The 66443-nt window shown below is 45.6% G+C and overlaps 2 protein-coding genes across 2 annotated transcripts in view; one reads left to right on the top strand and one right to left on the bottom strand.

Annotated features, from left to right (window-relative positions):
• The window catches only part of Bmp6 (bone morphogenetic protein 6), a 180290-nt gene extending 166846 nt beyond the window's left edge, over window positions 1–13444 (top strand). The window contains exons 5-7 of the mRNA XM_008831637.3: window positions 9851–9927; window positions 11538–11648; window positions 11737–13444. Coding sequence (XP_008829859.1) covers window positions 9851–9927; window positions 11538–11648; window positions 11737–11886 — 338 coding nt within the window. The 3' untranslated portion in view covers window positions 11887–13444. The remainder of the gene's footprint in view (window positions 1–9850; window positions 9928–11537; window positions 11649–11736) is intronic.
• A 712-nt stretch (window positions 13445–14156) lies between these two features.
• Window positions 14157–46303, bottom strand: Txndc5 (thioredoxin domain containing 5). The gene is made up of 10 exons (XM_008831636.3): window positions 45976–46303; window positions 41420–41569; window positions 33019–33124; window positions 25232–25328; window positions 23638–23753; window positions 21343–21429; window positions 20220–20360; window positions 17240–17322; window positions 15594–15723; window positions 14157–14604 (listed from the first exon to the last, which is right to left on the bottom strand). Exons 1-10 carry the CDS (start codon window positions 46224–46226, stop codon window positions 14482–14484), a joined length of 1284 nt encoding a protein of 427 aa, XP_008829858.1. The 5' UTR covers window positions 46227–46303; the 3' UTR covers window positions 14157–14481.
• Between the last annotated feature and the right edge of the window lie 20140 nt (window positions 46304–66443).

The raw sequence follows: 66443 nt of genomic DNA, 5'->3' as shown, positions 1-66443 counted from the left end.
TATATAGTTCTATGTTAATTTTATACAGTATTTTTCATGCTCTGTGATTTGGCCACAGCCCATGGACTGAGGTTAGATGTGGGATTTTCCATTTGTGTCTTGCCAGTGATCAAATAGTTTCAAGTTCTGGAGTATTCAGATTTGGGGTTTTGAGATTAGAGATGTTCAATTTGCACAAAGAAACATTGTATATTCGTGTAATGTGGACTTGTATTTATCAGTACTCTTGGCTGAGAGTGATGGAAAGTCAACTCGCAGAGCCTCTAAAGTGGATTTTATTGAATCACTTAGCTGGGAAGTTGAGGGGCTCTGGCATCCAACTTGGCTAGATTGGTGGGATCAGATGGCACGAGTATTTCTCTCTTTTCTGCCTGTTTTCCTTCTTGGTGGATTCCTCAGAAAGACTGTATGGCTGCCAGGAAGGTTACCCAAAGTCTTAGGTTTTCACTACCCTTGGTAACCTCATCCTCAAATATAGACTCTCCCATGGTAGGTTCTGCAGGAAGCCAGGCCTTGATGCTCATTGACCAGGCTTGCACCAATATGCCCAACCCTGATTGCTTTGCTGCTTAGGAAGTGTTCTGATCAGCAAGGTCTATATTGGGCACTCACCCGTGGAGCTAGGTACCAGGTGCTTTCCATTCTGTCCAAGACAGGCAAGTCCAAAGGGAAAGAGGGAGGAAACAGCCCCAGTGCCTCAGTGTTAATTTTCAACCCTTCAGAAGTCTTCTTACAAGACAGTGCAGTGGGCTTCCATTTTACCCCCTCTGTATGGTGGGTTGCATGAACATCTTGCAAATTTGATGGGATTCAATGGAATGCTTTTCTTTGGCGCATAATCACCTTCAAAGATTAGTTACATTGTAGGAAGTAGACACTGGGGCATGTTCCAGTATCCTGAGTAGGTAAAATATACCTAGACGATGTATTTATTTTTTCAGGAAGCTTGTTATAACTGTTAGTTTGGGTGCCTGTGAAGAATTAATGCAACTCCTCAAAGTACCTAACTTTTCTTTGGGAAGAAGTTTCTCCTAAATTTTAGGCTGTGACTTATAAGCCTTCTCTTTTTTTTTTTTTTTAACCGAGAATTTGAATGTGATACTGGGATACTGGGTATCCAGCACCCAGTGGGATGTGCCATTTTGCTTCTCATCCTGGTGTTTCTTGGAAGCACTGTACTACGTGGGTGTTCTCTGTTTACCAGTAGAAACAGTGGGGATTGGAGCTTTAAAAAAAGAAAGGAAAAGAAAGGAGGGGAGAGGAGGAGGGAAGGGATCAGTGTACACAGAAAACAGGGAGCAGGGGAGGGAGGGGAGAAGAGTTTGAGCGTGGAAGACGGGAGAGGAGAGGAGGGGAGGGAAGGGAAGGGAAGGGAAGGGAAGGGAAGGGAAGGGTGAGAAGGAAAAGAAAAAAGACAAAAGAAAATGCCTGCCTTTCTTTATTGGCCTGGGAGTCAGCCTCTTGAGTTAATAGTCTGCATTTCCTCTGGGCCCAAAGCTGAAGTCAGCAAGTGGTAAGCTTCATTCAGGAACTGTGGCCAGTTCAGTTACTAGGACCTCAGACATGGAGGCATCACTTGAAATGTTGATTGCTTTTTAAAATTACAATTTCACTTGATTGATTCAACACTCACCCTACCCTTCTAATATACAGACCAGTTATTTTTAATTAAGAAAACATGTTGTCTCTGATTTGGGTTTTAGAAAAGGCATCCAATTACTATTTTCCAAGTCTCTTTTAACCTTTTATTTCAATTTGATGAGGTAAATTAATTATGGATGTTGAAGTGGCCTAATTTGTAATGAGGTCCCAGTGTCTCTGTTGTCTCTTGGTCTTCCCACCCCTACCTCCCAACCTAGTCCTTCTGCTTTGCTTTGTGCCTTCCAGTAGTCCAGGGAAAGGAGCCCATGCCAAATCCCTCTGGTCTCACATATTTAAAAATCCCAAGAAATCATCAAGACGAAGGAGCCTCCTCTGTCTTCTAAGAACCACTCCAGTGGATTGAGAAAGAACTCACATTCAGTCCATTAAAGTACAACTTAGCTCTTTCTTCTGTTAATGGTCATGGACATGTAGAGAGATGGATTCTTCTCCAGGAAAAGAATACCAGGGGTACAGACACAGCTCAATTAGTAGGGCACCTGCCTAGCATGCACAAAGCCCTAGGTTTGATCCCCAGTACTATGTAAACCAGGCATGGTAGTGCATATCTCTAACCCTAGCACTTGGGAGGTGGAGGTAGAAAGGTCAGATGTTCAAGGTCATCCTTGGATAAACAGGGAGTTGGCAGCCAACCTTGGATACATTATGAGACTCTGTGTTAAACACAATAAAAAGCCCCAAGCAGTTCACTAACCAGTTAAATAACAGCAAAAACAAACAAATCACAGAAAATAAAGAAAAAAAAAAGGATTTCCAGAAAGATGGCTTGTGCTTGGAGAATGGACATCTGGCTTTAGGCTTCCCTTCCAGGCCCCAGATAGGGGCAGAGGTTACCAAGCTTTTGTGAACCAGGTCAGCGTTGCTAAATCAGAAAAGTTGCCATCTCCAGTGTAACTCCAACCACTTTCCCCTTATAAGCCTTGGAGTCTTTCAGAAGTTGAAGGAAGAGACAGCTGTGCCTTGGCTGCCCTCTTCCACAACAGTCCTAGGGAGCTGACACTCCTCCCTGAAGGAGCTGTGTCTGGAAGAAGCCCACCAGACATCCTCTTACACCCAAGTATAGAGGTTAGCCTCATTCATCAAATCACCTGTCATCAGAGTGAAACCAGACAAGGAACTATTTTAGAAACTGAGCTATGGAAACCTGAGACAGCCAGGCTTGCCTATCACAGGGAAGTGGCCAAGAGCCCACCCACTGCCTCTTGCTCCATGCAGCCCACCCCAACCTGCTCCAACATTTGTATTTGACTTTCAAGCTGGACTCTGCAGGCATGTGCACCAGACAGTGGGTTTGAAGGGAAGTCTCCCCGCATGGTGTTCATGCACTCTGGCTTCTCTGCAGCTGTCTACTCCACAGGAATAGTGGACATTGGCTGAATCGCCCTTCTCCCATGGGCTTGGACAGCCTCAGGACATGTCTTTATTGTTTTTACACCTGTTTGACTAGTGCTGGGCCAAGATGCTCTGTGCAGCCCCAGGGGCCTCTCATGTATCTGGCGATTGTGTTTCAGTCTTAGTTCTTGCTGGTGTGCTATGCGCTGACCCTCTGCCCTGGGTCCTTATGCCCTAGTCTTCATGAAGCCTCTGCTAGCTGCCATTCTCCCCTCTTTTATAGCATTTCTCATGTCCTCCATTATTTTATCTCATGGTGGACTGTGACATCACTTCCTTCACTAATCCATTGTGAAGTCCTTGAAGAAATGGCCCTGAAGGACAGTTCCCTTTGGCAGTTCTAAGTTCTGCTCCACCCACTTTCCTAGGATCCTCCCAGGACACTTCTGAGAAGGAGAGGGTCATTTCAAGTCAGCTAGTGAGTCTCATATTGTAACTGCTGATAGTGTAACTTCAAACTGGTCTTAGTTTTATCACATGATCATTGGAATTGTTACCTATCACTTTTGGGGGGGTGAGATTTTCTTTGGGTGTTGCTGGACATTGAGCCCAGGGCCTTGTGCAGGTTAGGCAAATACTTTACTGCTGAGCTATAGCCCCAGCCCTTGTTGTCACTTTTAACAGATGGTATGAAGTTGCAGTTGGTCTTCATGTTCCTGACAATGAAATAGCAAGCCCTCAAGACCCTGTGTATCCTGGGACATGAATCTGCCTAGTATCATTGATCTTCTTGTTGATGGTTCATAGCTCCTGTCCCTTAAATCACCCCACTGGGGTCTATTCAAGAGTGGTAACCAGACTTGTTTTGCAAAGAAGGCTGTTGGGAGAGACAGGGAGATGGAAATAAGGGTGAGGAAAGGTGTGTGCCTCTGAAAAGCTGTGTGCAGGGGAAGCTGTAGCATGGACCCCAAAGGATCCCCCTATTGTGGGGAGTGCTGTGCCACTGCCTCCAAGAGCACTTGGGTAGAAGATATTCTGTGTCTCAAGAAAAGGATAAGGCAATGCATCCCTGTTCCAAGGACCCCATATAGACCAAAATCCTCAGTTGCTCGAGTTCCATATGTAAAATGGCATGGTTTGCCTAGAACCTACACACAGTTGCCCCTGTACTTCAAATCATCTCTCGATGGCTCAGAAAACCCAGTAGGATGGTGACGTGGTGACTTTTCTGTTGCTGTGATGAAACACCATGACCAAGGAAACTTATAGAAGGAAGAGTTTATTTGGGCTTATGGTTCCAAAGGGTAAGATTTCATCATGGCAGGAGGCATGGCAGGAGGCAGCCAGAGCAGAAAGTGTCAGCTGAGCTACAGAGCAAAGTAAATAGGAAGCTATAACATAAACAGGAAGCAGAGCACAAACTGGAAGTGGGCAAGACTGTGAACTCTCAAAGCCCACCCCCAGTGGTAAGCTTCCTCCAGCAAGGCCACACCCCCTAAAAGTTCCATGACCTTCCCCAAACAGTGGGGAACCAAGTGTTAAATACATGAGACTATGGGGACATTCTCATTCAAACCACCACAAGTGGGAATTCCAGAGAGCCAGTTTTCTAAGGAACTAGAAGGAAAGTCTCTGTGTTGAGTACAGATACAACCATTGCAGGCCCCACTGCACAGTGTACATGATCTATGGTTGTTGAATCTGTGGATATGGAAGCCGTGGATGTAGAAGTGCAGCTATCATCAAAGACACACCTGAGACTTGAGAGAAGAAAGCTAGAGCCATGGAGATGGAGCTGAAGCTTCATTCCAAGGTGATTATGGACAAGAACCCCCTACCCATCGGCATCTCATAGATGCTTGGGTCTTCAAAGTTCATCACATTTTCCAGGGAACATTTGAAGCTTTTTGCATGATGTCCACCTGACCTGCATGGTGAGATGAAACCCAATTTCAACTTCCATTCTAAACCCATATTTTAAAAGTCTATGAGAAGGAGGAAAGGTTTGAGCCTTTCAGTACCAGTCTTAAGTGAAGGTTTCTCTGTGGCAGCAGTTTCCATGAGAAAAGGCAGGGAAGAGCTGTTCTGCTAAAGGCAACACACTTCTGAAATACTCCAAGTTCCAAAATCCTATGGTGGGGTTTGGAGTTAGTACCTTAGGGAATTACCTTCTGGTTATAGAAGACAGCCTCGGGACTTTGTTTTTTATTATTGTTAGACTTAATTAACTGATCTTTAAGATCTTTAAGATCTTTAATAGTTTTTGTGCCTTTGGGATTTTTTTCTCCCAAACCTAGCTGTGTTTGAGTTTGAGGCTTAATGTCTCTAGACAAGCACCTTTGTCTTTGGTTGGCTGCTGGACACCTGGCCTGCCCTCCTCTCTTAAAAAAATAATATTTATTACATTAATTTATTTATGGGGGACTACATGTATGGAGGTCAGGAAACAACTTAGGGGAGTCAGGTCTCTCCTTCTACCTTGTGTATCTGAACTCAGGTCATCAGGCTTAGCATCAAGTGCCTTTTCCTGTTGAGTCATCTCGCTGGCCCTGCCCTCTTCTCTTGTAGCAGAGAACTGTGTGGGGCAATTAGAGGACCAGGTTTCCCTTGCTGTTTTCAAACTCTTGAAACTGAGACTGGGTCTTCATAGTAGCTGTGTCCCCTGGACTGCCTGGGAATCCTGAGGTCCAAATATAGGTTTTGACAAGGAGCAATGGTATCACCTGCCTCCAAGCCTCTGTTATCTAAGGCAGCATCCCTGGTGTCCTTTGTGTCCTCCAACCTAGTGGACAGCAGAGGATTTGTTCCAGGTGGCTCTAACTTGGGGGTCTTGATGGGGTTCTAGATTGAACTTTTAGTGACACCGTCCGATTTGTGTGCAGGCCTCTTGAGAGTCAGACGCCGCGGACAGCAGCCCATGGTGGTCCTGTCAACAGCCTGGAAGCTGAAGTGGCTCTGAGTTTGCATGTTTTGTTTTGTTTTGTTTCCCCTCTCCCTAGCTCTCTATCTTCCCCTCCCTGCCAGCCCTTTACTGGTGACCCCATTTGGACAAAGCTGTATTCTGTTCTTTTCTCCCATGAAAGTGGGTATATTCTCATTAAATTTTAGCTGCATATATTGTTTTTTTTTAATGGCCTTCCTCAGACCTCTGGTGTAAACAAATATCAAGGGTGGTTGGGGAAAGAGGAAAGTTTTTCAACAGTCTGTCAATGTGTAAAAACAAAATCCCTAAGGGGTCAGCATAATTCCATGTGGAACCCAGGGTACCAACCCCTAAGCTGCAGAAACAAGTGTTCTGAAGGCCACTGACCTTCACAAATATTTATCCAGTCTTTGCCAGCCCTCACTGTGGAGCTATATGGAAACATAAGCTTGGCCCTTAGAGCATTTGTAGGAAAGAAAACAGGATTGAATTCCTGCTTTTCTTCTCTCTGGCCCCAGTTTTTAATAACAAAAATGTCAGTGTCTGGCTCTAAAAGAAATAGCTGCTCTTTCCAGAAAGTTCTCTTTGTTGTACATTGAGGAAGTCAGATCTACAGCATGCTCATAGACAGATGGGATGGTTGGGAAGTTAAAAGTGAAGTCTTTGATCATGACTTGATTCTGTCCAGAAGAAACTAGAAAGCAAGGCGTGAAGAAGTTGTTCCTGTCTGTGTTCTGACAGTAGTTTTCCAGTGATGACCAAGTGCCCTATGGTTTGATTCTGACATGAACCACCTGGTTAAAACAAGGCCCCCAACAAGAATGCTGTGCCTGTTTTAGACCCTAGCTCCAAGAGAAGTCCCCAGGTCACCCACACTTGTGTCTGGTTTTCCTGCAAGTTCAGGAGGTCCCATGCCTATTCCTTCAAGTGTAATAGTGTTCTAGAACAACTTACAAATTCCAAAAGGCTCTGTACCTATGATTACCATTTCCTTATAAAGGGTACAACTCAGGAACAGCCAAATGAGAGAGCTGGAACAAGGGAGAACTGGGAGTTGGGGGCTTGCGGTTTCTTTACCTTCTCTAGGGATACCATTCTCTCACAGCACCACGATGTGCACAGATCTGGAAATGTCACTGAGCCTCATGGTCCAGGGTTTTTATATGGTGACTCCACCCATTTTATGTTGCTATAAAAACTCTCTGAGACTGTATACTTTATAGCTCATGGTTTGAAGCTGAAGCGTCTAAGTGTGGCCAGCTACATGTGATAAGGGCCTCATGGAGTGTCATAGAATAAAATCGGGCTTCATATTTGCATCCAAGGACATAAAATGATACATATGGAAGAGACTAATGTGAGATGGCCTTGTGTGGGGGTTAGTTTTGGTCAACCTGACACTAACTAGAGTCATCTGGGAAAATAGAACCTCAGTTCAGGAATTGCTTCCATCTGACTGACCTGCGAGTCTGTCTGTGGGACATTTTCTTAATTGCTAATCGATGTAGGAGGACCTAGCCCACTGTGGGTGGTGCCATCCCTGGGCAGATGGGCCTGGGCTGTATAGGAAAAGAAAGCAGTGCCCTCCGTGGTCTCTGCTTCAGTTCCTGCATCCAGGTTCCTGTCTTGAGCTCATCCTGGCTTCACTAGATGATGGACTGTAAGCTGTAAGGTGAAATAAAACCTTTCCTTCCCAAGTTATTCTTAGTGTCTTATCACAGCAATAGAAAGGTAATTAGGACACCTCACTTTATAGCAATATATTGTTAAGATAATTGATACGGTTACCTAGAGAGGCACAGTAATCCTGTCCAAGGTGGTGCCCCATGATGTAATTACTTCCTACTAGGCCCACTTCTTAAAGTCTCCACCCTCATAACTATTACTAACTATACGGACCAAGCTTCTAGCCCACAAACCTTTGGGCAACAAAATATATATGAACTATAGCATATGAGATTTCAGTGCTGTATGTGATCAAATCACTGATCATGTGACTTGACTCAGTCCTCAGAGGGGAAGCTCGTCCAGAATACCAACCCTTTTATCACGTACTGGGTGTTTCTGCTGACCAGTCACATTTTGAAGCTGTCTTGGGACCCTCCGTGAGGGATATAAGTGTGGTGGGGGTAGAGTCTTGTTAATGTAACAAAGACACTCCTGTCACTCAGGAAATTTTAAGAGGTTTGCATGTCCTCAGCCAGGAACTAGAGACAAAGGCCAAATAATTTGTTTTGTTTTGTTTTTGTTTGTTTTGTTTTGTTTTGTTTTGTTTTTGAGACAGAGTCTTACTCTATAGCTCTGGCTAGCCCAAAACTCAGTATGAAATTCAGGCTGGCTTTGAACTCACAGCAATTCTCCTGCTTCAGCCTTCCAAGTTCCTAAGTATTGGGAGTACAGGTGTGAGCTACCATGCCTGACCAGATATAGTCTCTATTATTTCACACTGCCCATATCTGCCTTACCTCAGAAGGAAGATTCTTTGTAGACATCCCTGTTTTCACATGGCCAGTGGTTCTAAGATTGCTCTCAGAGATTTGAGGGGAAATTTGGAGGGAGGACAAGCAGAATGAGAGTGAACAATGACATTCTAGATGAGACCCTAAGTGTGTTTTGTTGGAGTTGTTGTTGAGACAGGGTCTCCTATAGCCCTAATTAGCCTGGAACTTGCTATGTAGACCAGGCTGGCCTCGATCTCGGAGAGAGCTGCCTGTCTCTGCCTCCCAGGTGCTGAAATCAAAGGTGTGCATCACCACATCTGGCTTCTATATCCATTCTTAATCATGTTAGAGGAAGAAACTTTCTCCCCAACTGCCTCTTTACCCTGTATTTCTCTGCCCTTTCATTCACAACAACCAGATCCATGAATCTTTTAAAACCATAGCACTTCCTGGTTCAAAACCCTTCAAAGTCTTACTCTGTGCCGCCAATGGAAAGTCCACATCCCTGTGGTTGGCATTTTGAGCCACCCATATCTGTCACTTTGTCTCCCAAGCCTTTCTTGTGTGTCCTCCAATCTTCCAGCAGAGCTGTTCTTCCTGCCCACTTCTGCACTGTCCCTTCTGTAAGCTTCAGTCATGGTGACTCATGACCCTGGTCCATGGCATTCACATTCTGAATTGCATTTAAAGTTCTTGAATACATTTCTCACATCATCCCTTTGAGTTCTTGAAGGCCAAAAGCTGTATCTGATTCATCTCCCTTTCCCTTGGTGCCAGGCAGAAGACGCATGCCAAAGAAAAGCTATACTGATGGGCCTAAGTGAATCGAGATGTCCCCAGACCTTTTGCTGAGGATTATGTTAAGCCAGGCTAAATGGCTCTTGAATTGCACTGGCAGCTTCGGTAGATTCTTTCATGGAACTGCTGGCTTTGGAGTGATTGTTTTAATACAAGTAAAAGGGCTCCATCACAGTGAGGCTGGAACATAAACACAAGAGCATGGTCTCACGGCATCACGTTTTCCCCCATCTGGGCTTCCTGGTTGGGCCCTGACCATAACACTTCCTTCAAGATACTCTCCTGGAGCAGAAGCTATCTCCAAAGCCCTATGCAGTGTCTGGATGGTCCACATTTGAAATACAGCAAATCCTGCCTGACCCAGTCACCTGTTACTAACTGTATGGTGTCTTCCAAGTTTAGTGGGAATCTCAGAAGCAGCATCTATAGACTTTAAACAAAGCAGGGTACAGGTGTTCCTTAGAGGTGTCCATTAAGGATACTCAGAACTGACCCCAGAATGGGCCAAGTGGAGTGTGTGAGCAAATAATTGAGAGCCCAACAGAGCTCTTAAGGGACTATGTGTGCATAACAAGGGCCTGTTTCAGCTGCCCTGAGCCTGTATAGCGCACTGCATGAGGCAGACTCTCAATGTGGACTTTTAAATCAGTGAACAAGTGATTTAATAGGTATATCTTTTGATCTCCTCCAACAGATTATAACAGCAGTGAATTAAAAACAGCTTGCAGGAAGCATGAACTTTATGTGAGCTTCCAGGACCTGGGATGGCAGGTGAGTTCCCAGAATAAGGGGGGCAAAGGTCCTTGGTGGGCAGTTTGTTCTTTCCTCATTGATAGCAGCCATCACCAGCTTCTAGGCAGAGATGATTCCATAGCAATTCTAGGAGCTCTCAAATGTTCAGGCTGCTGGAGACAGGAAGACCCATCCTGCTTGTGCATCAAGCACCCACTAACCTCTTTCTGGGGTTCCCAAGCCCTATGATCCCTCCAATTCAATGCAGTTTCTCTCTCTTATCTTATTCTCTGAAGGCCCAAGATGCATGCATGCATTTGGGCATTTAAAAAAAAAACTTGTTTTGAAACAGAAATTATAAAAATAATCTAATGATTAATTTCTTCAGTGGTTCTAAACTGGCTCACCAAAACTATATGTAAGAACACAGATGTTTTACCCATACCTGAGAGCCACCACTAGTTGGTTCTTAAAAAAGAATAAAATAGGGCTGGATGGCTGAATGGTTAAGAGCATTGGCTGCTCTTGCAGAAGACCTGGGTTTGATTCCCAGCACCCACATGGCCACTAACATCCATCTGTAACTCCAATTCCAGGGAAATCCTCCCCTCTCTTCTGACCTCTGTGGGTACTGCACAACACAGGTGCATTTACATATATGCAGGCAATATACTCATACACATAAAAATAATAATGGAACTGGAGAGATGGCTCAGCAATTAAGAACACTGGTTGTTCTTGCAGAAGACCAAGGTTCAGATCCCAGCACCCACATTGCGGGTAACAACAATCTGTAACTCCGGTTCCAGGGGATCCGACACCTTCTTCTGTCCCTTCTTCTGTCCTCCATGGGCACTGCATGACATGAGTGCACTTACACACATGCAGGCAATATACTCATAGACATAAAATTTTTTTTTAATTAAAAAATAATTTTAAATAATATTTAAAAATAAAGGCAAATCCAACTAGATATGATGAGCAGTAAGTGATGCTAGTTTATCTATAGGTGGCATTATTTTAACAGGAACACCATGGAATCCTGGAGAAGGTCCTTAGGTCCAATAACACATGGCAGATCCTGACTCATGTTTTAACTTACCATTGTTCAGCTTTAATGATGTGGACGCAGTGTGTGTTCACAGAAAGAAACAGTACTCAGATCTTGAACACGGACCTTTCCCTGGCTAGTGATCCACTGTTGGTTGCATCCTTTTGATGTCATTTGACGGCAGCAGTGAACTACCACTCCAAGTCAATCCTGTGATCCATTGGGAAACAGCTGCCACCCCAGTGTACTATGTTGCTAAGCTAGGATGCTCAGTATGTTAGGCATACTAAGGGCATTTTCAGCTCATATTTTATTGGGATGTAACCCCATCGTAAGTCAAGGAGCATTTGTACCTAAAACCGGCCACTGCTCAATTCCAGACCTAACAGGTGGATAGCCCACATACCATGTAAGCCTCTGGAGGGTTCACACTTTTAGCTTTGGCACTTGAATGCAAACTTGGGCAATTCCCAGGCCTTTCTGCATGGCCCACAATGTGTGCCCCATGACCACTACCTTCTCTCGGGAACCATGAGAACACAGACAGTATAGGGGTGTCTGGTTGATCTTCCCTTGCTTCTTTTTGCTTTATCTCAAGGACTGGATCATTGCACCCAAAGGCTATGCTGCCAATTACTGTGATGGAGAGTGCTCCTTCCCACTGAACGCCCACATGAATGCCACCAACCATGCCATCGTGCAGACCTTGGTGAGCTCTTTGACTTGGTTAAGTGGGATCAAGCCAGAAGCAGGAGACATTGCTAATGGTGCCCTTTCCTCCTTCTGTTTTGGAACAGGTTCACCTTATGAATCCCGAGTATGTCCCCAAACCATGCTGTGCACCAACTAAACTAAATGCCATCTCAGTTCTTTATTTTGATGACAACTCCAATGTCATCCTGAAAAAATACAGGAATATGGTTGTGAGAGCTTGTGGATGCCATTAAGACAAAGCCAGCTGTGCCAGGGAGATTCTGCCTTGGATTACATCTGCCTTAAAACACACAGAAGCACAGTGGAAGTGGGACGATGATGCTTTGACACCATCTCCTGCTGGTGCCTTACTGCCCAAGGATGATTTTAAGAGGACATCATTAATAACTTGTTCAACTCGTAACTACCATGAAAAGTTGTTGGTCCAGAGGAAGCTGAGTTTGTGTTTGCAGTATATGTCTGGGAACTGCAAAAACAGAACTCTGAAGACCCCCTCTCCCCCAATAAAATCCCATCCAGATTAGTTTTAGCTTTTAGATCAAGCTGTCTGTGGTATAAGTAGGGAGAATAATCTTGGACTGTAACTCCCTTGCTGGTTCAGTAATACATGTCTGAGGTAGATAACATAATGGAGTGTGTGTTGGGGGGGGGGTAGCTCTATTCCTAGATCTCATTCCCAGCAAGGCCAGTTCACACACGATCAGTAGTCTGGCCATACGCAGGACTCTATGGAGGTGCCTTCTGTCTGTTGGTACCTGTTTGTGTGTCTTGGTGGTATGAAAATGTACTTATTTGAGTCAAAGCAAACCACTTCCACACCCTTCTCTTCCTCCACTTGCTGTATTCTTTATTAGACCCCAAAGAAGACTGGCCACACTTTGAGGTGGGGGCTTGAGGGGCCACAAAGCTTCTTCAAAAGCCTTCACTCTAACCATACAGCAGTGGAAAGTGAGCGTGCACCTCTTAAGCAGGCAGGCTCTGACAAGCACGAGCATCAGGAACGCTGGCTCTAACATCCCAGTGATGACATTAATGCGCCCCTTAGCCTTCCCTCTACAGCACTGTTCCATGGCACTGGGCTAGAGTGCACAGCAGAAGCTCATGGAGGAAGGGCACCTCTAAGAATGCATTTGTTAAGGTGAGTGTGCTGTTTGTGAACCAAAATCACAATTTCTTCTTGTAGAAAGACTCGGAATAAATCTTAGACTATTTTTTAAATGTCTTTTTCACAATCATGTACTGGGAAACCAATTTCATACTAAACTGATTAAATAATACATTTATAATCTGTAACTGTTTGTACTTACAGCTTTTTTTGTAAATAGAAACTATAATTTATTGTCTATTTTATATCCATTTTGCTGTAACATTTAAGAAAAGACCAGACTTTTTCTTAAAAAAAAAAAAAAGTTTATTTAGAAAGTATAAACCAATTGTACCACTTGAATTTTCTTTTAATACAAGACTCATGATGCAAAGCTGATGCCACCTGTGGGCTGGGCCTCTCTAGAGAGCTGTTTTTAAAGGACAGCTGTGAACCACACATGGTTAATAATAAAATTTCCTTAAGGCAGAGGCTGGCAGAGGTGCCTCTGTTCCTTCTGCTCACAGCGTAGACGTGGTCTTGAGTTTTCTGTACATTCTGTGCCAGCTGTGGATATCCCTCCTGCTCGTGGGAGGCGGGTGAAGCACCTCAGCACAGAGGGTTATGAGGACAAGTAACTCGATGGAAAGACAGACATAGACATGAAGAGCACTTAGCCCCAGGGTTGCTGCTTTGCAAAGGTGAGAGCGATGTCAAAAACTGGATGGCGGCAACTGGAAAGAGCTAGTGTCGACATCAACCATGCCTATCTGGGCTGGGCAGCCCTGCCGCCTTCAGTCTTTGGTCTCGAGGTCAAATGAATCACTGCTCATACATTAGAAGGTCGACCTCCTTGAGGTGGGCAACACAGAGCACGCTTCTAAAAGGACTATTTAGGAACGGAGTCAGAAGCTGTTTCTACAGGGTATGGGAGGAGGAGCTGCAGGGTGGTCCTCGGGCCTGGGAAAGCCCACGGGGTCCTACTGTCCCAGGTGGCAAACAGGACCAGAGTGTTTTCTGTGAGCTGACAGAGTGGTGAGGACCTGCCTTGTGGACCTTTCCATACCCTCACTTTCTGCAGAAGACACTTAAATGTTTACATGGGCTTCATGTTCACATGGTGAGCTAATGAAATCTTTCCCCATATGTGAAGCAGACAGATTCTTTAAACAACAATGGATTTGACAAGTGTCAACACACATATCAGCTTTGGGCACATGTCAAAAGTACCGTTCATTATGGCTTACCTCTATAGAGGTAAGACCAGCAGAAGCAGACACCTGCGAAGGTATCTTTAAGCTATGGACCAACCATATTAAGTCAGTTATGACCTTCAGATCAAAGGAACATCAACAGCGCCATAGACCACCTTTCTAGAACTCAGAGGCAGTTCAAAAAACTATGTTTTTGGATAATGCATTTCCAACTCTCTCAGGAGCCAGCAGAGTTCAGCAATTTGGTTTTCCTTGACACTTATTTTTGTTTCAAAGGAAGCCAATTTAATTTTGTCAAGAGAAAGTTACAGGATGAATTGCCACTGAAAATATTTGGTTTGCCCAGTGACCGTGAGCTATGTGATTAGAGAAACTTGATCAAGGTCCATAGTGTGTAGTGGCTGAAAAAGCAGACATGAAGACACACAAGTTTAGTTTAGTCAGCTTTCCCAACAGCCACGACATCCTTACGATGTTGTTCCTATACACTAGCTGCAGGAGGTCAGGGCAGGGGACTGTCACAGGGGTCTCTATAGTTCATCCTTCGCCTGGCGCAGAACAAAACTGTGTAAGGAGTCCAGGTCTCTACCGCCATGGTGCTCACCCACTTTTTCACCTCCGCGGAAAAGCAACAATGTGGGATAGCCTCGTACCTTTAAAAGAGTAAAAAAAGACAAGCTGAACAGAATGATTTACATCACAAGCAAGTTGTTGCTTAAAAGTAGAGATTGGGGAGATGGCTCAGGAAAGTGCCACACAGCATGAGGACCTGAGTTCAGATCCCCGGCACTCATGTAAAAGCCAGGCCCTGTGGTGTGCATCTGCAGCTCTGGTGCTAGGGAGGCTAGAGACAGTGGATCCCCAGAACTAGGCCAGCCGGCCTAGCCAAATCAATGAGCTCCAAGTTCCTGTCTCAAAAATAAAGTAGAAAGTGACTAAGGAGGAAATTGGACATCAACTTTGGGCTCTCTCTCTCTCTCTCTCTCATTCCAACCACCACCACCACCACCACCACCACCTCAGAAAAGCTCCTATAGATGGGGCTGGAAAATTCTGTGGCTAATGTCAGTGGTACAGCACATGTGTGGTATGCAAGAGACACTGGGTTCCATCCCCAGCAATACAAACAAACACCATACACACAAAAAGCAAAATATAAATGATAAATATAGTCCATAAACCTATATGACCAGCTCAGGACAAAAGCACCAGTTTAAAAGTCTGGTTTCCTGGCCATGGCCTTTCCAAAGAAAGGTTAGATTTACAGGCTCCTTTCAGCCCCACCCTTTAGGGCTTGGCTTATATCTGAATGCTGAGTCCTCCAGTGATTAGGACAAGGGGCTGGGCAGTCACCAAGAAGGGCCATGGAGGCAGCATGTGCTCTCAGCACTTGGCATCTCAGTACTGTACAGCCTAGATTCAGCATGGCCCTAGAGCCCACTTCCTGCAGCCGAGGATAGTGAGGGCCTTTCAGAGTATCCTTTGTTTCTCAAATGACACAAATCAAGACACAAGCCACTCTCTAGGGAGGCCAGAGCAGAGTGAGCGATCTCATTCCATAATGCCAAATGACAGTCCCCTGGGGAGCTGCTCCAAATCCTTAGCATCCCCAGGCAAGGCATATTTTCGTCAGGGTACCCACCGAGTACTTGCTGCAGATATTCCGCTCAGTAGTGCAATCGACTTCGGCGATCTTGACCCCTGCTAAGCCAGGGAATTCCTTTGTTGAGAGTTCCACCCAGGTAGGAGCCAGATTCTTACAGTGGCCACACCTAGAAGGGAGCAGAGGCAGCCATGCTGAAGTCTGAGGCAAGGTCACTCTGCATCTTACCACTAAGGCCTTGTTTCTCCAGGTCAACACCTGCCTCAAAGAGGTGTTGATAAACATCAAGTTCTCCCACTGAATACATGTAGACTCTTCCCCGCCTCCACCCCCCCCAAAAAGGAATTCAGTCATTTTGGTAACCTGACAGAAGTAAGTAGGGCTACAGAAAGTTTATACTCTGAGCCCACTTTCAGGACGGTGAGTGGAGCAAAGTGGAGCATGAATGCCCTGTAAACAGCAGGGGGAGAACACGAACAAGTCCAAGGAAACCCGGGATTTTAAAGCCTCACTTTAGGGCCGAGGGCAGTTTAGACTGGATTGCTTGGGTAAAGATTTCAAGACTTCAGAGATTCTTTGACACTTCAGCAACCTCAAAGAGGCCATGACAGTCTGGTGCAAATCCTCCCATCTGCCCCATACACCTGTTTCTTCCTGTCCTTCCCCACTGCAGGGTCTGGTCTTGTCATTCGTGATCACACAGCTTTAGGGATTTTTTAATAAGAAGTATTTTAATGATTACTCAGCAGCATTTCTTCTTTGTTACCAGGTCTTCTTTGTAGCCCAGGCTGGCCATGAACTCACATTCCTCCTGCCTCAAGCCTTCCCAGTGCTGGGATTCCAGGCATGCATCTCCTCCAGACTGCCTTTCTATTAGAGCAAAAACTGCCCAGCTCCTGACCTGCATCCTCACTAGCTTCCCATCCCTGCCATTACGGTTTCTCCTGAGTACAAGGAGTGAAACAAGCTGACAAGAAAAGTGACATGGTGACGTCCCTGTGCATTTGGGTAAATCATCCAACACTCTGCACACACTGCTTGTTCCAGTGGACTGCTTTACTTATGAAGACAGACTCTTGCTCCTATTTCAGAGCTGAGGAAACAAGTTCAAGGGCATCCAAGGGCATGCAGAGTTACAGCAGTTCACAGCCAGGTGATCCTGGTCTCAAACCCCTGGCGCTCTATCCATTCATGCTCTAGTCCCCAAGGACGAGGTGGCAGAAGGTTCAGGTAACTTGGTCACATACTGAGAGGTTCTAACAGAAAGCTGAGCTCTTCTTGGTTTCTGTAACATGATTACAAGGCAAGCGGGGAGCTGAGCTCTGGCACCATGTTCACTATTGGCTCCCCCAGCAAAGCCATCCATTTGGAAAGTTCCAGATGCCGTGAAATGAACTTTTCTATGACCACTGAAACTCAGCTCCATTTTTGTTTTTCTGGAGTAGACTGAACTTTAAGTAATTTAACCTTATTATTTATACAATAACTGTTGAGTGCTTCAATATACTTGATGACTTCAATATATTTGATGAACAGGGGCTATAAAGGCAACATTTTCTGCAACATGGCCTGTGTTTACACATGATGCCTGCCCAACGTCCAGTCTGGAAGGTGACCTACTGAATTGAAAGACATGCTGTGACGGAGAATACACTGGTACTATTTCTAATTAGGTGGCCACTTACCATGGAGCATAAAACTTGATGAAGGTTATTCCTTCTGCAACAGCATCATCGAAGTTCTTTTCTGTGAGTGCCAGCACAGTGCCCTTCAGGGGGAAAGTCAGTTTAAATACACTGATTAAGATAGACTAGGGCAGGAAGAAGAACCTGTCATTTCTGAAAAATGCTGCCAGGCACACTCCTGGACAGTCTACAAGCTACACACAGGGCGGCCAAGGTCTCTTGATGGGCCCAGGGTGAGAGCCCAGGAGCTGCTAGAAGTGAGGAGTCGGACAGCAGGACACTGCAGGTGGGTGTCATCTTAGGGGGCACAGCAGGAAGCTGAGACCCCAGACAGACCTCCCAGGCCTCTGTTCTGCCCACAGCCAGCCCAGAGGCTTCAGGTGTGGCCCCCATCCTCCAGGGCTCAACAGTATAGGTCACTCTACTCTAGCCTTGATCCTGCACCTCCCAGGCCTGCAGCCCAAGGTGCCACTGGTAGGCTGTAGGAGCTGGCTCACTCTTCTCTCCTGTCCTGCCTATCCAAGCATGTACCCTCTTAGCCAACAGAGGAACCTAGCTGCCTCAGCACAGGTCAACTAGGTGTTTTACACAGAATGGGCTTCTTGCCGTTCTTACATACAAAACAAGTTTGAGTGATGCTCATCCAATTCAGCTGGAGTATTTCAAGGGAAGGTATCTCAAAGCAATTTAATCTTGACAGTTGCAGGATCTTATCTGTTTCACTAAAAGTGGGTATGCAGCAGTCCTCTAAGAGTGCCGCTATGAAGGATTCATCAAGCAGCTCAAGTGTACGAGGGCTGCTGTCGGGGACTCCAAGGCTAAGCAGGGCCACTGAGAACACTACCATCCTTATGTCCAGAAATACGCTGCCTCGCTAAGAGGCCTGCCTAATGGTGGAAAGCTTCATTATAAATAGCCACAGTGTATGATGAAAGGACCTAAGGGGTATAATTCTACTCAATTAGGGATGACCTTTATAACCGCCATGACACATATGCTCCCCTAATATTTGTATGTACTCATACAACTCCAGAATTGTTTGTTTACTTCTTAAACCAAAACTTCAGGCTGTCCCTGACCAGTAAGAGTACAAGTAGGGAATGGGTCTTGACTTGAGGAGGCCTCTGGCTGCCCACACCTGGGGAGGAGGGCAGCTATGCCACTGACTTTTCTAATTCCCAAGAACTGAGTTTTCCTGAGTGATAGCTCCAGCGAGTCGAGTCCTCTCTTCACATGGTAAGGCTTCAGTTAGAGTCACTGCCCTCATCCTGGCATGCTCGCTGCCCCTCCCTATGGCCCCCAATGTCTCACTATCCAGGAAAGAGCTTGGCTTGTTAGGAAGCAGAATGGTGGGAGATGAATAACATCCATGAAGTTATTCCTCAGTACCCACAGGGCACTGGTGCCAGGAACACTCTGTCCATAACCCAGGGAGGCTCAGGTCCTTTACCTGTAACAGGTATTTTCATAGAGCCTACATGCATCCCCCATATACTTTAAATCATCTCTGAATTACTTATGATAACCTCATACAATGAAATGTCAATAGTTGTTTAGAGCCTAATAAAGAGAATAATTTACACATACATTTGGTAAAAGTGCAATTTGACCTACTTTTGATCTCTGGTTGAATACAGAGGGTGGACTGAACTCTGCTTTGAACACACTGACTTTAGGGTGGGCAGCTGTGGAAAACCTATGGCACCAGCCCTTGAATAGTCTTGGCACCCACAGCTTCAGTGTCTGTTTCTATGTTTGGCTGGTGACACATCACTCAGTTAGTGCAGACCTCTTGTGGTGGTCCAGAGTCCCGTACTAACTGTCCATCGTGTGTCTCCACCCTCTCTCACACAGCCAGGAAACCACCCTTCCTGCTCCCTGCTCCTTCTCTATGCTGGGTGCCACCATTAGCCAGACACTCCAGAAATCTGAGTCACCTTGGACCCCTCCTTCCCTTGCCTCCCACCCCCCAGGATCTGTGCTCACAAAAGTAGGACCCTTAGGCTTTCTCTTCTGACCTCCTCTGTCTCCCTCTTACTTTGGAGTCTTGTTTTTCAGGGCCCAATACAACAGCTTTTCCTCTCACCTCACCTCAGAAGCTGCAAATCATCTTCCTGCAGTTCAACTGCTCAAACCCACCAGGGCTCCCCACCAACTGGCTGGCGACAGGTGCTCCACCCTCTAGCTCCCATCTCTGCCACTCTCTGGTATCCCACTGCAGCTCAGGAACTGTTTCCCTTCAGTGCCTTGCTGCCTGGCTTGGCCCTGACCTGAACACACCAGCCGGTACGGTGGTTCCCATGCGCCCCCATCTGGCACCTTGGGAGTCTGTCCTGCAAACACCCCAGCATCTCTCCAACTAGGTGATGCTCAGCACATAGGCTCATCACAGCTCCCCCAGGACACCTGCTCATACATGGTCTCATTGTTTCCCTCGGAGACCCCAACCTTTACAGGCTGGAAAAGTCATAGTTGCTGTTGTTGTTTTCTGGCAGCTGGAAGTGTAACGGGGGCTTGATAAAATGCAGAACCTATAGTCTAAACCCAAGGCCACATGAACGCAGGATGACAGGCTGCCTAAACAAATGAAATCTGCAATCTGCCTGCCCAATCCTCTGCATAGCCCTCCCAGCTGCAGATCTCCAAGAAGCCTTTGCTGTAAGGTCAAAGTCAAATGACAGCAGCAAGTTCTGGGGTGAAGAGAAATGGAGCCAGTGTAGTAGGCAAGGTTCACATATATCATCCCCAAGTAATGAAGCCATGAAGGACAGATTCCAGAGGCTTGTGACACCAAATACCTCCTCAGGATTTTCTCATGTCTACCTCAGGTTTTTGCAAGGGAAGACTCCCTCTGCTGACCTGGGCCACATAAAGCAAGAAACAGTAGACAAGAAAGCATTTTGCATCGAGAGGGCCCTGTTTGATAAGATTCTGTAGGTGGGTAGGTGATCCAATCATGTCTATGCTTTCCAACCAATACCTTGTTGCCAGTAGACTCAGCAGCCAGCACTGGGGTCTCCGAAGGCTCGATGGTCTCTGGGGCCACCTCTGGACCCTGCAGCTGTGACTCCACATAGTCTCTCAGTGACTCCAAGTCCCGCTTTCCCTTGTACTGATCTACCTGTCCAAGACACAGGCCACAGAGATGCTGAGCACTTCTGTCACATACGTCCCACCCCACTTGCCACGCTGAGTCCTCATCAGGGGTCTCAGCTCCAGCCATGATATCTGCCTGCTCTCTCACTTGAAAAAGGACAAATCACAAGCAAACATCTTGGCTTTAGTGAGAGTCGCCACATCACCTTCTCCATAAGCTGTATAGTACAGGTGTCTGAAGTACAGGCTGGCCCGTCAGCCATCATGCTCCCCTGGGTATCCTACCAAAACCAGCTTGGGGAAGGGAGCGTTTATTAAATCTTACAAGTCACAGTGCACCATCAAAAGAACTCAAGGCAGGAATCTGGGGGCAGGAACTGAAGCAGAGACCACAGAGGCCGCTGTTTGCTGGCTCGCTCCCCCCTGGCTGGCTCAGCTACTTTTCTTATACAGTCCATGCCCACCTGCCAGGAATGGCACCACCCACAGTGGGCTGGGCCCTCCTACATCAATTAAGAATTAAGAAAATGCCTCACAGACATGCCCACAGGCCAGTCTGATGAAGGAAACTCCACAACTGAGGTCCCTTCTGCTGAGGTGACTCTAGTTTGTGTCAAGTTAACAAAATCTAATATGTTGGGGAATTCTGAGCTGTAGACCATGGGCCAGGCATGGAAGGAGGAAGGAGGCAGAACCTCACTGAGGGCAAGCATTATTCCTGGTCCGAGGTCTGGAAGGTCTGTGTTTGTACCAGACGACAGGTATCCTGGCCTGCGCAGTTGGGTAACTGGTGATATAACCTGAGCTAACAAAATGCCTCAAAACAGTGTAACAAATGTCAGTTTTCTTGTCTAACAGGCCTTATCAGCTAAGGGAAAGACGAAAGTTCCACTGTACACATTCCTCCAGCAGTTGGCAGTGGCCATTTGCTGTACCTGTAAACCCCTCAGCATCTTAGATGCAGTGGCTGACAGAAGGACTAGCCCACACAGGAACCAGAGACATACCTTCTTGCCATCTCGAAACCAGAGCAAAGTTGGGTAGCCTCGGACCTGGTTTTCAGAACAGAGTCCATAGTGCTGCGTACAGTCAACCTGAAAATGGTACAATAAAGCTCCTGGTCAGGTTCCTCAATGCTAAAGGCATTATGGGATAATCTGTACTTTGATAAAAAATTTTAAAAGCTAGATTCCACAGCATCTGTGGCAGTAAGCTACAAGTTTGAAATTTTTCCTTACATACCTGAGCTAATGGAACAAGGTGATGAGATTTGTTTTACATACAGGATTTATTTTAACTCACTTGGAAAATGCTAGGTTTAGGAAGCCTTCCGACACCTGAGAAGGGGCTCTGCTGAGCTGGACACTCATGTGGACGATGCCCAGAACCATGGAAATGACTGTCACACTCAGCATTAGGTTTCAAATCAAGCAGGATGGTTAGGGGCACAGCTCAGTGACAGAGCATGTGCTTAGCATGCACAAAGCCCCTGGGTTTGAACCCCAGCATATACATACACAAAAAGGCAAATCGGGTCAAGTGTGGTGGCACACTCTTTTAATCCCAGCACTTGGTGGCAGAGGCAGGCAGATCCCTGTGAGATGGAGGCTAGCCTGGTCTACATAGTGAGTTCTAGGCCAGCTGGGGCTACGGGAAGACCCTGACCAAAAAATAAATAAACAAATAAAGGCAAATGGGAGCAAATTAATCAACTTTAATAGGAAAGTCTGATAAGCATAGCATTATAAATTTGTCTAAATAAGATTACCATATTTATTTGTTCTACTGAGAGTTTAACCTAGGGCCCTATGTATATTAGGCAAGCGCTACATTTCCAGTTCTGTTAAAATATTTTTGTTTTGAGACAAGAGATCAATAAAGTGCCCTAGCTGACCTTAAACTCATAAGCCTCCCGCCTCAGCCTCCAGAGTAGCTTGGATTACAGACCTGTATCATCTCTGGGTCAGACTACTTCATTTCAATCTTTTAAGGATTCTCCTTGCCTGATATTTTCACAAACATTTTCTAAGTTACTTTTTAAACTTTATCAGCATTAAAATTAGACAGACAGAACTAAGTTGTTTTTCATCGTGTCAAAAAAGTACGGTTTTAAAACTACATGAAGCTACAAGGCTGCAGTGAGAGCCATTCAAGTGGTAAGTGAAGTCTAGGAAACTTCAAGCCGGGTCTATGATGCATGAGCACTTTCCAGGGTCCACTCTAACACAGCCCCAAGCACCTAGAAATAAAGGCCCCTCATGGCCTGTATTGCTCAGAGCCTCTACTAGATAAACGGGAAACACACCATCTCCAATAAAAGTTCACAAAATAATCTGAAGAATACAAAGTCTTGGCAAGATAGAACACAAGACATAATGACTTCTGCAAAATGTTCAATGACTATAAATATTATATATAAAATAATCATAGCATAGAATAGATCATTGAAAGCTTAAGTAGAGAATCCATTAAACTAATAATGATTACAGTCTACTCGGCACTGCTCCACTCCAAGGGCCACACTACACAGTACATTCTCAACTTCATGACTACACATGGCACATACATCTTCCTTCCCTTCTGCCTAAGGAGAGATATCTAAGTCAAGGTCAGTCTGCGAAGTCTATCTGAACCCCAGGCTTTGCTTTTGACCTCATATCTGGACATACAACCTACCCATGCAAATGAGCCCTGTGTCAGAGGAAAAAGATTTTTCTCTAGAGGAATTCCATGAAGGATGCCTGGTGGGCACCACAGGACGGATGACATTAAAAGTGCCTGATTGCCTGGGAGCTGTTCTGGAGAGTTCCAGAAAACCTGGATACACAGAAATTGCTAGACATTACTTTTGGCTTCTCTATGTGAACAGTTGGAAGGAATCATGGGCAGTGGTGCAAGTAGGGTCTGAGATGGGGTCTGCTGCAAGCCTGTGTGAGTACAGAGACCAGGGCCCTTTGGGAGTGAGCTCTTAGCTGAGCTCCACAAATGTCCAGTGAGCATTCTGCAAGGCTCTACCCCATATCTTTGCAGAACAGGCTCCAGGGCTGCCAATTCAGAATTGGCTGTCCCTTCAAAATAAACAAAGCAGCCCAGGCCATAATTTATCTCCAGGCTGTGGAAAAGCCAGTGGACTCAAAACCAGGCTGCCATCTGTGAAGGTGAAATGAATTGTCAAGTGGCACACTAAATGGAATTAATAAATCCAGTTTGCGACTTTGCACACCAAATGAATAATGGGCTACTCTGCTAATTAATCCAGCCCAAAGCAGTCTATTTCTAGTTTAATAAGGGCTTTCGCTTACCTTGCCAATCTTGACAGTTTCAGAATGTTCAAGGCCCAGAGCCAGCTGCTCCCAGGTCGGAGCCAGAGCTTTGCAGTGACCACACCACGGAGCGAAGAACTTGATAAAGTGGTTGCCTGTAGGGAAGCCGAGGTGAAGAAGGAAGTGGGGAAAGAGGCGCTGGAATTCACATCACAGCTAACCAGGGGTCTAATAGAAGAATAGAGCTTTGTTCTTATGTTTACAAAAATCTCAATTCTTTCTGGTAAAGAGGGACTGGCCATCACTATGTTCGTATCAGAGTTCAAAACAATACTCAAAATCAAATTTGTCATCTTTGAAGGAAAAGAGAAGCAACTCATACTGAGAAAACTGGCAAAAAGGGGGAAAGAACTGTGCATTTATTCTGCCTCTTCTATGAACTGTAACACTGCAAGTGATAAATAGGGGGCAGGAGGAGAAAGGGGAAGGGGAGGAAGGGTGAGGAGGAAGCATGCTTGAGTAAGAGGTCAGATCAGCACTGCTAAAGCTGATGAGTGAGAGGATCAGACAGTGGCTCTCGGGGACACTTCCATCACAGACGTTAGACACTCAGTGCTGACAGCAGCTGTAAGTGCTTCCTGCTTTCCCAAAAGCACCAAAGGAAGACTATATCCCTAGATCCAGCTTCCAATATTTAGGAGGTAGGGAGGTAAGGAGCCTCAGTGAGCCTCAGAACAGCAAGTGTGGGGTCTGCACGATGTACCCTGCAACAGACCCTTGCTTCAGGTAGGGCTGGGCTGGCTTGTGGGAGATTGTCTATGACAAGGTGATTTGGGTGCACATTATAGTTGGAGCCAAGTCAGTCTGACGTCTTCACAGAGGAAACACAGAGGTCTCACTGTAGGAATGCTACTGTAGGTAACACATTACATAACAAATCAGAATACAAATGAAAAGGGTTGAAGACATCATGATAAATTATTTGAATGATATAGGTGGTGAGGGATGGGCCCCATTCACAACAGGCACAGGCTTTGAGGCCAGATACATTTCTAAGCCCATTCTCACAACGTTTGCAACCCAGTCTTCCAGGGAGATTTCTCTCCATGCAGTATGTGATAACTGAGCCAGTGAGGAAGCTGTGTTTGCTTTCTAGCTATACATGGTGGAGCCAACTTCTGAAACATGTGCATATGCTAACTGTCTTGTATATTATTTGCAATGCAGACTGTAGGTAGATTGTTTTGATATTTAGGAGACCAACTTCAAATAGCAAGTGTAAAGAACACCTACTTTGATTCATAGGCTGTAACAGTCCTAAACTCCATTTGAACAAAAAGGTGTTTGCTTCTACATCCTGTCAATAAGCACTCACATTAACACTAACACAAACACTTTCTTATCAGAGGGTGCTATGTACATCTAGTGTACACATAGCTTTAGTTGAGGATCAGGCCAAGCCTGTCTCCAAGGGCAGCAGAAGGAGAGATAGCGTGTATGAGCTCCTGCATTAAGCAACAATCTTAATAGTGCTGCAGAAATGCTGAGTCAGGAGCAGATGCAGCTATGAGCCCTCAAGTAGCAAGAAGAAAGCTCAGCCCGTCCAGAGCCACAGTGGGCAGTGCATCCTTACCTTGTGCGACATGCAGCTCAAAGTTGCCGGCTGACAGCTCGTACAACCCTTGCTTGACCTCTGGGGCTCTGGGTGGCTCTACTTCTGGCTCTGGTGTCTACCAGGAAGAAACAACAGTCAATGGGTTTGTCCTTGAGGATGCAGTGGAGCCATAGAAGCAGCTCTGGCCTTATCTACAACAGTCTGCATATACTGGCTGTCACCTGTCTACCCCATACCTGTGTGTGGTGTTGCTGTGCTGAGTGAGACCAACTGCTCCGGGTGCCACGTCACCAGGCCTACCCAATAGGAACTGGAGTTCTGGACTCCACCCCAAACTCAACCAAACGAAACACATAAGCTGAAGACAATCCAATTGCAAACCTTCCTCTCTTTTTGTAATCTGAGATTTCCCATAGCATACAAGGTGAAATTTCTAGGGAACTGCTCTAGACAGGTGGTAGCTAAGGACACAGAGGCAGGAAAGCAGGCAAAGCTAGAAGAGACATCACCAGGGAGCAGAGCTGGTGACCCTTAGCTCATACAAGGGGCCAGAGGAACCACGGCAATTAAAGCACCAGACGGACAGAAAGGAAAAATAGAGGATGAGGAGCCAACAGGCAGCAGGCAACAGAGACTGCGACAGGCCCTGTGAGTTGTACCTTTAGAAGATAATTCATACAGCAAAGTCTGGGACAGAAATACAGAAAGGGGCAAGACAGCCTTTTAAAAGATGCTGCTGCCAGATAAGGTCAGCCCTTATCTGTAGCCACCTCTCCTGCCCCCAGCACCAGGAGCAACAGACAAAGGCCTCACTGGCACCTGCTGGTAAGGACAAGAAGGTTGCAGTAATCAAAGTTTAGGGAATAGTAAAATAATGCAATGTAAAAACAGATATGATTTCATCAACAGGAACGTACTCCAGAATGACATAAAGAAGAATAACCCGAAGAAGTAGCTTCACAGTGTAGAAGATGGAGATTGTGGAATTTGATGTTGTTGAAGGAAAAAAGGGTGTGGAGGCAGCAAACGTTGAGGCCCTGGTGGGAGTTCCAGTCCAAGGCAGTAACTATGTAGCAGACTAACCATTCAGGCGCTATCCACATTTTATGGGTCCTCTACAAATTACCAGCAGAATTACCAGAACAATGAGAATGGGTAAAGATGGGAACTAGGCGATCCCAACAAGGCTGACCCAACTGCAAGAGACCTTTCTACCCGTGGAGAGCCTGTGGATACTCTTCTAGTTTTCTCTCTGTTGCTGTGGTAAACACCATGACCAAAAAGCAACTTGGGCAAGGAAAGGGTTTATTTCATCTTACAGGTTACAGTTCATCATCCAGAGAAGTCAGAACCGGAGCTTAACGCAGGAACTGAAGCAGAGACCACAGAGGGATGCTGTTTACTGGCTTGCTCAGCTACTGTTCTTATACAGCCCAGGCCTACCTGCTAAGAGATGGCCCTGCACACGGTGGGCTGGTATACTCTACATCAATTAGCAATAAAGAAAATGCCTCACAGACATGCCCAGCCAGCCAACCCGATGGAGGTAATTCCTCAACTGAGGTTTCCTCTTTCCAGGTATATCTAGGTTTGTATCAAGTTCACAAAAACTAACCAGCACAGACACTGACCACAATACCCCAACCCTCCTGTGGGGAGAGAACTGATGGAGGGTGCTGACAACCAGGGTACAGGAGAGCAAGCTAGAGTGGTGACAGACTATGTATGAGGTTATAGACACTATTCTGCAGGGGTCCTCATCGCCAAATACAGCTTAGAGAGGACAACAATGACGAGGACAAGGGAAAATGAAGGAACTGAGACCCAAGGTCAACAGCCACTTCAACATGAGCATCACAGATGCCCAGAGAATCCTAAACCACAAGATGGCAAAGAGACAACAGCGGCTGATCCACCAGCTGAGAATTCAAAATACCTGGCTTACCATCTCTACGAGCACCTGGTTTAGTCATCCAAAAAGAAATAAGTGTTAAATTCCAGCACTAAGAAATAAACAAAAGGCCCTGGGTGTGGTGATACACACTGTCAATCCCAGGGCTCGGGAGGTAGAGGCAAGGGCATCTCTGAGTTAGAGGTCACCCTGGTCTGCATAGTGAATTCCAGGTCAGCCAGGGCTACAGAGTGAGGCCCTGTCTCAAAAAATTTTTTAATGATTTAAGACCAGAGTGAAGACCTCAGGGGCTTGCTTTGTGCCCGCTAAGCAGATACGTGCCAACTATTTTCATTGTCTATGCAGCATGAGGTTTTCATTTTTACCTAAAAACATTTCTTTTTGGTAATGATAAATGTGTTTTTTTTTTTTTAAAGCTTGGGTTTTCTCAATGTATCTTTAAAGGTTTTAAACTGTTTCATATATGATCAAGTTAGTTTTTCAGAAAAGATGTTACTATTTTTAATTACATGTGCGTTGTCTGTGCATGTGAGGTGCAGTGCTCACAGATTACAGAAGAGGGTGTCGGGTCCCCTGGAACTGGAGCTACAGGTGTTGTGAGCCACCTAATACATGTGCTGGGAACTGAATACAGGTCTTCTCCAAGTTCACTTAACCACTGGGCCATCTCTTTAGCCTCAAGTTGAGATTTTCAAGAATTTCATTTTTAATTTGTAATAAAAGCTTACATTTTGAAACTAAAAAAAAAATCAAGCTTTTGCTACTTGTTAATAAAGGTTTTAAAACAACAACTTATACACACACACACACACACACACACACACAACTGTGAATTATTTCTGGAGTGTTCCATTTTAACATTTTGGACTGAACTTTTAGATGGAAACCTTAACACTGGAAACCTAGATAAGGTGTAATTGTTGCTTGGGGAAAAAGCAACTCTGTGCACCAACTGCAATACCATCCAACTCTGAACCTCTCAGTTTTTGAGGCCAAGTGCATTTAACCAAAGAAACTAGAAGTGAAGACCATGAATCTCTGTTTTGCTACAGACACACAGTATAGAGTACTCAAGTCCTACCTGGCAGTTTAAGACACTACTGATATCGAAGTCAAGTTATTACAGGCTTTAAAGTGTTATATAAATCTGTCATTAGAAAACACATAAAATCATCCTTTCTGCCACTAGTTTGTCAAAACATCCAAGGGCTAACTGTGCATGAAGACATATGTCTATAATCCCAGCCATTGGGAGAAAGAGAGAAAGAGGCAGGAGGATCAGGAGTTCAAGGCCGGCATACCCTGACTAACAACAATAACAAAACCTATTCAAAGGGCTAAGAATGCACACAGAATGATAATCAAAAGGGGCATGGTAAGTCAGTGTGCAGATCAGGTGAACTACAATGCCGGTTGGCATCCTTTCTGCCATTCAAAGGGTGTTCAATAGTAACCTTCATCTATCGCACCTGCAGGGTGCTCTCACTTCTCTGCTCCTTGGCTGACACCCACGCTGTCCCCATCATCCCAAGAACACCACAGTGTGTCAGAAATGGACAGTCTCACCTGCTGGTGACAGAGGGAAGTTGACAAGCTTCTGAAGGAGAAGTCAGTTGGCAGTTATCAAGAGCCATGAAAGTGCCTTGATTTAGTTTTTGGCTTTGCAGATTTGAGGACTAAATATTTAAATAGTGTTGAAATATTCTAAAAATAGCACTTAAAAGGGGAGAAAAGTTCTTTATCTTTATGAAGATAATCATGTTACAGCAGTGATGATGACAGAAAAATTCTAAGTAACCTAAGTGTCTACCACCAGAAGAGTCAAGTTATGACACTCCATGTGATAGAGCAGCAATGATAAACCAACACATATTATGCAAGTCATTAATGAAATGTTTATAGGATTATTAACTCTTCAGGAAAAAATTAGAAATCTGGGGCCAGCAAGATGGCTCAGCAGTGGAGGGCATTTGCCATCAAGCCTGAGGACTCGAGTTTGATCCCCACAGCCCACACAGTGGGAGGAAAGAACAGACTCCAACAAGTTGTTCTCTGACCTCCACACATGCACTGGGCCAGGCATGAGTGTGTGCATATATACACACATACACACATATACAAACACACACAAGTTTTTTAAAAGAAAAAATGTAAATGAAACCCACTGCGTATAATACGTACTAAAAAAGCAAAAAAAGTAGAGAAGCAAATATGAGAATCTGAAAGATGTGGTGGGACATAGAAGGGGCACGTTTTCTTTTCTCTGAATACAATACTGTCACAACACTAATGGGAAGAAAATCCTGATTTTATTCTTTATGAGTAAGAATGCATATGTTGTTTATTTAGACAGAAATACGGATGAAGAACTTTTAAAAATATTTTTCTCAAGAAGTTAAGTTCAAGCACAATGGTAGAGCACATGCCTAATATGTGCAAAAATTTAAAGACTGGGTTGGATTCCCAGCACTGGGCGGGGGGCGGGGGCAGGAAGGGAACTAAGTTCAAATTGAAAAAAAGTTCTGATTTATAGTATAAATTCAACATCCCTCATCCAAAATCTGAAAATTTTGAGTCCCAGCAGGGTAGTCCTACAGTAAAATAGCTCTCACTGACTTCATGCATCAGACTGAAGTCGGAAGGCAGGTACACTAAAAATACTGTATAAAAATTACCTTTGGGCTATGTATAAAAGGTATATATAGCAAAACTATGAAACATTAGTGTTTAGACTTGGGCCCATCCCCAAGTCATCTCATTATGTATATGTAAATGTTCCAAATACAAAAAAAAAAAATCTCAAGCAGTTTTGGGCCTGAGTATTTTAAATATGAAAACTCAAATGTAGGGCCTGTGAGCTGGCTCCGTAGATAGAGGCACTTGTGCCAAGCCTGATGACCTGAGTTCAATCTCTGGTGCCCTCGTGGTGAAAGGAGAGAACCAACACTACAAGCTGCCCTCTGATCTCCATACACTTGCAGCACCACAAACACAAACACGATAAACAAATGTAATTTAAAACATGAAAAAGAATACTAATAATCTATAGAAAGTTTGCATATTTGGGGTAGGAGTATAGATCAGGGGTAGATACCTGCCTCACAAGTTAAAGGCCCTGGGTTCAATCTCAGTATCTCAAAAAAAAATAAAAGTGCTTATTTGAACTTTTCTACAAGGCACATCAGCATGTCCTTATCTCAGATCCGAACTGCTCAGAGACACTACAACACAGAGTGCAGGTGACTGTGGTTCTGGGGCGGCATGCAGTAGAGTCCATGCTGCCATCCCTTTCCTACACTAAAGATACAAGATGACCCTCAGGACACCTACGCTGACTGGTCCAAGACCCTCCCAGCCTATACAACCTTCCAGCCTCCAAGTGTGATCTTTCTGCCATCTGATACCAGTGAAAAAAGGTATTCCAGAGGAAGGCCTTTTTTGGTGCAAAGTTTATTTAAAAGTCTTTTTGAGACTATTAGCTCCTCCTAAAATTGTCCTCCCCCATTCCATACCTATACCTTCTTACAAAGGAACATTTTCACAAAGAAAGAGTACACAGTTTCAATCTATATGAAAACTCCATCTGCCCTGGCAGCTTTCCCACACGACAAAGATGCAAATTTGCCCCAGAAACTTGTGGCTTCCTGCTACCTAAAATTATTACAGTCTAGTCAACTCATTCAACACTGTGGACCATGCTCCTCACCACAGTTATGGAGGTTTTAAGTCTGAGGTGTGCAGGGCTAAAGGAGCTGAGTTTCTAATGAGCTGTGGCATCTACAGAGAACACAGAGCAGAGCTCAAGAACCACACACACCCTTGAAAATGGCACCAGTAAGACATAGAGCTCCAAATTGCCACTGGGAGCACACACAGCCACAGGGTATGTCTTCCCAGCATAATAAAGTAGTCTTGATGAACTGTTCGCATCGCAGTAGCTGCACTCAGAGCCTCTAGATGCTCTCTAGATAGTCTGTCAGAAAAGAGCCGCAAAGGAAGCTGGCCATTTTTCCTGTCCCCGCAACACAACAGCATAAACCATCAAAGTGCAACCCCGTGCCTCTGCCAAGTCTGAGCACACAGCCTTTATGGGAAAGGACCACAAGCAGGGGGAATTTAAGGAACTGTGTATGATCATTATGATTTAGAACAAAATGCCTACATCTGCCTTAATAAGCCACACTCTTAGTGTCCCAATGGTACTAGTACACAGGGAGATATTGGAAGACACAGAGCATTTCCTAAGTTATATCATCAGCAAAGTCAGTTGGAGCCTTGGGGGCTAAGGATCAAGAAGAAAAGACAAGACCCACACTATGGACAGCTGGGGGAAGCAAAGTGGAGGAGGGATATGGGTGGTAGAGGTGAAGGGCTTTGGTGGAGAACAGGGCAAAAGCACTGGCACCAGGTGGTCAATGCAGTCTCTTGTGCTACTGCCTGGCTGCTCACCGTTTATTCAAATGAAAGTGACACAGTGGCTACGCGACAAAGCAAAAAGTGCCCACCTATGAATGTCCTGAAATATTTACACAGGACACCCCCTGGGACTGAGCAGGAGGGGGAGGGGCGGGGGGGGGACGAGGACAAGACGCTTTCTGTCTAGCTTTTCAGCATAAGAAATTTGTTCTTAAAGTTACTCTGCTTATGTTATCAGTCAGTTCTAAGAAAGCTGAGCTGCTTATTTGAAAAAAAGCAGCCTGGAGACTACAAGAGGCTCCCCACCCACCTGGCAGTCCTGCCTCACCTTTCAAAGGAGTAAAATAAAGTGAAATAAAAAAATGAACCTATAAGCAATCTGTGAGGGTATCACTGTTTGCAAAACAGTCACTGAACAGTGGTCCACTACACAAGAAGGACAGCTGTACTTAAGTGACACAGCTCAGGATGCCTCTACAAGGAAGCATCCAAAACAGCCTCCAGTGGCTGGGGGCTGCTTTTGCCCCAACTATAAGAGCTTTTAGCTACTGACTGGATGACTCAGAATGGAGTGGAAAGACTCTGACATCCCACTTAAAATCTAACATTCACATGAAAAATTAATAAGAACTTTAAAGAAATCATGGCGAACTACTTAAGGAGAAAACTAAAAGGGAAGGTAAAGTTACTAGATACAAAAGGAATTATTAGAACCAAAGCAGTGATGTAAGTGTGGTGGTGCACGCTATAAGCCCAGCTCTCGAGGGGGTAGGGAGATACTGTGGTCATGGCCAGCCTAGGCTACATAATGAGAAGCAAAGCTAAGCAAGAAAGCAATGTAATCAAGCAGTTGAAGTAAAACAAAACTTGAGCCGGGCGTGGTGGCACACGCCTTTAATCCCAACACTCAGGAGGCAGAGGCAGGCGGATCTCTGTGAGTTCAAGGCCAGCCTGGTCTACATAGTGAGTTCCAGGACAGCTGGAGCTACAGGGAGACCCTGTCTCAAAAAAAAAAACAAAAAAACAAAAACAAAACTTGAGCTCTCTCAGGACTTTAGATATGAAACTCAACCCCATAAGGAAGACTGTATCAGGTTCTTGCCTCAGGAATATACGGATAGTTCCTCAGGGGATCAAGATGATGGACTACCCACTCCAAGGAGTGGGTCAGAAAATCTGCAGCTGTCCTGACGAGAGCAGGCAACCAGCACAAGGGTCAGATGAATGTACTGTGGAAATTGCTCCACTGGCTCCTTTTAAGAATAATGATTCCCATTTACTCAGTGTCCCATATTTAAGAATATTCATGGTGCTGTTCTGTATTTCTCTAATTCTTAGCTGCAAATTTAAATCTATTTATTGAGTATTGCTACAAGTACAAAGGATCTACTTACAACTTATGAACTCTACTTTCTGGCCTCTGTGTAGTCACTCCCAAGCACATAGAGGGGTAAAGGAAGGAGGAGGGAACACTCACAGCTGGCTCCTCATTCAATGTCTGCAGCATCCAGGTTTCCAGTGTCTGCAAGTCTCGAGGACCCTGGTACTTCACTGCTTCTTGGCCAGGTTTAAAAAGCTTTAGGCTGAAAGAACAACAGGTAGAGAAGTTCTTAAGCTGCTCTGGGATGAGAGCAAAGTCATTCAGTGAAGCCCAGAAACTGGCACCTATCTGCCACCCTGATAAAACAAGAAAGGAAAACAAAAATCATGTTCTGGGAGACTGCATGCTCACACAGTCCTGAACTTTAGGACGTTTCTGATGTTACTCAGGAAAATTAAACTTCAGCCACACACTGTGAGTCAAAGCCAGTGTCCAATGTGTAGGATTCCCAAGTTGGTCCCTGTCCTTCCTGGCCTGGGGTTTCTCTTATCCCTCGTTGCTCCTGCTGCTGCTGTGTGTGGGTCTGAATCGGGCCTAGAGCAGGAAATGTATTTCCAGGGCACCATGGCAGGTGATAGACTCAAAAAAGCATGAATACCTACTGACTGAAGGAATTCAAGCTCCCAGCTATCAGGCCCCCTGATGTTGCAGTTCACACACTCATGGGTCCATCTGCCTACTCGGGCCCCCATCCACCTATTTCAATCCCTGTCCCTCTGTTCACATCCACACAGAACAGAATATTTCTACCCCCTGGCCTCTGAAGGAATCTGTAAAGAGGATGCACAAGCAAATGACATCGCCAGAGGATGAATCTTCAGTGTCCTGGTCCTAGATCACTGCACTGGTAACATGCTTAAGATGAAACTTCACAGAAGATGTATACATTACTGTAAACATGTAGCTCCTGTCAGAAGAAAAGGAAATACAGCCAAGGGTTTATTAGCAAGCCTGCTCCCCAAAGAGCCCCTAACACCTCTGTGACAAGGATGTGGTTTTGTGAGTTAACATAAAATGTTCAGAAACAGATTTTTTTTAGCATTTTTATTGAATTTTTGTGATTTCTAGACAATATAATTTGATGATATATCCCCTCTCCCATCCACACCTCCCTGCATCCCCCCCCGCCCCGTCCACTTAATTCAATGCATTCTCTCTAGGTAATAAAGCCTACAGAGTCTAACTTGAATCCCCAAATGTTCTCTAATGTGGGATCATCCACACAAGTTTGCAGAGGACTTCTGCATGCTGTCAACATTGCTGTGAGTTAATATGAGTAACAACTGGCCAGCTGTCTGGAGAACTCTGCCCCCCCGCCATGGTCATCCACCACCTCTGGCTGTTATAATCCCTCCACCTTGTCCTCTGCAATGATTCTCTAGTCCTGTGCTCCCAAAGCCTGACAGGTGTCCCATCCAGAGATAAGCGCGCTGCAGCCCCTCCCTACCCACACATTAGAAAGCCGTAAGTTTCTGTGCCAATCACCATCCACTACGTAAAGAAACTTCTCTGGTGAGCAATGAAAGATGCATTGATCTTCAACAGTGGGTGAGCACCTGATCCAGGACAGTTTATTCTAGTCATCCCCCTGGGACTAGGAGTCCATATTATTATGAAGGTACCACAGTTACCTCTCATAGGAGGGGGACATAGCTCCAGATCACTGGAGGGGAACCATAGCTCTGTCTCATAGGAGGGGACCACAGCTCCAGCTCACAGGTGGGGAACCATAGCTCCAGCTTACAGGAGGGGAGCCAGAGCTCCAGTTCACAGGAGAGGACCACAGCTCCAGCTCACAGGAGGGGAACCAGAACTTCCACTCACAGGAGGGGAACCACAACTTCCACTCACAGGAGAGGACCATAGCTCTAGCTCACAGGAGGGGAACCACAACTTCCACTCACAGGAGAGGACCATAGCTCTAGCTCACAGGAGGGGACTACAGGTCCTGTTCACAGGAAGAGTCCACAGCTTCATCTTACAGGAGGGAAACCACAGCTTCACCTCCCCGGTGGGAACCACAGCTCCAGCTCACAAGAGGGGACCACAGCTCCAACTTACAGGAGGTGACCACAGCTCCAGCTCACAGGAGAGCACCACAACTCCAGCTCACAAGAGGGGAACCACATGTCCTGCTCACAGGATGGGATCACCACTCCAGCTCACAGGAGAGGACCACAAATTCACAGGAGAGGACCACAGCTCGAGCTCAAATGAGGGGTCCACATCTCCAACTCCCTGGAGGAGACCACAACTCCAGCTCCCTGGAGGGGACCACAGCTCCAGCTCCCTGGAGAGGATCACAGCTCCAGCTCACAGGAGGAGACCACAACTCCAGCTCACAGGAAGGTACCATAGCTCCAGCCCACAGGAGGGGACCACAGCTCCAGTCCACAGGAGGGGAATCACAGCTCCAGCTCACAGGAGGGGAACCATAGCTGTAGCTCACAGGAGTGGACCACAGCTCCAGTTCACAGGAGACCACAGATTTTTAATTCAGGATATACAGAACTCAGACCTGTAGGTTTGAATAGTGTCACAGGCTGCGTGGCTGTATTAGTAGACCATGATGGGCCTAGCGGTCTTTAAACAATAGAATTTATTTCTTGCAGTTCTGGAGACTAGAAGTCCCAGATCCCAGATCCCAGTGCTGATATTCAATGTCCATGAGGGGGGAGAAGCCAGGTGTGATAAATGCCTGTAATCTCATCACTAGGAAAGTTGAAGTAGAGGACTGCTTTGAGTTCCAGGCTAGCCAGACCTACACAGTAAGTTCAAAGCCAGCATGGACTACATGTAAAGATCCTGTCTAACATGCCCCCACCTACAACAAAACAGAACGAGCGAGTTCCAGGCAAGCTTTGGTCACAGGGAGACCCTGTCTTAAAACAAAACAAAACCTCTTATATTTCCCCACCTTCCTTTCCTTCTAAGTGTCTCCCCACACCAAAGTGCTTCAACAGGCAGAGTCTCAAAATACCAGAAAGAATTCATCGAACTCATTTTTTTAGTTTGTTTCTTTGCTAAAGTTAAAATACAGTTAAGACCTAACCTGTATATATGTGTTTGGTTTGCCTAATTTGGTATACATTGAGCAAAACAAAAATTTCTTGCTGGAGTAAAAATTCTTTCTAATCTGCTCAAGTCTGAGATTCTTCCTTAGTAAATTCAAAGAGCCTGGGGAGAGTTGGAGATTCCATTACAGTCATTACAGCCTGCAGCAATGACTTCAATGCTCAGTTGACAGAGGTGAAGGAGGTGACAGGCTGGGTGAAGGCAACTAGCCCAAAGTTCAGCCCCCAATTTCTCTATACAAACTTTCCATGGACATGTGTGTCTTCTAGCAATCTGTCTCTCCCTGGGAGGCTGCAGGGAGAAAATGCCCATTTAGGCGTCACCATGAAAAAAAATCTAAGAAAAATTCTACCACACTAATGATACTAGGGATTGAATTGTGACCCCCCCCCAAACAGCATTAAACCCTAATCCCCAATGTCAGATTGATCTTATTCAGAATTAGGATCTTACAGAGGTGAGCACATTAAATGACAGATGTCCTTACAAGAAAGGGAAACTCAGACCCAGAGACACACATACAAGGTCCAAGGAACACAAAGATGGATGCTGATAGAGTTTGGATATGAAAGTCTCCCAAAGCCCAGGTGTTGAAGGTTAGTCCTCAATGTGGTGCTACTGGGACATGGTATTAAGAGGTGGGGCCTTGTGGGATTTCTGTCTTGTGGGAGAGCTTAGGTCACTGGGGTTGTTCCCTTGAAGATTATATTGGGACCCCTGCCACACTTCCCTTCCCCCCAGCTGCCCACTTGTGAATGCCATTAAGTGCTCTTCGATATCCCTATTACCTTATGCTGCTTCTCCACAAGCTCAAAAGCAATGAGGCCAACTGACCATGGACTGGAATCTCCCAAACTGTGAATCAAAATAAACTGATCCTTTTTTAGGGGCGAGATGGGCGGGGGGGTGGGGGGAGACAGACTCTCACTCTACCTTAGGCTGCAGGAACTCACTTGTCCTCTTTTTTAACTTATCCTAGATATTTTATGGCTAATATAAAGCTGACTAAATTCCAGCAAACCATCAAAAGCCAGGAAAAGTCAGAAAAGGAGTCCACACAGGACTCAGAAGCAATGTGGCCCTGATGACACCTTCATTTTGGTACTCTAGTCTCCAGAACTGTAAAAAAACACCTTTGTGTTGTTTTTGACCATCTACATGTAGGGTTCTTCATTATAGCAGCTACAGATCAATATAAAGTGCTAGCCCCACTCGGTCTAGCTCCTGCTCAGGTTTCCTCCCAAACAATGACTCTCCCACCTCAGCAAGAAGTCCTTCAGTATGTTCCTGCGCAGTCAGCCATCTCTAGGGTTATGGTACCCCAAACTCCCTTCCTCTCTAATCTTTTACTTCATTTAAATGTACCAGGAGGAAAATGGCATAAAGCCTGTGTTCTGACACAAACTTGGAGCTTGGGCATCTACAGTCACCTTCTGATTCAGGCTTTCCAACAACTCCGTGGAATGGAGCTATTTGAAAGGAAGTTAAAAGCACACACAGGCCAACCTATGAATGCCTTAATGCAACTACATAGGTAACACTCTGTGAAAGCCAAAAACACACACTTGCTCTTGGGCACTTCTGCAGGCCCATGACAGTCATGGGGTTCCTTCTCAGAGCACAGTCACTGTAGCTCTGCTCATTTTCACTCTCTTTAACAACACAAAACCAATGTCTGCTTTACTGGGGAGATTAGAGCTTCTAAATAAAAGTCAGAACATAAGGTGCAATGTGAGTCTTTTTAAGTTTGGAAATGGAACCGATGGAGCAAGTGTTGATGGAGCATACCTCCAACCATGTCCACATGGAACCTGGCAAAGCTTCTGTGATGGTCAGCTTTGTCAACCTGACACAATCTACAACCGGCTGGGAAGGGAATCTCAATAAGGGAGAGTCCAGATCAGGTGGGGGAAGTATCTTGATTCTGTTCATTGAGATGGGAACGCCCACCCACTGTGGGTTGGACCATTCCCTAAGCAGGGGATGGTGAACTGTGTGAGTGGAGAAAGTGAGCTGAGCACAGCACGCATCACTCTCCCCCTGCTCTTGACTGCGGATGTGACTAGCTGCTTCAAGTTCTGCCATCTTGACTTCCCCACAATGATGGACTGTAACTTGGACCTGTGAGCTAAATAAACCCTTTCAACTCTAAGTTGTTTTAGTCAGGGCGTTTTATCACAGCAACAGGAAATGAAACTAAGGCAGCTTCTCTCTCAGAAATGCCACAGCGCCTGCACTTCTCTGCCCACTGCAGCTCCAGTTTCAGCCGCACTGTGGCTTGTTCTGTATGGCTGGCAGTGCAGGAGAGGACAGGACCACAACCAATCCAGCTCTATGTCCCTGCATCCTGGAAGCACCAGGCTCAACAGGTGAGCATTTACCTCCCCTACTTCCCTAAAGTGCTCTTGATCCAAGCAGAGTTCATTCCATCCATTCATTCATTCACTCATTTGTGCCAGGGATAGAGCCCAGGACCCTGAGCTTTTCTTCTCTTTAATAGCACATGATGTTAAACTAAGCCACATCCCCAGCCTCCTAGTTCACATTAAGGACAATCTGTGAAGCACAAGGCAGTGAGTGCTGTTAATTAGGTACACATGCTAGATTTTTCTCTCTAGTGATCTGATGTGATGCAGGCCTGAACTGTGGTGCCTAGATCAGCAGGCAATCAGAGTTCCAGGGTATTTCATAGAAATGCCAAACTCCAAATGTAAAAGAACTGCATTGAACTCCTGTGCTAACGGGAAGGTGAGGTGGAAGGAGGGCACTGTCATCATTACCCTGAGACTCTGAGAGTAAGCGACATGGCCAGTGCTGCATAATCATCAACGGTAGAGCTGGGATTTCACTGTGGCTTCAAAGTTCAAGCCCAGGGCTCCCTCTATCTTCCTTCACTGCCTCTCAGGACTGGACATAAGTTCAGACTTCCTACTTAACGTACACTCCTGGCCCTGTATATTGTTCAGTCTTGACTTGGTACCTCAACTGTAACAACAACTTGGGAGTCACAGTAACCAATCCTCCTCCTACTGTGGGACAGTATCTTCCCCCTCTGGTAAACTGCTTTTCCCTCCCACACTGGTGATTCAGTCTGAATGAGGATGCTATTTTCTATGAGACCTTGCATCTGTACCACATGGCTGTTTCTGGAAGGTTCCACCAAGCAGGTCCACTCAGGAATGAAGAGAGTCTAAGATGAAAAGTTCAGCCTCCTCAAAGCAGATGCAGTAGAAACAGCCCCCAAGACCACTGGCCAGAATCTTTGAGCTTTCCCTAAAGGCCTTTTAATATATCCTTTGCTATAATTTCAATGTTCCCACCCAAATCCACGTTATATTTAAATTCCATTGTGAGGTGCTGAGAAGTGGGACAAGGTGAGATCTTTAGGAATCGATTAGGAAATTTCATAGGGTTCCACCTCTAGATGAAGAGCTATAGGTAATCAATGGATGCTGAGGAAGGGAGAATCAGTTTTCTCCAAGGACAAGCTCCCTGATAGGTTATCTAATGCCAAGTGGGCAGCCCTAAACACATATACAAAAGAGTACCACTACCTGGAATTCAGTCATTTATATGTATGTGTATATGTACAAATGTATGTATATATAATTGTTCTGGTTACTTTCTACTGCTGTGATAAAAACACTGTTAACCAAAATATACTCAGAGAGGAAAGGATTTGTTTTATCTTACATCTCCCAGGTCACAGTTCATCACTGTCAGGGCAGGGACTCAGGGCAGGAACCTGTAGGCAGGAGCTGAAGCACAGACCACAAAGGAACACTGCTTACTGGCTTGCTCCTCTGGCCTACGCTCAGCCTGCTTTCTTATACAGCACAGGACCACCTGCCCAGGAGTAGCACAGCCCACAATGGGCTGGGCCCTCCCACATCACTCAACAATCAAGAAAATGCCTCATAGATATGGCCACAGGCCAAATGAACAGAGGCGATTCCTCTACCCAGATGTGTCAAGTTGACAACTGAAGCTATCTAGCACAGGAACAATAATAATCAGAGGACAAGAAATTGAGAGGGAGTATGTTGGGGGCGGGCACAGGAGGGTTTGGAGGGGGCTAGAAAGGGTGGAAATGATGCAAATACAATACTCCTATGAAATACTCAAAAACTAAAAAAAAAAAAAAATCATATGATAAAAAAGAAGGAATTAAGATTAGATGAAGTCATAATAGGCCGCAGTGACTGCATTAGTGGTTTTACAAGAGGAAGAAAGACCAAAGCTTGTCATCTTGCCATGTGATGCCCTGTGTACCAGCAAGGTGCCCTTCGCCACATGTAGCCCAACAACCTTGACCCTCCTGAACTGGGGGGTCGAATACACCTTTATTCCCTGTGTAATCTATCTACTCTGTTACTCAGTTACAGCAACAGAAAATGGACTAAGACATCCTCTTTTACTTAGGAAGTTTGACAGTCAGCTTTCCATTGCTCTAACAAGTTCCTGGGATAATCAGCCCATAAAGAGAAACGGCTTATTTTTGGTTCCCGGTTTTGGAGATTTGGGGCCACAGGATGCTTGGATTCACTGCCTTGGTCTGTAGCAAGACAGAGCTTGATGGCTGGGAGCATATGGTAGAACAAGAGCCTCCCCTCTGAGGACAGGAACACACAAAAAGAACAAGACCACAATATCCCCTTCCAGGACACACCCTCAGTGAGCTAACTTCTTCCCACCAGGCCCCACCCCTAACAGTCCTACAACCTCCCACAGCCCCACAGGCTGCTGACCAAGCCTTCAACACTTGGGATTTTGGGGGGTCGCTAATCAGGACTGTAGAAGCCAGTTATAATTTGTTTCATAAAATCAAAACACTCCCTGTTAAGGGAGTAAGAGGCACTGCTGTGAGAACTCCTGTACTCTCATTTGTTGCCCTCCTTTCCAACAGAAACAGACCTTATGCTAGTTGTATGATACCTAACAGTAGAAAGGGGGAGAGGGGGGAGGGGGGAAAACAATACTGACCATATCCCTGCTCTAGGTTACCCACGAGAACTTGATAGTAACCTATTGCTGAAGAAGGGGGGAGGAGGGAGGGGGGGGGAGGAGGAGGAGGAGGAACAGTAATAAGAGCTCAAACTAAAAATTCAAACCGACACAGGTGACAGAGTCTGAGCAGGCTGTATGAAATGCACTGTATATGGGGCTGGATCTCAGGCAGACCTCACTACATCCTGTGCAAACACTAACTAATTAAAGGCTTTTTCCAGGCAAAGCACAAAAGGGATCTAAAATAGTGCTAAATATCATTGTGCCCTAAAGGCAGGGACCACCTGCTTACATCCAGCTCCCTGGCTCCTCAGATCTACAAAGGAAGTTACCAGAAGTTCAACTTGGATGTTCCTTGCCTGCAGAGAGCAACAACAAACAATCTAGGATGCATGCACCCTCCCTTCCTACTTACGTGGGGTATCCTCGCACACCCTGGGCAGAGCACACCTCAGAGTCAGCTGTGCAGTCCACCTTCGCCACGTACACCTTGGCATCCTCCATACTGTTGTACTTGTCTCCCAGGTCATTCCAAGTTGGCTGCAGTCGCTGGCAGTGTCCACACCTGCAGTGAGGCAAGGGGAGGAGCAGACTGGCGGTCAGGTCCCAGGCACCACTTCACCCTCTCCATCGGTCCTTGACTCCCACCTTTTCTTTTCTCTGCAGCACATGGATCCTGCACAAGGACACCCTTCTCAGCACCAAATCAAAATTTAACAGGGCACTGCCCCTGGTCTCCCTTTGTGACCTGTATGCAAGAACCCACCTCCCTGTCTCCCAGTTGGCCTCTGGGTTCTACAGCAGTGTTTACAACTTTCTGACAATAGCTTGGCTTCCCCTGCTCAAGGTATACAGCCTCCTAACACTTTCTCTCTAAACTCCACCTGGCTAATTTCTATTTGCTCTTCAAATGTAGATTGGGTGTCACTTCCTCCAAGTCTTCCCTGACTCCTAAGCTCCTTGGCACCCATTCTCTTCTCTTCTGGAAATCTTCCCTGCTCTCCCTCTAAGGCAGCAGCTCAGCACTCTGGCTGCAATTGCTGCCTTAAAAGAACAAGTCTCCTCTACTATATAACCAAATGCACACACATGCAAGGCATCCTCAAAACTCAATCAATTCTGCATCTTCTCCAATCACTTATTTAAATTTATTTATATTTTACTTGCATGAGTGTTTTGCCTGCATGTGTGTAAGTGCACCTGTGTCACGAAATGTCTGAAGAGGCCAAAAGAGGGTGTCAGGTCCCCTGGAACTGGAGTTAGGGACAGTCACCATGTGGGTGCTGGGAACCAAACTTGGATCCTCTGCAAGAGCAGCCAATACTCACTTTACTCACTAAGCCATCTTCCCTGCCCTATTGTTTTTCAATTTATTTATTTAGACACAGTCTCATGTATCCCAGGCTAGCCTTGAATTTGCTACATAGCTAAGGATGTCCTTGAACTTGCCTCTACCTTCCAAGTGATGGGGTTACAAATGTGCACCACCACATCCACCTATATGGTTCTGGGGATCAAACCCAAAGCTTCATGAATGCTAGGCAAGCATTCTACCAACTAAGCTACATTCCCAGCCCCCCAAAATAAATTTTTTAAAGAAGAGTTTGTAGCAACCCAAACATCTAGGGTGGATATAATCAAATGTCTGGTGCTCACTGCTTGAGTTCAGCTATGTAGAAATATTTTTAAACCATTTATCATTTAAAATAATGCCGGCAGGACTGTAGCTTCTGACCTCTTTTCACACTGCACTTACAGCATCAGCACCGTTCTCATCATTAGATCTGAACAGCATGGTTGGCGACCACCTTGCCCGCTCAACTCTATGCTGGACCATACTTCTGAATGAGATAACACCAGAAACAGTACCCAAGCTTCAAGTGCAGTCACACAGCATCTGACACAGGACAACTGTTCCTCATGTCTACAATGTAACCACTTGTGCATCACCCTTTAAAGTGGTCCTTTAAAAAGTGCTTGCTTACAAGAGTAACAGGCACCGATAATTATGAGTTCTTCCTCAAGATACTTTCTTAACAAAATATGTGTTAAGCCTCTTTGCCGACAGATGGGCTGACCTCCCAGACAGACATCCACAGGGAGCATAGAAAAGCCTGCTTCGAGCTAATGTGTCTTCCAGCAGCACTTTCTTGGGCAGCCACAAGAATCCCTGCTTCATAAAAGCCTAAAACAGTATCATTCCCTTTTTCTGGAAGGTCATTGGTGTTCTTTATTATATATTTGGTACAAGTGCAAAGATAACATGCACTGTCCTGTCCCCAACCCAGCACATACTTGGTTTGTATAAAGTGTTTGACAATTTCCTAACTGGATGAATAGGGTGAAAAACCCACACAGTGAAACTGTATTTGTTGAATTTCCATGAATTCAACAATGTGTATGAGCTTATCAAGATGATGAGTTGGGGAAGAAAGGATAAAAACAAAACAAAATCCAAGGCCCAAAGGCCCTGAAGTGTGTAAAAGGGGGAGTGTGGCCCCAGTTCCCGTATGTTCCTTGTGGCATGAGCCTCTTACACATGTGTGATTCTGCTGTCTGAAGACAGAGATCTGACAACTAATCTGTCTGATACTTAACCAAAGAAAGCATGATGGGTTCTAATGCTAGAGCAGACCCTGGCTGGGAGGACTTGCTGTGTACCTGAGGGGTAGTCTCCTCCAGGCCACCACCATAAGAGATTTCCAAGGGCAGTTCTGCCTCTAGGGGTTTGATCAGATAAGCATATTTTAGAATTCCACACATCCTCTGCATCCTTGTCAAGTTTTCTTACTCCTCCCCACCTAAGAGCAGTGATGAATCCACGGGTGCCATCAGTTGGCAATTATGGTTTGGAGCCCTTGTGACTACAGCACCTCTGAGACAGCAAGTTGCATTCTAAGGTGGCCTGGGGCCAAAGGACAGGGCAAAGGCTTTGATTTTGACCTCACCGTTCCCAGGTCAGTGTGACCCACAAACTGCCAACAGAACAAATGTGGACAACCCTGTACCACCAATTCCAGGATAAACACCCACGCACACACACAGTAGTATTTTCATTAGGTAGCGTCCTTGCCCCCAAATCATGTGCAGGCATCCAATATTCCAGGCATTGATACTGGGAAAAAGTAGGGAAGGGTATGTTCTATCTTGACCCCCACATTGCTCTTAGAAGTCTAACTTTCTAATCTTAGTACTCCAGAGGCTGAGGCGAGAGGATCACGAGTCGGTCTACATAACTATCTCAATCTCTCCTCCAAAAAAAAAAAAAAAATCTAACTTTCAGTCTGGCATGATGATACACGCCTTTAATCCCAGCACTCGGGAGGCAGAGGCGGAGGACCTCTGTGAGATCGAGGCCAGCCTGGTCTACATAGTGAGTTCTATAGCCATGGTAAGAGTCCAAATTATCTCTAAAATTTTTAGCAGACTACAAATAAGCAAACAACTAAGGGCTTAGTTAGGGAAGACACATCTCTGTAGATGTCTACAAGCCAAATACAGTGAGAAAAAGGAATTTACATAATACCAGTATGATGGCCAAGACGAGCTGGTATTTATGGAAATATTCCAAAATTAAAACTGTCACTGAAGGCAGCTTACTATGTCTGCATGTCAATTTAACTTATAAAAGGAAAACTCCATTGAAATTTATTCCACTGAAATTGGCCCCAATTAAGTCACTTGTACTTAATTGAAACAAATTCTATGAGAATACTCCTGCACAGAGTAACTGTTAAGGCTGGCTGTTTTGGACTACCAGTATTTTCTCTACTATTGGTAGTTCTACAGATTCAAGTCAGTTCTTGGGAACTTAAAAGTCTATTCATGCATTCGTAATAGATAATGGGTTTGAGTCAAACTGACACCCAAAACTTAACCCCAAATGAACTGAAATACATACAGTTAAGAGTCAAGTTTCCCCTATTTTGAAAGGCAGTTACTGCATAAATGGGGTCCACAGAAACATTCTCTCAGCTCTTTCACCCTTCCCTAAAGAGTCCCTGCTGAGCTACGGAAGAACACCAAGCTCTACAATAAGCAGTCAGCACACACCCACATCTCAAACTGCTTGTGCCCTAAGATCCCACTCTGGGCTCTGGCCCATGCGAACGCTCCCTCGGGGCAGTTAGGCCGGGAGCAGGAAAGCACTGCACTAACTGTGTCTGGGATAACTCCTGGGGTACAGGAGCCCCAACCAGACAATGGAAGTAGGAGGCATGACTGTTCCCTGCGGACAGCCCCATCTCACTTTCCAAGTGACCCAGCCCCAAGTGAGCAGCGACTAGGAGGTGGTGGCAGTGGACAGCCTTAAGTTATGGGCCTGCAACAGACAATACAGCCCACATCCACTCCGATCTGCAGCAGGGGGTCCCCAGAACCGGCACTTTTCCTGCCTTCCCAAGTGGAGGAACCCATCCCTCCATCCTAGCCTGGGCTACCTCTTCCCAAAATACACACAAAGTGGGACCTCGTATCTTGGTGAGGTCTTAGTTTTTCAATTCAACCCTCATCAAAGAGATGGGCCTATGTCTTAGGGGTCTGGCGGGTGGGCAGGGGTTCAGCAGGAAGGACGCTCCAGGCCAGGGCACGTGGCCGCTGGGCTCCTGCCGCGTCCGGCCCGCACAGGAAGTTTGGGGAGCTGGGCCGGGGACGCAGGGGTGACGTCTGGGCTCCAGCAGCTTAGACGGGTGGGTGACAGCCCTGCCTTGCCCTACCCTTCAGGGGACCCGGGAGCGCGCGCGGGGCGGAGCGGCCTTTCCGGGCCTCCCCTCGGGGACCGCCCCCTTCTCGCGCGCGGCCCGGTCAGCGCCACGTCAGCGGCCGAGGGCGGCCCACGCCCCCGGCGGAGCCTGCGGGGCCCCGACGCGTGCTCCCGATCCCGACCGAGCCCTGAGTCCCCGCCGCCTGGCCGGGGCCGCACAGCCTGAGCAGAGCGGAGCCGGGGCCGAGCGGCCTGCGGGGCCGCGTTACCAGGGCGCGAAGAACATGACGAAGTGCGCGGCGCTCTGGATCCCGTGCGTGAACATGTCGGCCGTGTACAGGTGCTTGGCGTGCGGGTCCTGCTCCGCCCCGCCGTCCGCCGCGGGGGAAGCGTCGGCTGCCGGTTCCTGGGCCCGGGCCCTCCAGCGCCCGCCGCCGCCCGGGCCGAGCAGCAGCAGGAGCGCGGCCAGGGCCGGTAGCCTGGCCAGCGGCGGCAGGAGGCGTCCTGGGCGCGGGGGCATCGCGGCGGGGCTGGCGCGCTCTCGCCCCGGCTGCCGGTCCCCTCCACAGACCGCCTCCCGCTAGGCCCCGCCCACGCCCACCCACGCTCCGCCCCGTCCGCCTAGCTCCGCCCCTAATCGCCAAGCCCCGCGCCCGGCGGTCCCGCACTGCCCGCCTATCTTGTTGCGTCCTGCTGGAAGCTACTGGTAGGAAGTCACTGGTATCCTGACATCCTCCTTACGTGACCTCCAGCCCTATCCCGGGACCATTCACCCCGCGGGCCCCTTCCCCGTCCCAAGCCTCTCACCAGCCTCCCCTCCCCCAGCCCCCCAGCCACCATGAGCACTCACGAAGGAACGAAGAGTAGCCTAGGGGCAGTGGCAACCTCCTTGGTTGACCTAAACACTGGAGAAGACCCGGGGATTCCAGACCCAAATTGAGCTGCTGTCAGCAGAATGGAGGAAATTGCAAGAATGGGTGGGGTTTGCACTTATATGAATCAGATTCTTGGCCAGACCTGAACTGTGATTCGGAGGCCTGATCTCAGGGGTGTGATGAAACCACTTCCCGAGAGCACCTGTTATCCAGCCCTGCCTTAACTCATTACGAAAAGGAAAGGTCCTGGAAGGGGCCTCCTTGGGACAAGAGTCTCTTCCCAGCACTGGCTGGTGTCCTGTTGTGTCCTAACTCATCCCGGTTACAAAAATGAATGATAACAGCTACTCTGGCTGAACTGACCTTGGGAATGACAGCGCTATTGCCTGGGCTGAGGCTCTGAACAACACCTGCACGCACATTTTATGGCAGGTGGCAATCCAAGCTCCTAGCCCTGCCCTGAGGACCTGAAGCTAAATTAAAGAGAATCACCTGATCCTTAATTAGCCTCACACCACCCCCCAAACCGGAAACATTTATCCCTGGATAATATCAGTGGGGTTCAATCGCCTGGGAACCTTAACCATGGTTTGCCAAACACCAAACCCACTGATTTCCTTCCAAACTCTATTCTTGCAACCACTTAAGCTGAAATATAGGTGGTATCTCTTGCTTGCCTCCTCTTCCTGTCTTCAAATTCAAAGCAAGCACATTTCTCAAAAACAGTATTTCTACCCATCTTCCTCAGTGTCCACATCCTAGACAGGCCTAAGCTTGCCTGTTGCAGGAGATTTCTCAGAATTTCCTTTGCTCACATGTCTTTGACCGTGATAGATTGCTGCTTGAACTTAGACCAGCTCACCACCATAGCCTCGGGTGGCCTTGGCATACAGAGAGTAAAATGGAAATTCCTTATCTGCCATTCAAGGCCTCTGGTGATGTGGTTTCATCATGCCTCATGTTTGAAACTCACTTGTGGCTAGACATCCAAGGCTCCTGTCCAATAACCTGTCCTGGTCAGACTTGAATCTTTACATTCCTCAGTGCCTCATTTCCCAAACTCTTCTGTGGTGTGGAGAAATTCCAACAAAGGCTCACCACGTAACATCTTCTTAGAGGACTTCTTTGCATCAACGTCTTTTCGTCTGAATAGAACAGAGCTCTGGGAGTCTTCACTCGGGAGTCTTCTCAGAGTCAAGAAGAAAGGCAAATTTGTTCCTTGTCCCGCATTGCTCCTTCCTTCTACAGAACCTCACTTCCTGTTAAATTGATCTCGTTGAGTGTGGTTCCCTCTGCCCTTCCAGCTTACCATTCTTTCAGGTCACTTCGCTTAGGTCACTGAAGACTGTGGTTCCTTCCTGGCTAACAGAATTCCTGGTCACTCACTGTTATCTTCATTCCTGGTGATTTTGCCATCTAACTAAATAGCTCATCATCTTTTCATTATTAAATCCCTCATAAAAAGAAGTTCAGAAAATGTACTTTCTTAAAAATATCTGAGTAAAGATGCTGTGATTTGGGTCTTGAATGTCCCCTAAGAATCCATATGTTGGAGAGCTGGTCTTCAGGGTGCCACTATGGGGGTGGGGGTCTAGTGGGTGGCTTTAAGATCGCTGGAGGTATAGTCTCAGAGTGGATCCCCCTTCCCTCTTGTTCTCTGGCTTCTGAGGTAAGAAGGTGAGCAGTTTTGCTCTCCCTGGTACTCCCACCTGAAAGGCCCAAAAGCACTAGGCCCATAACCTCCAAAGCTGTGAGCCAAAGCATTTTTTACTTGGTAATATTGATCATCTCAGGTATTTATCACAATGATAAAAGCTGATTAACACAGAAGGCATCCCACTCTGACTAGTCCTCCTCAACTTCCGGTTCACTTTCTCTAGAGACCCTTTCCTGCTGAATGCCCTCATCATGACCTCTTGGTGACCAAGGCCACCATTTTCTCACAGTCTGCCAGACTGCTGCATCTTCCCTTGACATTTTCCTACCGCCTCTTGACCAAGTCAGATCCCATGGATTCTCATCCTTCACTTACCGCATCCTTCCCTTGCCACACTCCCCAGAAATGCTACTGAGCCTGGTCCCTCCCCTTTCCCTATGCCCTTAGCAGTGCAGTCAAACTGAGCTGGAGAAAAATTGCACAATCAACAGCACTTTGTTTTAGTTTTCATGGAGGCCTTCAATAACTCATCCTGCCCTGAAACTGACTATATTTCCCTAGACAGCTGATATCCCATCTTCTGGATACTTCCAAAGTTTCTGTTTCCCTCTGTCCCATCCCCCACCTTCCTCAGTTGCCATCCCTTTCAGCTGTCAACTTTGCCTCATCCTAAACTCCGAAAAGTGAAGCCTACAGCCTGGACACCCTTGTCTTCCCACTGCCAAGACTGGACACCCATGAACAAACACTTCCATCCCACCATCCTCTCTATTTACAAAAGAAAACCAAGTGTTCCCCTAGAATAAGATCCCCACAGATAACCAGGCCCTCATTCCTAAAAATCTCTTAATGTTACTTTATTCTTCGTCTACACTTGATTACATGAAGGATCTTGAGATGGGAAGATTGCCCTGAAGTACCTGGATGGACCCTAAATATGACCCCAAATGCCCCCTATTAAACAGAGCAGGAGAATTAGACTGCAGAGAAGAGGCTGTGTAGCAAAAGCAGAAAGAACTGAAGCTGCTGGGCTGCTGGCTTAGAAGATGGAGGAAGGGGCTCTGAGCCAGGAGTGCAATTTTAGAAGCTAGAAAACACAAGGGAATGGATCTCCAGGACCTTTGGCCTTCCTAATAAGTTAGTCCAAGGATTTGAAACCAATTTTGGACTTCTGACCTCTGGAATTGTTAGACAGTGATTTTATTTTTTTAAGCCACCAAGTCTGCTACAGCTATAATACACAACGAATTCCACGGGCTGGGGGTGTAGCTCATTTGGTAGAACTCTTATCCAGCAGGCACAGAGCACTGGTGGATGCTGGTGTGATGGTACTGGCCTGTAATCCCAGTGCTTGGGAGGTGGAGGCAGGAGGATCAAAAGTTCAAAGTCATTATCAGCTACATAGGGAATTCAGGGCTAGCCTGAGATTTTATTTTATTTTTTAATGAATCCACCATCCCAGCCTGCCTACCCATGGACTCTGCTCATTCAGCTAGCCTCTTTGTCTCTTGCATAAATTATTCACCACTTCCTCTTGCAGGACCAGTTCCAGCAGTGTTCAAATATTTAGTATCTCTCAACTTAAAACCTGAAGCCCCTTGGCCTCAACATTTCCCCTGCCTTCCAGTTTTTATCTTAATCCATTCATTTTTCTTCACAGTAAAGCTTTTGAGAATTATCTGCATTTCATTTTTTAGCTCATGCCACTCTGGCTCCCAGACCCACCATCACAGATCTGCTCTGTCCAAAGCTGCTGAGGACGCCATGCTCTCTGGTCCTATGACCACTCCATTATCTTTATCTCACGGGACTTCTCTGCACCGTTGATACAATCCACGCTGGCCCCACCTGAGCCTGATGTTCTTCCAGCTTCTCTGATTCGCCTTCCTCCTCATCACTTCTCAGGCCCCCTCGTCACGTCAGTTTCTCGGGGCTTGGCCTCACATTCACCTTCTGTCTACACTCGCTCCCTTGAAGACCTCTTTCATCCCCATGGCTGTACACAACAGTGTGTGGACAACTCTGTACTTCCTGCCACCAGCTGCAGACTTCCTCTGAGCTCACTGTCTACTTGAGAACTTTTCTTATTGGTTGTTCAGGCAGATTCAAGTCGAGTCTGTGATTCCACACAGCAGCAATCATTCTGCCTCAGTAAATGATGCTTCCTTGCCCTGTCAGAGCCTTGATTCCCCTTATGCCTCGAATAGTGCCTTGGTTCCTTCCCCTACCTGGTACTCCATTCTCGTACCAGCAAGTCCAGTCGTTTCTATTACTGAGTTGCACCACCAATTGACTTACTCCCTCCCCCGCCACTGCCTCTTCAGTTCATCCACAAGTCCCCTGTTACACTTTGCCCTTGAGTCCGTCTGATCCATCCCTCATTAGGCAGCTCAAATTCAAACCACCTCTTCACTTAACTCCTTCGGCACCTTTCTTTTCAGATGCAGTGAAATTCCAGCCTCTTTTCTTGCTTCAAGGGCCTTGAGGAAAGATGATATCTTGTATCAGGTCCCTTTGGCTTGTGCCCCTGGGTTCTGGCCATCTGAAGACCCTCCAAGCATTTGCACTTGCAGTGCTCTATGCTTGTTCCTCCCTTGTCTTCTGTGACTTACCCCATTGCACCTGAGAGATCCTACATTACCTCCTTGGGCATGCTTGCCCAAGCACCTGTCCATAGTAGCCTGGCTCTGCTGTGGAACTAGTTCCACCACCGGAGTTTCATTTCCATGTGGCACTTTCCGTACTTTGATGTCATTTTGTTACAGATGTGTTTGATCAGTAAGTTGTCCCCTGTACCACCAGAAAGCTCCATGAGGGCCAGAGGTTGCCCATCACAGTCTTCTTTCTCTCTCTACAACCCAAATGCCTGGCACAGAGTAGATGCTCAACAACGTTGGATAAAGAAACCATCTTTCTAACCACATCTCCTTCCCAAGCTCCAACCGAGTGACTTGCTCTTTCCCAAATGTACTTAAAGCTATTCCTCTTTCACCTTGTCAGGGCCAATCACAAGGCTGCCTTTTTCCAGAACCCGCCACCCCCTTGTCTTCTCCACCCTCTCAGCAACACATTTCTATATTTTTCTCCCCTTCCTAACTCCACACTGGCAGCGACAGAAAATAGAGGAACAACAAAAGTGTTACAGTCATGAAGTAAACATAACTTTCTTGGGAAAGACTCGCCTGACCCCAGAAGGAAAGATTCTCTGTACTGTGTGCCTCTGACTCTTACCATCTGCATACCCTTCAGCAAAGCACTAGTTTCTGTTGTGTAATTCCGTTTTAGTAGCAGACCTTGCCAACCCTGAAAGGTCCATGGGGTGAGAGTTGTGAAGATGATGCTGTAGTCCAGCAGGTATTTGGTTCATGTTTATGGAATGAATGATGAGAAGTCATATTTGACTACTCTCAGAGGATGGATTCCTTGAGGGAGCTTCTCAGAAGCACACAGAGGTGTCCCAAACAAATAAGCAGAAAGTATGAGGGAGCCAATACTGAAAAAAAGTATTATTGCGCTATCTTCTGATTGCATCTCCAGCCTACATTAAGTTGCAGCCCCTTCTAGCAGCGGTCCCCAGGGTTTCTTGATCACAAACTCTCCTCATTCCAGAGAACACTGAGCACTGACACTGGGGAGTTGCTACCAAATGGGAGGAACTACTGCTCTTGTTTTCTACCTCCTTACAGTGACAGACCCCTAAATGATGACTCTGAAAACTCAGAAACCAAAATGCCACCACTGAACTACTTTAACAGGTGCATCCTGAGTTATTATTGGGCTAAAAATGCTACTTTTAGGCAGGGACCGAAAGTAAATACATCCTGTTGTTCTAACTTTGTCAGAGCATTCTAGAAGGTGCTTCTGAAGAAACAGAGAAATGGTGGGATTTTAAAAAATGAACTTTTGTAGTTGCTCAGATATGATTGTGGAAAAGAGGTCAAATTATTGTCATCATCAGAAAAAAAATCTAAAGAAAAAGAAGAAAGCAATGTCCCACTCTGGAATCACTCAGGAGATTTTCAGTAGTTTAAAATGGTGAGTAGAACTTAACATTTACTCACTACCCACATAAGCTCTTGGTTGTCAACACAGCATCCTAAATAATTAACAAGCACAGACAAATACGTTATAACAGATCAGTTTCTTGGATAACAAAAGCTTTTAAAATCCACATAGGATCCCTGTGGGCAGGAGTGGAGTTAGAGTATTTCCCTGTTGAAGTGATTGTGACCAGTGAGATCTATGTTGTCCACAAAGTCCACAGAATCCTGGCTCTGGATCTCCACTAGCTCATTGGATCTATACTCATTCTGGCCCCTCTCCTCTCCCAGCATTCTCCCAGCTCTTTTTCTATCGTGGAAACTCTTCTGTCCTCCTTCCACAAAGCTCCTGCATACAGGGCTAATAGATCGAAGCACAGGCTCACCCACCAGCACCCAGGTTTGAGCCCAGAGCAAAGATGTCCTGCTGTTCTTCCCTTGGCCATACTAGCCAGCATTGGTGGCCATGTCCATGGATCTGTTGTGTGCTGGCTGAGCATTCAGACACAATTCTCTAGTGGTACTTAAGACCCAGCTTCTAAGGGCTGCCTAAATCCCAGAAGACTATTCCAAACTCAGAATCCAGGAAAATGGTCCAAGAGGTCACAAGTCTGGCTGCTCCAGAATCACTTAAAACAATGGATGTCCTGGGGATCGAACTCCAGGGCTGCGAAGCACTGAGATTCAGTAACATTGTCCCTGGTGCTCCTGGGGCAGGCTATGGCTGGACCATTGAGCAATGTTGGTGTTCTTGCCCAACATATACACAACCCTATGTTCAAACCCCAACCCTGGAGGAGAGTGGGGTTATCAGTGGTAAATGCTAAAGGGCACATGGGTAGAGGAGAATGTATAAAAGGTCAGGTTCTGGGGTTTGGAGGGTTTGGAGTGACGATGAGAGAGAAAGAAGGGAACAGCACATAAGAGCATTTGGAGGAGGAACTCCAGCCAACAAACAACTGCAAGGGACTCAAGAGTATAGTGAATGGAGGGGCAAACATGAGTGGAGGCAATGAAGGGTCAAGGGCACAGAGTGAGGCAGTTTGGACTATAAACCTTGGCTTGCATGACTGGGAAGGGAGTTCAAAGGATTGCCAGCAGAAACTTGGCACTTGGCTTCCATGTCAATGGCATCACCCTGAACTAAAGGAAGGGAAGATGTCAGGTGACCAGTGAGGGAACTGTCACCGTCATGTCACCAGAGATGCCTGTGACTCAGGCCCCAGTGGAGGCAGTACAGTGATGGGAAGCACTTAGATCCATAGCTGTTTGGATGTAACCAACAGGACCTGTGAATGAGCAGACTGTGGACTGAGAGCTGTGGGACAGAGACTAGTTAAGGATGACTTGCTGGGTGACAGCAACCAGGAGGACTCAGTTATAAATGGAACTAGGAAGAGACTTGGGTGTGAAAGCCACTCCGTGCTGAGCAGTCAACTGGAGATGTCTGCAGATACATGGAGCTGGCACTTGGATATTCCACTGCAGGGGAGAGGTGTGGGCCAGGGCATTTGAGAATCATTAGGGCGTAGGTGGCATTTAAAGTCTTGAGATGGGGTGAGATCACTCTGGGAGTGTGAAGAGGCAGGTACAAGGGCTCAGCCCTGGGGCCTCTCACTGTTTTGAAAAACCAGCAAATGAGGTGACATGGCAGGGGAGGGAGGGGGCTGACAAGGAGAAGCCAGGAAGACAGGAGGAAGGCCTGGTCACTTTTATCCTAACAGAGGCACAAATAGACCACAGACAGCAGAAGTATTTCAATAGGGAAGCAGCGGATAGCTGTTTCAAATTTGCTGATAGATCTTGCTCTTCCCTGGATAATCCCAGCTTACCCCTAGTGACTTGTTTTTATTAGATTCAGTTTGCAAGAGGCCATGGATTTGTACTGAGTTCCTACACAGGGCTTATAAAAGAAATCAGCATAGAGCCTAGCCACAGTGACTGAGTTTTAGTTAGTTGCCCAAGGCCCTTGAATCAATTAGTTAATTAAACTGTAACCCATTAGACTGATAGGTTGACTAGGCTGTAACTAGTTAAGTCTATGCCTTGCCTCTGTTTTGCTATAAATGCTAATCAGGTCACATTGCTGGTTGAAAGTCTCAGTACCCGCTCAGGTTTAAGAGTTGCCAGGTTCATAGATCACTTTTTTTTTGCATTGTTTAAATAAACTCTACTAGCTGGGCACGGTGGTACACACACCTGTAACCCTAGCACTTAGGAGAGCGAGGCAAGAAGATCAGAAATTTAAGGTCGCTTTGCCTACGTAGCCAGTTTGAAGCCAGCTTGGACTACATGAGAACTTGTCTCACAAAAGATAAACAAGCAAACCTCTATTTGGTTTATTCACTGTAAGGAAGTTTCTCTTCTAACAGATTGGTCATTGTTAGGACACTCATTCACTCTCAAATGTGTCCCAATTTGGACAATACACTGACAGACCATCCTACTGATAGGAGGGAAATGATAAGCTCTCTAGATTTGGCAATGTGCAGGTCACCAGTGAGCTTGATAAGCGTAGTTTCAGGGGCTGTAGCAGAAATCTGATGGGAGTAGCTTCAGGAGAAGAAAAAGGACTGGGAGACACCGAGGAAACAGAGCTCTTTCAAGAACTCTTGTCCAACAAAGGAAAGCAGGGAAGGCGCCAAGATGACGTTGTTTTCTCAACACAAAGGGAGTTGACCCACTTAATTTGGGATGACAAGGATGACCCAGAACTGAACGAGCGTACAGGGATGTCACCAGGCGGACAGGAGGCAAGTTCGGCTTTCCCTGAAGCACAGTCTGTGTTGTGAGCAGGCAGAGCAGGTAAGCACAGATTCAGAGAGGTGGGTGGTCGGGGGAGCTTGCACCTGCTCTCGTCTAGGGGCTTCCACTTTCTTTCTCTAATGAAAAGCAATATCTGGAGCCGAAGCTAAAGATGGGAAACCTATTGGAGGTTCAGGAGGGCAGAGGACAATCTGAAACAGAGGTCCAGAAATGAATGGGGCAGTGGATAGATCAAAGTGGTTTAGTATGGCTGCCTGTTGGCTTTGAGGTTCTACCTGAAGCCATTGTGACATACCATGTGTGTTCTATTGTATGGCTCATCCTCAGATTAAACAGGGAGATGGATTTATCCAGACTTGTGACTTGGCCATCTGAAGTAACAGAGACAGAGTGAATGTATGAAGGAGAGACATGACAATACTTGATTCTACAAGTTAAGTTAGGCAAAGTAATGAAATAGCTATCTTCGGAAGTTGGAACACTCAGTCATGCATGCAGACACTATGCAAGTTCACTGCCTCTTTGATCTGTTAATATCCAGTGGGTCACCGGTGGATCCATTTACTGAGAAACCATATTCCCTGCGGATTAGTCAGCCTCCCACTATGACAAATGCCAAAAATAACTTAATTATAAAAATGCAGGGTTTATTTTGGCTCTCAAGTTTAAAGTTTCAGTCCATAATGTGTTGGCCCCGGCCTTGGATCCTGCAGTGACACACATGATGACATCACAGCAGGAACATGTGCCACTCACCTCATAGCTGTGAAGCAAAAGAGAAAGAGGAAAGGAAGGGGCTACCATCCCATTTGAGGACCTACCTTTAGTGACTAAGGATATCCCACTTGGCCCTGTTTCTTCAAACTTATTTCCACTCCCAAAGATATCACAGAGGGAACACCAAGACTTTAACGCCTGGACCACTGAGGGACACAGGATTCAAACTAGAGGGCTAAGGAGTTGGCTTCAATTGGCGAAGTGCTTGCCCCACATGCATGAAGACTGGGTCCTGAGCCCAAGTATCCATGTAAAAAGGACACAGTGGCATAGGCCTGTAACCCCAGCACTGGGGAGGCAGAGACTAGAGGCTCCCTGGAGCTCCTGTCCAGCTAGTTCTACCAGATTAGTGGGCTCCAGGATTAATGAGAAACCTTATCACCAAAAATAAAGTGGAGGGTGACAGAGGAAAACACCTGATATCAATCTCCTGCTTCTATATGTTCACATACACATAAGCATGCATATGAACATGTACACACATTTGCATTTGAACTTCATGTAATAGGCATGTCTTCACATCTTTTGTATTTTCTCAATTGAAAAAAAGTTTGCTGGGTTTTTTTTAATTTTAAAGAAGAGCTCTCTGCTGCTATTTAGTAATAAGTATTTTAAATTGAAATAAGTATACCACTGGGCATGGTGGTGTGTGCCTGTAATCCCAGCCCTTGGGATGCTTAGGCATGTGGATCTGGAGTTTAAGGGTAGTTTTGGTTACATAGTGATTTCAAGGTCAGCCTGGGCAACATGACACCCTGTCAAGACCCTGTCAAAACCCTGTCAAGAATAAGAAGGAGTGAGGAAGTGGGGGGGGGGGACAGAGAGAGAGAGAGAAAGAGAGAGAGAAGAATGAATTAGCAATAGGAATAAATACAACTAGACATCAATTTAAAAGAGTAGGTTTAAAAGCTGTGCAAAAAAGCTGGAGAGGGGCTGTTCTTCTAAAGGAGTGAGTTATGTTCCCAGCACCCATGCAGTAGCTCACAACTGTTGGTAACTCCAGTTCCAGGGGATCCAATTCCCTCTTCTGGCCTCCACAGGGACTGCATATATGTGGCATACTTACACACATACAGACAAAACACTCATACTCATAAAACGAAAATAATAAAATGAGCATTTTAAACTTGATTTACCTCAGGTATTTAAAAAAAAAAAACTAAATCCAGATGTGTTGGCGCATACCTTTAATCCCGGCATTCAGGAGGCAGAGGCAGGCAGAGCTCTGAAATCAAGGCCAGCCTGTTCTACATAGCAAGTTCCAGGCCAGCTGAAGCTACAGGGAGACCCTGTCTCAAAAATGAAACAACAACAACAGCAACAAACCTCTGCATAGCATGGTCTTTCATAAAATTAAATTGACAGGAGAACACTGTGATTATTTGAGTAATTGGAGGTCAGGAAAAGTTTGATTTCTTTTTTGTACTTTCTATTCACATTTTTGAGAATTAACAGTATGAAGCCAAATACACATGGATCGATGGATCCCAGAGAAAAGCCTACTTTTGTCACACCCCTAGACCAATGTAATTTCTTACTGTATTCTAAATTCTTATCCTTTTATTTACAGACAACTGTACCTCTCACCACTCATCAAAGAAGCTTCTTTTTGCAACAGCTGGAGACTGTTACAGTGTTCCACAACTGGTCAAACACAGAGAATAAGTGTCTGTGAGATGCCTAGCCCCAAGTGACACACCCACAATGGGAACTCTCTACACCTAAGGCTCAGGGAACATAGCAGAACAGGGGGCAGAGAGAATATTAATGCATCGCTCAGCTCTCACCTCTTGAAACAGATGACAATGTAATAGGGCACCTTCTTGTCCATAGCTACACCATGTTAAAGTTTAGGCTGACTCTAGTCTCTGAAATTATCAGGCAGTTGGCCCAGGGTGTGAGAACACATGTCAGCTGGACCCTGGTTGTCTTGGGAACTGGTCAGAGTGTCCTGGAGAGCACCTGCTAACTGCAGATGTATGGCTTCTGTAGGTTATGCTTGGCTTGCTGCTGCAAAATAGTAATTGTTGCTTAATAGACTAGAGATTGTTAAGGAGGCTTTGCACCTGTAAGCTTGGGAACTTAACCCCTGGTTATGGTTTCTCTGCATAAAAGCTTACCCTAGAGATGGCTCTGGGCTACACACTGGGGTTCTGACACCTTTGTGTAGCCCTGGCCAGCAATGACTTTCATTTGGCAAAACGTTGCCTGAGTGGTCTTCTCTGGTGAACCACCTCACAACAGTGATTAACCCAGAAAACCACAACTGGCCAAAATATAGAGAATAAGAGATGAGGTGTTTATCCCTGAATAGGACACTTAAATCAAACCTCTGTCACCCAAGACTCAGGGAAGAGGGCACAGAAAGATTATAAGAGCCAGAGGTGGTTGATGTCTACAAGGAAACAGTTTTCTAGACAGCTGGGAAATCACTCATATGAACTCACAGCAATAGTAACAGCATGCACAAAACCTACCCAAAACATAATTTCAGCATAGAACTGGGGAAGTGGTTAAGAATCCCCAACATTAGCTGAGGAACCATTGGCAACCAATAACTGCCAGGAGAGGGAGAGTCGTTTACTTTAAGGGTGTGATGTTAGGTAGGTTAACCAGGCTCTAGAGAATGGATGCACACCGAAGGACATTTAGAGACCAAAACTGACTTGATAGGCCTTAATATATGATAGAGTACATGAAATTCAGTGGGGGGGGCAGTTATAAGAGGGGTACAAGTATGGGAGGAGTCTAAATATGATCAAAATATATGAAATTCACAAAATTTCAGTTAAAAAAAACAAAGTCCTTCCTGCCAGAGACAGAGAAGAAACAGGAAGTGTGCCCTTTATTACTTCTCAGTGATCCTGACAGGATCCCTTACACATGCTAAAGAACATTTTTGTGGATATCATATTAGTTTGTTTTGTTCCTTTCTGACTCTTGCCAACTCAGTGAGTGATCCAGACTGAGGACAGAAGACACCATGTGAATCACAGGCTGTGCTGATGAGGAAACTTTGTCCCTGTGATTTCTCCTGTGTTGACAGCGAAGCTCTCTGTCTGCCGCCAAGTTTGTGGCCGTGCCTATTCTCGGTCCAATTTGTTAGTCTTTGTTGACAAAGAATAACCTTTTTTGTTAGGACACCGTCCAGGGATAGTGCTCCCACAACCAGCACCTTCATGGTGGATACAGTGATTCCTGCTCTGAAGTCTGCAATCCAATTTACCAGGCTGTTCATGGCCACGATGACAAGTGCTTTTACCACAGTTCTTCACTAATTTTACTCACATGGACCTCTGTGCACTGCACTGACCCCACACCAGGGGATCCCAACAGCTCATGCATTTAAACTGCTCCAGATTCATGAAGGCTGCTGTAACAAAATGCCATACACCGAGTGGCTTATAAACAATAGAAATTTAGTGCTCATATTTCTGGAGGTTGGAAGTCCAATATCAAAGTGCCAGGATATTGAATGTCACGTCCCAGTTCCTACCTATCACCTTCTCTTCATGTCCTAACCCGACAGAAGGGGCAGGGCAGCTTTCTGGGGCTTCTTTTATAAGGACATTCCCCTTCATGAGGGATCTAGCCTAATGACCTAATGAGTTCCCAACCCCCTCAACTTACACCAGTTTATTGGTGATTAGGTTTCAGCACATGCATTTTGAGGGGACATAACTATGTAGCTCAGAGTACCAGGTGTCCTTCATGTACCTCCCTTTCCTCCAGAATTCAGTTCTCCAGGTCCAGACTCCACAGGGGCCAGGCTTTTACCCATTTCTTTCCCAGGAGGCTGTGTCATGTTTTTAGACAGCAGTTCATTGCTACTGGTTTGATGGTTTATTTCCTTAGCATTTTTGCAAGTAGATTTTCCCTTAATTTTATATTCCTTAGGTTTGGCAGAGAACGAGTGTTTTGATATAAATTATATCCTCAAACATCTTTGCCAAATGAGGCCATCATTGTCTCTATGCAGCAGCTACAGAAGGCTCCCCATCACCTTGCTTTTGCTTTTAAAGAGCATGGCCCTTCCAAATAGCACATTCCAAATCTGAAAAATTAGACCTTTCATTCTCCTTTTTCCACTGTAGATTAAATAGATTGCAAATTAGACATTGCCTACTCAGTGAAAGAGAATCTATTTGTGGATTTGTTTGCTTCAATTTAGGAAGTTTGGGCCCGGATAGATGGCTTGGCCATAAAGACTACTTGCTGCTCTTCCAGAAGACCTGACTTCAGTTCCCAGCACGCACATTGGGTGGCTCACAGCCTCCTGTAACTCCAGCTCTAGGGGGACCGGATGCCCTCCATGAGGACCTGCACCATGTGACCTAAACACACATAGACAGAGAGATACATAAATAAAAAAATGAAGTCTTCAAAATAAATTAGGAAGTTCAAGAAAAGTTAATACTCTCCTTATTCAATAAAGGATTCCTCAGCCTCTATTATAATTTATAAGTAGCTCATTTAAAAATGTTCTGCCACTTATTCTATCAATTCAGAGTAAACCAGCATCCATCTCTGAAAACCAAAACTTCTCAGTGCTTGTATATCCAAATGTCTAAGGAAGCCCCCGTTTATTTCTCTTAATTTCCCAAGAATAATGGTATGTACAATTTATCTATTTCTTTGAATTGAACATACTCAATCTTCCTGTGTTTGTGCTAGAATTTCTGGTACCTAAGGCAGTGAAATTAATTCTAAAGCTGTTTATTAACAGATCCTATTATGGAAAATTAAATATTAAAATTGTAAAACCTACAAATATTTTCTCTTTTTCTAATTATTAGTACAATTATATTTCCATAGAAATAAAATCTCATTCTAAATAATTTGAATCCAAGGACTGAGGAGATGGCTCAGTTGGTAAAGTGCCCATTACATAAGTAGGAGAGCCTGACTTTGGGTGCCCAGCATCTGCATGAAGGCTGGGTACAGTCCTAGCACTGGAGGGATGGAGACAGGTGGATTCTTGAGCTTGGTGACCAACAAATCTAGCCAATCAGAGAGTTCCGGGTTCAGTGAGCGATCCTGTTGCAAAACAAATGAAGAAACAAGAGAAACATAAAAGCAATTGAGAAAGATACCTGACATCAACCTCTGGCATCCACATGTAGACATGTGGCCATGCATACAGATACACAGACACACACACACACACACACACATACACACACACACACATAGAATTGAGAGTTCATATTTAATCTCCTCTGGGTCTATCATTATCTCCTCCTTTACTTTCTGAGGTTTTGCTGTTGTTTTGAGACAGGGCTCACTCTGTAGCCCAGGCTAATCTCAGATTTGCAGCAGTCATTCTGCCTCTACCTCCCATGTACTGAGATTTTAGGCCTATGCCAGCACACTTGACTCTTCACCTTTTTTTTTAATACATATATATAAAGACCAAAGACACTGTCTTAGTTACTTTTCCTGTTACTGTGATAAAATACCATGATAAAAGTACCTTAAGAGAAAAAGAGTCTATTTTGGCTCACGGTTCTAGAGTACAGTCCATCATGGTGGGGAAGTCCTGGTGACTGGAGCTGGAGGCACCAGGTCACACTGCCATCTGCAGTCAGAAAGCAGAGAGGGAGGACGGCTACAGCTCCACTCACTTTCTTTGTCTGCAGTCTGGGGTCCCAGCCTAGAAAAGGGTGACACCTAGTTAGGTCCTCCCACCTTAATTAACCTAATCTGGATAATTCCTCACAGACATGTCCAGAGGCTTGTCTCTTAAGTGATTATAGACTCTGCCAAGTTGATAACTAATATTAACCTCACGGATATTGTAAGGCTGCCTTAAGCTAGTAGAATTGCTTTAAAATCTTAGTTCTTAAGACTTACAAATAATGGGAAAACTGAAGTCATGTATATTTGGGCCGGGAGCCTATGCATCGAGTAGCTGGTATTTACTCAGTTGTGTCTTCTTGCTCCAGGTTTAACTAAACATGGAAGAATCCACAGCTTCGCACATGCAAGTCAGACATAATATAAAATACACCAAGTGCATTTAATGGTGGACGCACCTCAATGATGTAACTAAGACTTTTCTGCTCAATTAAAAATTACACAGTGGTGTGATTCCTGTTGTCCAGCCAAACTCTGGACACCCACTGTGGCCTCCTCTCCCTCTTACTAACGTGGCAGCCAGAGGTGGGCTGGATTGCTGGGTACAGCCAGTCAGTGCTGGGGATCCCAGCAGAGACAGCTACATGTCGGCAGAGGTGGCCACTCACATCTGTGTCACTGAGTCTCACAAGTCTGGAATTTCTGACTTACAGGCTAGCTCTGCCAAAGTCTCGCTGGCAGAAGTTTTTGTCTGCAAAACAGGCACACTAATGAGGCCCTCGTATGGATTTTAAGAAATGCCCTACATTCTGGAAACTTCTGTTGGCAGAAAGGAAGGAAGAAATCTACTTTTTTCTTAGTAAGGAAAAATGTTTCTATAGCAGTTCTTAGCTTTGTCCCTTGTGTAAGACAGTAAGAGCTGGTTTTTAAATGCACAGAAGGCTAGTGATAGAATTTTAACTTAGGGCCCTAAAGTCAAATCCACATGCAACTGTCCCTGAGATTCTTGAGTACCCCCCTCTAGTTACACACCTGCAGTTCTGTCCATCAGGCTGAGTTGGCTGGGCTCAGAGTCCTGTACTGTTGAACATGCTGCCTGTCAGGGACTGAACTGTCCTCACCTTCCCAAATTCATGTGGCAGGCCTGGCCCCAGGGACCTGAGAATGTGACTGAAGGCAGGGCCATTTAAAGAGACAAGCCAGCTAAAGTGACTTCACTACAGTGGCAAGTTTGGCTAGTGTCCTGATAAGAAGAGGAGATTAAGACTCGGACACAGAGAGAAACCTCGTGAGGACGCAAGAGGACACCATCTGGAAGCCAAGGGGAAGGACTCGGGAGGAACCAGGCCTGACTGAGCTGCCAGTCTACAAATCTGGGAGAAAAATATTGTTCTGATGTTTAAACTGCCCAGTTTGTGATACTTTGTTGAGAGCCAGGCCTTCCTTCACTTTGTGATGCAGACCTCAGAATCTCTGCCATTTTGGAAAGAGACACGGATTCCCAGAATCAGTGATTTGTTGGTACCACTGCTGCTGCCTATTGGTACATACTCTTGAAGAGGTCTCTTTGGTCTGCTTTTTTTTTTTTCTGAGACAGGGTCTTGTGTATCCCAGGTTGGCCTTAAACTCTATGTAGCTGAGGATAACATTCAACCCCGTCCCACCCCCAGTGCTGGGATTATAGGTGCGAACCACATACCTAACGCAACAAAAGACAATAAGATCAATGATCAAGAAAGAAGGATCCAGCTACTAGCCACTCTTTTGTCTAGAAGGAGGGCATCCTGAAGTCCCCACCTCTCAGAGCTCTTTGCCTCTGACTCTACAGCTGAGTATGCCAGGGTTACCAGAGATACATTTTGTATAGAAAGCATGGGTAGAGTCACTTCCGGTAACTGTCAAGTAGGCATTTCTGTTTGTTTTTGTAAAATAAAGGAAGCAAACTTTCTGCAAGCCACTTTCAGCCATATCTGATCCTTTCCTATCCACCTATGTAACATCTACACTTATTGTAACATCAGGATAATTTTTGGTTTATCCTGCTACACAACAATATCTAATCATTGTGTATTTATTATATTTATTTGGCAGACAGCTTCCCCAGATTTGGGATCACTAGTAGTAAAAGATAGTTGAAACTTTCAGATCCTGACATCAGCTACAATAAATGTTATCTGTAGAGTGTGAAACATGCACTGGTACCCCTCTTGGTTATCGACTGGAGATGCATGTTGTCCTAGTTTGTTTTCTGTTGCCATGATAAAACACTGACCGAAACCAACTTGGGGGAAGAAAGGGTTTATTTAGCTGACGTTTCTCAACCACAGTCTGTTATTGAAGGAAGTCAGAGCAGGAGCTCATGCAGGAGCCATTGAGGAGTGCTGCTTAGTGGCTTGCTCCCTCTGACTTGCTTAGCTAGCTTTCTTATGCATCCCAGGCCTACCTGTCTAGGCATGGCACTGCCCACGATGAGCTAGGTCTTCCTACATCAATCAGCAATCAAGAAAATGCCCTACAGACATGCCCACAGGGCAATTCTCCAATTGAAGTGGGCTATGTCAAATTGACAGCTGACACTAGGAGACGTGTTTCAGCCAGATCTTGGGGACCAAGGGTAGGTTAGCATGGCAAGGAGGTGCTCCCTGGCTATCCAGGGCATTTTACCCAGACTTACAGTGGGTACTCATGCAGGCATAGGAATCATGATGAGAGCACAGACTTGGTCTCACAGGGCCTCCAGAGCTCCTGAGCGTTCTCCTGGCCACTTGCGGTAGCGTCACTTTTTATGCTGTATTTTTAATATTACTTAAAAAAAAATCAGTTTGTACCTGTAGGATTGCACCAAACTCAGGGCAGAATACGCTTTGTTTTCACAGCTGTGCTCACACGTTTAAAGGATGCTATTTCAAGGGAGATGGCATGGTGTAATGTTGGTGACAGCACAATTGTTATCCCACTTAAGAGAGGAGTGTTGTGATCGAAACGGAAGAGAAGTGTGACTTTTGTCTTTCGTCTAAATCCCATTCCCAGCCATCGTCTCCTCTGAGCAGGGCTGGGAGTGGAAATTACTACACAGGCTGAGTAACAATGACATCATCTCGCCACCCACCAATGTTATGGGTTTGACAGACCAGAAGATGGCATATGCTCGAAGGAACACAGTGCCAACTAAGTTGACAAGTATTGGATATTTGAAAAGGAAATATTTTCATAAAAAGTTATTCTCTTCTCTGTTTTCTTTTGGGGTTTGACAACTACCACTGCAGTAAAATTATGACCACGACAAGTCCCTTGAGCCAATCAACTGCTCCCCCTGCATAGAATTATGTGAGCTTTAGGGCTCCTTCCTATTAGAATTTTTACAATTGGGGGCTCTAGAGACTGAGGTTTAAAGTATCCATGCTATTACCTGTCACCCTTTATGCAATTTTCCCTGCTATAACGCTAATCACTAGGGTTTTTCAGTGAGGTTGCTACAGCTGGGACACCCTACACAGACACGGAGGTTATCACGGGGCATAAAGAGCATTTCCTGCCTGCTCACTCTACAGCTACTCTTATGTGTTTGGGGGAAAGCTAAGCATATGTTCCTATGCTCAAATTCTCTCCCATGAAAGGACACACACTTTGACATAGCCTGACACGGCTTTTACTTTTAGCTCTGATGTCACTGTCAGCTGCTGTCTGAATGTGTACCCCCAAATCTTGTGTTGGAAACTTTATCAATAGTATTAGGAAATGAGGACTAATAAGTGGTGATTAGGTCATAAGGCTCTGCCCTCGGGAGTAGATTGATGTTGCTATCCCAGGAGTGGGTTGTGAATCCTGAGAGTGGGCCTGCTATAACTGCTTAGCCTAGCCTACTCCACAGAGTTCAGTAGAAAAACTGGTTTTAATTGCTTGACTATTATTTTCTTTCTTCTCTATCCAGTGTTCTATCGGTGACTTTACAACTAGTGTGTTTTGATTCAACTACCCAAACAGTGGGGCTTTAACATTACCATTGAGGGTCAACTGTCATGTCTGAACCCCTGATCTGGGGTGTAAGGCTCCTCTACTACAGTGCCCCCCGTCTGGTGAAGAAAACGCTCAACAACTTGTCAAAATCAGAAGTGATTGGGATCATTTCTCCTGCTCTCGTGTACACCTTCCTGTGTCCCACCACCCTGGACAACAGACTGTGAACAATGATCCTTCAGAGCACATTAGCAGTTACAGAAAGGGTAGAACCACACGGTGTATTGCTCAGAAAGAGGTAGGAATGATCAGGACTGAAAACAGTCTTTTTTTGGTCTTCCCTGGCTTGCTGTCTGATTATTATCCTGTTACAACATCAAGCTCAATGTAATTTGCATTAAATTGACAAGGACAGGTATTCCCTATGGGCTGTGATCCTGGTTTACCACTTTAAGCAATCCCCTACAAAGTTCCTTTTCAGTAACCTTGTATCCTCTTGAATTGTACTCTTTAAAAAGTTACCAAATTGAGATGTTTACATTCACCTTGATTAAATCCCTAAACAGAGCCACTGATAAGAATTTAGTTTTATTCATGAACTTAATATGCTTATTCAGGTACATCATTCCTTATATAAAACCTCTGGGGTCAAGTTGTATAAAACTTTTTCAGATTTTCAAAAATGAACAGGACTTTTGTTTAATGTATTATGTAGCACAGTGCCAATATACACATGTTTAAATGGGTTAGGGAAGGAATAAAGACTAGTCTCACATTATCTTAGGTCTGTTTTACCATCAAATGAGCTGCTGAAAATTTATGAAAAAAAATTCCACTTCAGAGCTTTTTGGATTTCAGAATAATGAAGGATCATGGACTTATATTCCAGGAGAACAACTGAATTCTTTCTGGTATGTTCAATTCTTGTAATTGATAAAATAGTCCTCTCAAAAATACCATAGTTTCATTTCTTTTTTTTTTTTTTTTTTTTTTTGGTCTTTTTGACGCAGGGTCTCCCTGTAGCCCCAGCTGTCCTGGAACTCACTATGTAGACCAGGCTGGACTTGAACTCACAGAGATCCACCTGC

This window comes from Nannospalax galili, unplaced genomic scaffold (genome assembly GCF_000622305.1).
Source record: "Nannospalax galili isolate Female #2095 unplaced genomic scaffold, S.galili_v1.0 scaffold72, whole genome shotgun sequence".
NCBI lineage: Eukaryota > Metazoa > Chordata > Mammalia > Rodentia > Spalacidae > Nannospalax > Nannospalax galili.
Note: the sequence above shows the minus strand (reverse complement) of the source record. Positions and strands in the feature narration are given on the sequence as shown.

What these genes read in the sequence shown, in the direction of transcription:
- Txndc5 (XM_008831636.3), bottom strand. Translation starts at nt 46,226, where the DNA reads ATGCCCCCGCGCCCAGGACGCCTCCTGCCGCCGCTGGCCAGGCTACCG. An exon ending in CATTGAATGAGGAGCCAGCT is followed by an intron (nt 25,329 to 33,018) that starts GTGAGTGTTCCC and finishes TCTTCCTGGTAG; the next exon opens with ACACCAGAGCCAGAAGTAGA. An exon ending in AAACTGTCAAGATTGGCAAG is followed by an intron (nt 21,430 to 23,637) that starts GTAAGCGAAAGC and finishes TACCATTTTCAG; the next exon opens with GTTGACTGTACGCAGCACTA.